The sequence below is a fragment of the Sinohyriopsis cumingii genome, chromosome 2, assembly GCF_028554795.1.
Source record: "Sinohyriopsis cumingii isolate HCF-2022 chromosome 2, ASM2855479v2, whole genome shotgun sequence".
Lineage (NCBI taxonomy): Eukaryota > Metazoa > Mollusca > Bivalvia > Unionida > Unionidae > Sinohyriopsis > Sinohyriopsis cumingii.
The window spans coordinates 128,640,321-128,712,409 of NC_142962.1; the positions used below are offsets into that span (position 1 = coordinate 128,640,321).

General features: G+C 38.0%; 1 protein-coding gene across 1 annotated transcript; it reads left to right on the forward strand.

Moving 5' to 3' along the window:
• Nucleotides 1-854: 854 nt before the first annotated feature.
• On the forward strand, nt 855-29,107 carry LOC149805808 (eukaryotic translation initiation factor 4E-binding protein 1-like). The gene is made up of 3 exons (XM_089950523.1): nt 855-1,105; nt 19,587-19,742; nt 21,849-29,107. Exons 1-3 carry the CDS (start codon nt 970-972, stop codon nt 21,890-21,892), a joined length of 336 nt encoding a protein of 111 aa, XP_089806649.1. The 5' UTR covers nt 855-969; the 3' UTR covers nt 21,893-29,107.
• Nucleotides 29,108-72,089: the final 42,982 nt, after the last annotated feature.

The window sequence follows — 72,089 nt, forward strand, 5'->3', positions numbered from 1 at the left end:
AATTACTCACGCAGGACCAGTGTAACACATTGTTCATGACCAGGAATAACGCGAAACTATCTAAAACTCGAAAGAAAATTTTGACCCAAATCACTTTAACTTTCTGAACTTTTATTGCTCCTTGGTATAGCATATTTTCTCCACTATCAGCTTTATACGACTTGTATCAAATAAACTTTCAATACATTTTAGTGATTTGTTTTTTCCAAGGTAAAGTTAAAATACGAGCCCCAAATCCTCTCATGGTTCTTTTTGTTTAAACTATGTTAAACCGTAGCCAAAATCCACAAGTGAGAGGGGAAGGGTGGGCAACAAATCAAGGATTATGTTTAAATATGTTTTGCGGCTTTGCGACGTAAATACTCTTGCATTTTGCGGAATTGGAAGAATGATGACTTTATGCCTCAAAATATGTATTTATATAAAAAAAAAAGAAGAAACAAAACGTGAACTAAAAGATTTAACTCCGTTTCACTTTCACTTATCATTGTAAAACATTTGTGATTAAAATATGACAAACGATGGTGTTTTATCATATTTAGCGCAAGCTATTTATTTGTGAATTATTCTGACGTACCCGAACATAAAATGAACTGGCTGCTTCACACATTAATTTATTCGTTAATTATTAATTACTTAATGTTTTTACTTTTCCTACTTACTTTATCAGTTCATTTGTTCAGTGAGTGAATTTAGGAATAAAGTAAGTTAAGGAATGTCCTAATAATTAACTGAGTGAAACTCCAAAGTGAAATTAAAAAGAAAGTGACTTTTTGTAAAAATCTAATCTTGTTGATAATTCAATCAGAAAGATCGGAAATAGACGGAACGTGCCGAGATTTTAATGTGCCATGTGACTGCACGAACTATAAAAGCACACGACGGGAAGAACACAGCTGACAGTTGCATGTAAATAAAAGGGAATAGATAGGACTTCCGGCGATAACCCTTCAGAAGAATTATTTCAGCATGTCAGCAACAGGGTCGCCTCAGCAGCGCGTGGCAGGAAGAGAAATCCCAGTGCGGAGAATTGCCGATTTATCACACCTTCCAAGTGAATATTCGACAACCCCTGGTGGTTCTATATTTTCGACAACTCCAGGAGGTAACGTTTTAGCTTATTATTCATGTGCCACTTTGGTGGCATATCTTCAAATTAATGCAGCTTTCTGCATTTAGAGATGTAGTATTCATAGAACATTTAATTTAGCGTGTTTCACTTAGCCTAGTATCACTTTTTATTAAAAAAATGTAAACAACCTTGAGAATTCAACATGGCGATACGACCATGTGACTTTTGTTTACAGTATTGTCTTTATACTGAGCGTATGCAAATGACATTTAGTTTTGTTTCATTTTGTAAGTTGTGTTACAGACCCAGAAACGGGTAATTTTACCAGCAAAACTAAAATGGAATACAGAACGAATGAAGAACAAATGTAAACGGAATGCAGAATAAGCGTGTAAAAAAAACTTGATGCAGAGGACTGAATTATAAATGAAAAGGGAATGACGTGTGAAACAGTTGCGTACCTTCCATTTCAGAGGAATTTTGCATGATAATTCAGGATCAGATTCTTTACATTTTTTTTTTAAACTCAGTCATACCATGACAAAAATGTTTTCGATGTATACATAAACAGTTGTCAATTGATGTGATAACATCTAAACAAAAAGAAAAATTAAAAAACTTAACAAATACTACACCTATATTTTATATTCCCTGGGTTTATATTTTAACTGTAGATTATGTGATGTTTAGATGTTCACTAAACTTGTAGTAAAATGAGATATGAAAACATTGGTTATCTCCCATTAACACAGCAAAGCAAGACTTAAGGAAATGAATTTCTGTTTCATTACAAACAAGCAGAAATGAAATGATGGAAGTGATGAGCAAGTGTTTAACCCTTAAATGAAAATCCACATGTCACATTTAGATGAAAAGTAAACAGGATTGTGGTATGCAGATGAAATGCAAACAAAGTATAGTTCACTAACTTGTTTCAGGGTTTATATCTTGTACATTTGAAGCACATATCACTGCTTACATCATCTGCATTGAGATTGTCACTAAGGCATTTGTGGTGCTAGCGATTAAAACAAAATACCATTTTTTCATGGCTTAGCATGCTTTTTCAAAGAAAACCTACCCAAGGATCATGTATGAATTTGTGCAAGGCCATAAGAAGGCATTTATAAAGAAAGGAAGTTTAGGATTCAAATTTTGCATTTTTAAAATTACCATACATACATGATTCTCATCCAGTAAATGTTGAATTTTTATGTATGGAATTGGTTTTGTCACTAAATTATTTTCTTCTACAAGTTTGGTGTGACACAAATATCACTTTTCATGCCTGGATTTGATTTAACCATGGTGAACATTTGCATATTTTATAATACGTTATTCATTGCTTGCAGTATTCTGCAATCTGCAAACAAGGTTGCAGTGTTCTTATAAGGTAAACTAAAAAAGAAGACACTCCAACAGAACAATGTGTATGAACAAGATAAATGCTATTTTACTTTTGTTTCTGCATAGAAATTCAACAATACTGGTATTACATAACAAATCTGTTTGATTTGTGTAAGGAAATGTATGCAGTATCTTTAACATTTCTGTTAGTATCCTGAAAAAAATGCTGGGTGCAAATCAGCACCAAAATACTAGATTGATAATGATACATATAGGAACATTTTAATATCCCAACCATGAAGTACTAGAAGCAACTAAGAAGATTGCTTTGGGTCCATAGCATTTACTAGTCTTTAACTTCTTGCTTTCTAGGGAAATCGACAGCTAACTCTGATGCTGTACTGTTTAAGGAATTCTAATAGCATACTTTAAATGGGGTGTAAACAAAATAGGCAAGAGGGTCTGTGGACTGTAATCCCTGGTGGGAAACACAAGCATTGTTAACATATTCAGAGCATAATTTCATCAAATGGTGAAGAAAACTTGCTCTAAGAGTTAGTTTTTAAAAGGGGTACATGCCAACTTCTCCCATCTCCCCTATTTGACCTGCCACTGTGCAAAAAATATGGAATGCTGTATTTTTGCATGCAATGCATCTCAAATCTTCATATATCAAATATGTTATCTACTTTTGAGGGAGGGTCAACACCTGAAAGGAAGATCATTTCAGTGGATTATCTGACCAGTCATATTTGATCTGTGTAGAATATGCAGGGGTGTGGGTTGCTGAAAGTAAATGTCAGTTATGACTTGCACATATAAATCTTAACAAGGTCATGGTTGTTTTAATGAAATTTATGTCGAAGTCTCTGCCGTTCCTGTCAGTAGCCTTCACAATCCTAACGGTTTTGTATGCTGCCATCTTCATAATATTCCTACTTCAAGACTATGGAAAAGGTTTGTTTCATATTTGATGTTTTATGACACAGTTAAAAAACCGTTCAAATCTCACTGATTTTCTTCCATTTTGTGGATTTTTCTGTCGACTCTTACGTTGATGAAATAACCATGTTTTGATTACGCCTGGAGGTGCACAAGTGACAGGATGCAACCATAATGATAGCAAACTTGTTTTCATTGTTTGCAATAGCAGTTGCTGTTGTATGCAGTCCACTGTGTTCTTGACAGTTTCTTTTGTCAATCTCAACACCTGTTCCAGCTTTGCTTTAGGACATGCAGACTGCTCAGTTCCTTCATTTGTATTTATTGGGCCATCTAAATGTCTTTGACAGGCTGATACTAGATGAGGCCAGAGTACAAGGGGAAAAAAGAAAACCAGTTTTCAACAATTAACATTGAACATGTTAGCAGTAGGATCAAACTTAAGATGGCATCATTGTACATTACAAAGCTTATCCTTGCATCTAATTTTTATAAAAATAATTTTTTTATAAAATGCACAAGATTTTTGGATTACACTTCTCTGACTGGTTTATCAAATATTTTTATATTAAAATAGCTTGATTTTTTTAAGCTCTAAGGTGTTATATTTATATTTTGTGCTTAACTTTCATCCATGATTGCAGATTTGAAATTAAGACGAGTGACCATTTGTAAGCAGTCTGCCACATTGACCATCTTGAAAATCTAGTTACCAGTACTTCTCTTGAATGAATAGGCATATCAGCAGACTTCAGATTAATCCTAAGTGAAAATGGTGCCAGTTATATATCCAGTATGGCCACCATTGCAACCATCTTGAAAATAGAAAGTCTTAAGATTTCAACTAGACAACTTTTTATGATTTGCAGGTCCTTAATGAAAATGGTCTCAATCTGACATCCAGTATGTCCAGCACAGTGGCTGATTTGAAAATCTTGTTACTGCAGAAGAATATCAGATGGTTTCAACACTCTGTAGCATTGCTAGACAAATCTGATAGCCCGGCGCCTGGAGCCCCTCTAATTTCAGATCTGGCCTCTCCTGTGTTTGAAGCAAAGTGCTCTAAAAAAAAAGCTAGAATAAAATATCTTGCTTTGATTCATAGCAAAAATAACACCATATTTTTATATCCAATTTATTATTTGAAGCAAATTAATTATCTTGAGATAAAAGGAAATAAAATAATTCGACTCTAAAGAAAATGGTCAATAATTTATAGTAGATGAATTTCCATCATGTATGTTGTTGTCATCTGTAAAACAAGTGAAGTTGAATGATTAAACTTCCATTGCACCTGTCACCTTCTCCAAAACATTATGCTGACTTGGAGAGAGCTTGTTAATAACAATAGATAGTGTTTACATAGCCTACAGCTAACTGCTACATTATTTATACAATTGGCAGGAAAACTTTGAGTGGGAAGTTTACATCAGGATAAGATAATAATCAGAGATGGCCAGTAAACAAAAAACACACTGACTCTTGAAATGAAAAAAAATATTTGTTGGACTAATAAATTCCATACAGTTTCAACAGAAAACAGCTGATCTCCTGAAAATCTTATGATTTGTGGTCTTACAATGGAATGCATGTAATTAACACATTAACATATGCTACCAATAACTACAACAGTGACATTTCCTTTTCCTTTTTTTTATTAGAAACTTTTCCCAAAATTGGATGTTACGTATATTTGATTTTATTTATATTTGATTTAATTTAATTATCTGTAAGTTTCATAGCTGCCAACCCTCACGAATTTGGCGTGAATTTCACAACTTTTTCAGCGATTCACAGGTTCACGCCGCAAGCCAAAATTCATGAATTCTCCAATCCTCAATTATTTTGAATCTTTAATAAAATAACTGATTTCCCGTTAAGCGCTAGTCGTGATATTCACAGTTGCTGAAACGGTCCGTTACTACTGGTCACGATATTAGATCTATAGCTGATTAGTACAGTTGGCCCAGTAGCAAGCATTTTAGCCTATTTTAATCTATATGTATAAGAGTAGTTTTACAAATGCTTTTGAGAGAAACTGGGGCCTGACTGGAATTTTGCTCCGCGCATGCATCACCAACACTGATTTGAGTTATCGTTCAGCATCGCGTGTAAGATCTTGAAAATGTCTTCACCACCAAGGAAAAAGAAATGTATTACTCAAAAAGTGAAGTTTATTTTGGAATATAATAAAAATTGGCCATGCACTCTGCCATTAATGATATTCATCATGCTTTTTGATCGCAGAGATGATGTGAGGAGGCATGTAGGTTGAAAAAAACAGAAGTCTGGAAAATTAAGAATTCGCAGATTTCAGCTCTGGAATATTTTAAGCCATCGGCGGAAGACCTGCAAGCTACCAACGCTGAAGCATTTTTTGTGAGTTTTCTTGTTGAACACAATCTACCTTTATCAGCTGGAGACCATGCTAAACATTTGTTCTGACAAATGTTCCCAGACTTGAAAATCGCTTCCAAATTTTCCTGTGGAAGAACCAAAAATGCTGCAGCTTCTGTGCATTCATCACAACAACAGTGACAGCGAAAAGGTATTTTCTCTAGTGAGCAAAAATAAAACAGACTTTAGGGCCTTCTTAGCTGCAGAAAATTTGTCAGCAATTTTAGTCACCAACATCAACCAGCAGGCAAGAAGTCTGAACTGTTTATAAAACAAATTTACGATCATGCAGTTGAGGAAGGTCAGATCTGTCACAGTATCATGTCTTTATAAATAAATATTTCTGCATATATGCAGTGTTTTAGTTTTATATTGCGATCTTGATATAGTGTAGTATTGACGGTTAGAGAGGATGGAGTTATTGTCATGATATTTTTGACTAATTCATGTCCAAATTCACAACTTTTTATCCCTATTTTCACTAATTGTGAGCCTGGAAGGTTGGCAGCTATGAAGTTTTTTAAAAAATTATTACATGTTAAAGTAATGTCATTTTGTTTACTGGAATTTGATATTTTCTGGAAATTAGTTTGACCTGACTGTTCTGTTGAAAACACCTAAAAATAGAACTTTGTATCTTTTTGCTGACCTAGTTCCTGACCTTGATTGAGAAACAAGTGAACAGCTATTTTAAAATTCGTTCTTAATGTGTGATTGATAATAATGAAATTGAGGCTGACTGGTACTACGTGCCTTTAGACGTAAATAGCTTATACGATGTTATAGAAATTCTGGTTTTACCGGAGGGTTGATCCTCATCTGGGCATCTGTTTTGTGAGTATTCAGGTTTTATACCGATGTCTATAGAGAATTTAGTTGTTGTTGTTGTGGGGTTTAACGCCATTTTTTAGCACACGATAGGCTCTGCATGGCGGCCAGTATTAATGGTGGAGGATGAACCTGGGTAAACCCTTGAAAGAACCACCGACCCACAAGAAGCTACCGGAAAGCTTTCTCACATACCCACACTGGCTGAATCCAAGACTCGAAATGGTGGAGAATTTAGTCAGTTGGGCAATTTACCATTGAGGTGTTTTGTTGTGACCAGTCGAGTCGAAATTTTGTTTTTGGAATTATTAATTCTTTATCCTGGAAATATTTGAGTGCTCATACAGAATTCTTGGACAAAGACATTTCTTTAAATTTTATTCAGAATTCAACACCAGAATATTATTGTCTGTGGAACAACTAAGAACTGTAGACACAACACACTATACTAGCTATAGCATACATCATTGCCTTCCATTTTGGATTTTTATCAGGACTCGAACTCAGATTTCATTAGAACATTTTATTATTAGGACTTCTCTAATTTTTAATTCTTGGAATATTCTCGGATTATTTTTTATTTGATTCTTAAAACCATAAGTTCTTTTCCTCATGTTTACATTGTTTTTCCAGGGAAATAAATTATTTGTTGAATTTTACAAAGCTTGTTGTGTTTAATTTTTCTTTGTTACTGTTTATTAGAGCCTAAACACATAACCATGTGGTCAGAATATCTTTCACAACATCACATTTGGCTACCATGTGAGATAGTGACCTGTAAAAAATTGCAATGAAAGGTCCATAAATATAATTATATTTGTAATATTTGAAATTAATTTGTGACAAATCTATTTTTGTAAAATAAATAATACTTTTTGCAACTATTTTGTCTTGAAAACTGAAAACATGTTTTTAATATCATTAAATTTGTAACAAGATTACTCACATTTCCACCGCTCTGGTGACCTAGTGGTTAGAGCATCTGCCTCAGATGCGGGAGGTTGTGGGTTTGATCCCCGGCTGAGTCATACCAAAGACTTGCAAAAATGGTACTAACAGCTTCCTCGCTTGGCGCTCAGCATTAAGAGGTTAGCGTTAGGACTGGTTGGCCTGGTGTCAGGATAATGTGACTGGGTGGGACATCATGCTACATGTCGGCGGCATGATGCCCCAGTGCTAGACATCACTATAAACTGCCACATTGCAGACATTGTAGCGATATGACTGAAAAATTGTTAAAGCTACGTTAAAAATCCAAATCACATCACCCAAATCACATCACACCTCACATTTCCATACATTCTCTACTGACAGATACTTCTGATGTACTGGTACATTGAAAAAGTACTGTGGTATGTACCACTGTAAACAGTTGATAAAGTAAATAAAATTTTAACATTAATAAAACATTTTAGTGTTATTTTTTAAACTCACATTGGATGTACAGTACCTGCTGCTGGAACATGATTTAAGGACAAGTCATTGTTTAAACTACAACATTTGGTACACATGGGGTGTATGATGGCGAATATGTGTTTTGCACGGTATGTTGAGTTCAAGGCCGCTTTCTTTGACCTAAAATTGAGGTGATATAGACCCTTAATGAGTCATCTACCAAGTCCGCCATGCCCTGCTATTGCCTACAGTGTAATGAATGTATGATGAAGATCGCAACAAGAGCATCGCGATAAAGAAGCTATTGTCAACAAGACGAAACAAATAAAGGACCGGTTGAAACAATGATCACCTTGCCATCCAGTATCTGACAAAATGATGCTTGCCTATACTATTTTTCAAGAAAAAAGTGAATAAAATTAGGCAACAAAAGGTGGCAGTAGAAAGTAATCTTTTAGATATTCTCAGGAAAATTGTGATACACTGGTCAACAGTGAAATCATTACTGACTTGAAAAGGCCCTAATCTGTAGTATTTTGGTGTGCCGAACACGAATATAACCGTGAAAAATTTGTATTGGCTCTCGTTTTGAAGATATTCATATACCTCATTTTCTGTGTTTCACTGTGTAAATTTCTCCAGTAGGACTGCAGCAACATCCGGAATAATGATGTAACATTGCATAATACCATCATGCTCACATCATCCACAGTTGATTGCATCATTTTCTGATGCAATGCAATACTAATGCCATGCGGCTGCTGAAGTAAGTTGACGTCAGCAGTGTACTATACATGTGTAGGCCTATTATACTAATGCCAGGCGGCTGCTGAAGCTGACGTAAGCAGTGTACTATATAAAGCCCAATCAGATAGGTTCAGCATTTAAAATATTTTAGACGTTGTGCGAGACAGTTCAAGCTACTGTTACATAAAACTTATTATTTTATCCATTTACGTACAATAAAGAACAGTAATGCCTCGAAAGTGTGTTAATACCGCGGACAATTTTTGCTATATTTGTGGGGAAGTGACATTTGCCAACCAGAAGAAAAGTATCAATTCTCAAGTGAAGAAGGCATATCATCTTTACTTTGGATGCAAGGTTGGTGACCAAGACAAGCCTTGGGCTCCGCATATATGCTGTGCTACATGTACAACACAGCTTTCACAGTGGTTGAATTGCAAAAGGTCATCAATGCCGTTTGCAGTCCCAATGGTGTGGAGAGAGCCAAGCAACCACCTAAATGACTGTTACTTCTGCTTGGTTCCTCCTCTTTCCGGCGGAATAACGAAGCGAAAGAAGTCGAGAATAGTCTACCCAAACATTCCGTCTGCATTGAGACCAGTTCCACATGGTGAGGGACTTCCTATTCCAGAACCTCCAGCAGAATATTCTCTTGATTCATCTGACGAAGACAAAGGTGAGTCGACCTGTTCTTCTCCTGGTCCATCAGCATGCAGTGATCCAGATTTTCACTGTGGTGCATCATCAACCCCACACAGAATAACACAGGAAGAACTAAATGACCTGATTCGTGATTTGGACTTATCAAAGAACAAGGCAGAATTGCTAGGATCAAGACTCCAACAATGGAATCTTCTAGAAGAAGATGTCACAATTACTGCATATCGAAAGCGCCACCAGCAATTGGAGCCTTTCTTCAGAAAGGAAAGTAATCTGATATTCTGTTCCGATATTGAGGGCCTCATGAATGCTTTAAAAATCACTCATGACCCACAAGAATGGAGACTATTTGTGGACTCTTCGAAACTGAGTCTCAAGGCTGTGCTTTTGCACAATGGAAACATTCTTCCATCTATTCCAGTAGCGTATGCTGTCCACATGAAAGAGACATACGATAACTTAAGGCAGCTACTGAATTCCATTGAGTATAACAAGTACAGCTGGCACCTCTGTGGTGATTTGAAGGTAGTTGCCCTTTTAATGGGACTGCAGCAAGGATATACAAAATACATGTGTTTCTTATGCGAGTGGGATAGCCGAGCAAGGGAAATGCACTACATGAGGAAGGAATGGACTCACAGGCAGAATGTAGCCATTGGAGAGAAGAATATATCCAACACCCAGCTCTGGTTGAGGCTCAGAAAATCTTGCTACCACCCCTTCACATCAAACTAGGTTTGATGAAGAACTTCGTGAAAGCCATTGACCGGACTTTGCCAGCATTCCGATACCTGCATGAAAAATTCCCTCGACTCAGCGAAGCAAAGATTAAAGAGGGAGTTTTTGTGGGTCCTCAGATTCGAGAGCTTTTCAAAGATGACCGGTTCAACAACTTGCTGGAAGGTGACGCGAAACAAGCATGGAATGCTTTTCGCCTAGTTTCTACAAACTTCCTCGGAAATGTTAGGGCAGAAAACTATAAGGAACTAGTAGAAGACATGTTGATGAAGTATAAGAAACTTGGCTGCAATATGTCTCTAAAGATTCACTTCCTTCATTCCCATTTGGATTTCTTTCCTAGCAACTGTGGTATTGTTAGTGATGAACACGGCGAACGTTTTCATCAAGATATCGCAACAATGGAACAAAGATACCAGGGAAAATGGTCCACTACAATGCTGGCTGACTACTGCTGGACACTCCTCAGAGATGCTCCCGAACAGCTGTACAAGAGACAGGCGAAGAAATCTAAGATGTAGTCAATGACTTGATTTTTTATAGGTAGGCTATTACAGTTGACCTTTTACTATTGGAATGCATTTCGTTATGTAAACATTAATTTCTTGCAGATTACAAAAAAAACTAGAGCCAATTTTGCAATTTGACTGTCATATTCGTGTTCAGCACATAAAAATTGATAAGAATTGACTAATTTTATTTCAGTAACATGACTTTTGTAAAAATTTGTTGTCCAGTGTAGTTGGAATATTCTACGCCAAAAACTAGCATTTCAGGAATGTTGTTATGTATTTCACATACCCTCTCGTTTGTACCCCTGTGCCAATTAAAAAAACGTAAAGCAATAAAGATGTAGGAAAACGTAGTCATTTCATTCATCAATTTATAATTTCTAACCTGATTGTTGCCAAGGGATCCCTAAAACTGTCATCTAACTGGCATTTCAAACCAAACAGAAGCATTTTTTATGTTAACAAGCAGACAGACTGCTCACTGTCCTCTTCTGGTTTCTTTAAAAGTTGATGTCACTAAAACTGTCATCTGTATTCAATGTTTTGAATGTCTAGTTTTAATATTTCTGAAATAAGAAATGTAACACTGAAATTTGCTAAATTTTTGAGATTATCAAAGACTGTGAACTACATCAGATCTGTTGATTCAAAACAGACACGCCCATGCAAATATGGTGACCATGTAACTAAACAAACTCACATTTGATTTGAAATGCTGACACCTTGATAGTCAAGTCAGGCAACAAGCCTGGCAACAGTCAGATTAGAAAATATAAATCAGTGAATGAAATGGCAAAGTTTTGTGCATTATTTATATCCTTGATGCTTTTTAGTTTTTAAAATCAGTATTGGGTATAAACAGTAGGGTATGTGAAAACTCTAGTATAAGTTTTCAGTCATGGTGGAATGTATTTGTTGCCATCTCATAGTACAATGATTTTAACAGGATAGTACTACCGTAACTACATGATGGTGACATGTATAATGAAATTCATGAGAATAACTAAATAATGTTTACGTCACTATTACAGTTACTATAAATAATTGTCATTGTGTGTTTTAAACACAAGATATGTTATCTGATATAAAACATTGGAATTTTGAACCACCCACAAAATACTGGATGTTTAATGATAACAAATGATATATTTCACCCAGAAGACAGCTATGCATAGCTATGCAAAGGCCATATAGTACCATATGTACTCACTTTTAAGTCGAGTCAAACTGCAAATTGTTGTTGTTGTAGGGTTTAATGCCATTTTTCAGCACACAATAGGCTATGCATGGTGGCCAGTATTAATGGTGGAGGATGAATCCAGGAAAATCCCAGAAAGAACCACCGACCCACAAGAAGCTACTGGCAAGCTTTCTCACATACCCACATTGGCCAAAACCGAGACTCGAACCCACGCAGACATAGGTGAGATGGCAATGATCTGCAATGGAGAGCACTTTAGACTGCTCGGACATTTGGGGCCCCCTAACTGCAAATAACAAAGACCCTAATCTGCCATAGCATAATGCGCCTGTAGACCAGGGTCTGTATATGTTGTTCTGATTGCCCTGAACAAATTTCACAAGTGAGTATATACTGTAATTGCCTTATCTGTCCATCCACCTATATCTATATACACTTGTGCTCAGCATAGCTCTGCAACCCTTACACATAATAGGATGCTTTGTGGTAGGTGAGTTGTCTATGATATATAAATACCTTTTAAAGGTTTTATCTTTTCAGGTCAAATTTTGATAAGAGTTGATGCCCTTTGTCCATCAGTATGGTGTCTCTAATATGGCAGGTCCTATAAGGTGGCGCTGTACAGTTTCATATTTTGCATAGGGTTAGAATTTTAAAGAAAAAGAATTTCCCCGGCTTTCCTCACTGGTTATACTGGCTATTTAAAAAAGACATTGTATATCTTGGGTATGATTCAGAGAAGCTTTAATTCCCTTTATTTTGGTGTATGATTGATGGGTGTAATATGGGTTATAGAGTATACTGCTTGGCCTTACTCCAGATGTGCACCTTTCAAAAAAGTGCTAGCTCCACTTTGTCATTTTCACTTCCTGAACTTTAGAGGTAAATAGTATAAAAAAGAGCTGATAACTTTTTTTACATTTTATATATTTAGTATTTCATTCATTGTGCTTTCAGAAGCTGGTATTGTCTAGTTTGGCAAAATTCATTTTCCTTATCTTAATAGCTGCTATGGATAGGGTACTTTAGGCTAATTCAGGCTGATTTTTTTTAGCACAAGGGAGCAGTCATTTTAGTTAGCAGTATGCTTAAATCATGTACAATTTCCAAAATTACAATATCCAAGAAATATCATCCACATTACATTAATGTTGCATAGAGGTATGCCAACATTCTCTCCATTGTGCATGTTTTAAATGCAAACAACTTCACCTTACATATGATACTCTCTCAAAAGTACATAATAACTGGTGAGTGCCCCCTAAGCAGCACAACTTGGGACTTGTTCTGCATATTCTTAAGTAATTGGTGTGGACTTTGCCTCAGCCCAACGTGTGTCGTTAAGAGGTTTTGTCTGTCTAGACTATTGTTTGCCCAGGATGATTAAATTGATATCTCCACATGGAATGTTGCTTTTTGCTATGAGGACTTGAAACCATTCTGCATATTAATGGGTAGATTGGTATGAACATTTGCGTTTAGTTTTGCAAATGCCTTTTATTCTTTTTAGTCTTATTTACAAGAGTTGTCCTCTTTGCTTTTCCTCCTGACTGTAGTTAATGTAAGATATCTTCACCAAATTTTGTTTAAGTTTCAAATTTGGCTTGCAACTTTATATTGATTAGACCTTAAATAGACTCTATTTGCAGAATTGTGTAACATTTACAGGAGTCTCCTGATTGCCCATCATTCTGGCTTTCATTTCCATAGCGTCATTGTTCTAAACTATGCAGGATTTTAACCAGATATGACATTCATTGTTATATTGACCTTGAATGATTTTAATTAGCAAATCATATAAGTATTCAGTGCAGACCATTTCAGTAATGGGTGTCATTTTTTAGAATTGTGTTACAAGTACATGTACCTTTAAATGGCAGTTGTTTATTTTATTTGAATCCTCAGAGATCCATATTGTTTTGGAAGGTTATTATTTACAGGTCCAGAGAAATGACAAAAATCAGTGTTAAAGTACCAAAAAAATTTGTGACAAGGTCAACATGAAGGTGTGTGATCTAGTTCAGTTAATTGAATGTTGCATGCAGTTATGCCACATTGAAAGCTGAGACCGCTCCCGTGGCCTAGTGGTTTGAGCGTCTGCCTCGGATGCGGGAGGTCATGGGTTTAATCCCCGGCCAAGTCATACCAAAGACTTGAAAAAATTGTACTAACAGCTGCCTTGCTTGGCGCTCAGCATTAAGAGGTTAGTGTTGGAACTGGTCAGCCTGGTGTCAGGATAATGTGACTGGGTGGGGCATCATGCTACATGTCTGCAGCCTGATGCCCCAGTGCTGGACATCACTATAAACTGCCAAACTGCAGCGATATGACTGAAACATTGTTAAAGCTATGTTGAAGACCAAGTCAGTCACACATGAAAGCTGAGCATGGATAACACGGGAAATCAACAAAAGGACTCAAAGGACACAAACCATCATATCAAAGCGTCATGCAGCGAAAGTCAATGTTCTCATGTACCAAAGGAGATATAGCATCGAAAGGGACCTGTTGTTCGTTCCAGACTTTCTTGGTCCAAAGGCAAGCAGCACTCTGCGTCTGGTCATTGACCTATGCTCCCTCAATCAATTCATCCATGCCTCTTTGTTCTCAATGGTAGTGCCACAGCCCGGATTGAATGCCATTAGTGTGGACTTAAATGGTGCACAACTTTTAAGCCCCTATTCGCATGGCTTCCAGGATGTTCCTGCAATTTGCCTACAACATCATATATCAATTCGGGGCACTCCATTGGGCTCAGCATTGGCCCCTGGGGCTTCACTTGACTGATGATTTGAGTTATGGTGCATGTCCAGACTATTTCTATGGCAGCAATGAGAGTTACCTGGATGACATGTGGCAAAAACATCCAACAAGACCTGATATGCCTTGTTACCAATCTGGACCTCTTGTCAGCAAGGAAAGATCCAACCAAGTACCATCTGAACAATTTGTTTACCTAGATATAGAGTTATATACACTGGCAACATATTTAGTCTCCTTCAAGATCGGGCATTGAAATCTGAACCATGATAGCATCTTTACTTTCAAGGAATTCTATCCACACAGGTTTTCTTTGCCTACTGGCTTGCACAACGTGGCTGCAGACCTCGTGGTCCTAGGTTGCCTTCCTATGTGCCCATTGTAAATGATTCTTCTACCAGAATGGAGTCCTAAAGTTTGCTCACTGGACTATCCCTTAACCATCTGCACACAATTGAGGCTCGATCTGCAGAATTGGGGCAACATAACTTGGCTCACGGCAGGTATACATCTACCAGTACAACCATCCAAGGTTACAGTCTGTATTGATATAAGTACAGAAGTCTGGGTAGCCCACCTGCTACCATTCTTTCTGGAATCCAGTGGTACTTGGAATTATATCTTGAAATTCTGGAGATGACGGCTATTGTGAAAGCCTTTCAGTGGTGGCATGAATATTTGCATGGCAATGGAGTTCACATTCTGTCCATCAACACTACAGTGGTGACTCAAATGACAAGGAGGAACCAAGTCCCAAGACCTTTGCATCCTGGTGTGGGACTTTCTAAAGTGGTGTTGTCAACAACAAATACACCTACAAGTTTGCATCTCATGACATACTAGCCAAAGCTTTGTCTTGGAACATTAAACTAACACAGACAGAATGATCTCTTCATCCCTCAGTTTTTATTAAGTTATTTACCTGATAGGACCAACCGTTGGTGGACCTGTTTGTGATAAGGTGGAATACCAACTCCAAACCTTCGTGTCTCCAGTCCCAAACTCAAAGCCCGGGCAGTTGACGCTACCCTCAAACACCTCCGGTTCCAAAAGGGTGATGCAGAAAGTAAGAGAATCAGAGTTTCGCCTTATCTTCATTGCACCACTCGGATGGGAGAAGTCGTCGATCAATGACCTCATCAGTCTCACAATGGGAACTCAGAGATTTCGCATTTTCCCTCCATCAGCTCAAGCAAAGATGATGGCAGTTGTTTTATTCCTGCTTGTTGCTTCAGAACCTGCCTGACTCGATCATATGAAACAGGCCTTAGAAATAAACAACTCAAAACCAGTCAGGGAGAGAATTGCTCCAGCAAAAAGGTCCTCCACTCTGGAGGCAAATGACACGTTTTCACCCAGTGATGCAGAAACAAACACATCATACCTCTCCAGGCATCTATACCACAAATAGCTAACTTCCTCTGGCTCTTCGTAGAGAGTATAGCTGCCAAGTGTTTCGTTTTTCCCTCCCTTGTCCTGTATTTTGACTGAATACTGTTGTTTTTTAAAAATTAAAAATCCATTTTTGTTTAAATTAAAAAGATTTTATTAAAAAAAATCCTCGCAATTTTCTGTTTATAATGGGCACCTAGTTGCATTCTGAGAGTAAATGTGTCAGATGTAAATTGGGATAGAGAGTTCTAAAATATGATGGGTTCATTCGAAATTGAGGCTACCATGCCAGTCTTTAACCATCATTTTGGATTGTGCCAAGCAGTTGCCCACACAGGGGCTCATTACCAAGACAATTATTTGTACCCGTCAATGAAAAGGGGGCTTTGGAGGGGGTGCATTGTTACAGGTTGGCCCCCTCATGTCCTCTCTTTGCTGATGGATATCATTAACTTTCTTGGTAACGAGTCCCTGTGGTTGCCACTATTACCATTGTCTGATCTTCATAATATTCAACTTCTATTCCTGTAAAAAAGGAAAGCAGATTCAGAATTTCCTCCATTCAAGAAAAGAAAGTAGAACTGGAAGGACAGTTATGCCATCATGTTTAGATTTGTGAAACCATGTAGTAAAGGAGAACGTTTTGCATTTTTAAAATTGTGTTGTTGTTGTAGTGTTTAATGCCATTTTTCAGCACAAGATAGGCTATACATGGCGGACAGTATAATTGGTGGAGGAAGAACCACTGACCCACGAGAAGCTACTGGCAGGCTTTCTCATGTACCAGTGTTAGCCAAGACTGAGACTCATACTCATGCAGACAGAGGTGAGATGGCTGTGATCCGTAACAGTGAGCACTTCAGACCATGCGGTCACTTGAGGCCCTTAAAATTGTGTAATTGTGATTTCGCTGTTGGGCATGGAGGTGCCCATGACATAAAACAGCATGAAAAACTAATAGACATCAGCTTGCTGCTTCATCATCAACAGAACAACCTTAACTTTAAACATTCATAACTACCAAAGAAAACATTGATGTAATTCAATCAGAAGTTCATTTTATGAAAATTTCTTTTCAAAAATGAACCATTCTCTTTAAGTTGCTAGTGTTGCTGGCGATTTATTTCACACTTTCCAGACAGTATAATCACAAAGGATTACTTGTGCTAGAAAGAAAACATGTCATTAAAAAATAATAGCACAAAATTCAGATCATCAGTGAAAAATAGTACACTGGAATTGATAATGATTGAAAAAACAAGTTGTGGAAAAGGCAGCTATAAACAGTCCGAGTCTATGGCATTGGGGGTTACTCTGTGACATCACTGCATTCAGGATTTCTCAGTGGCACTGCATTCACGGTTGGGGCCCCACGTGGCCAAGTGGTCTAAAGTGCTCTCCGTTATGGATCACTGCCATCTCACCTCTGTCTGCATGGGTTCGAGTCGAGGATTCGGCCAGTGCGGGTATGTGAGAAAGCTTGCCAGTAGCTTCTCATGGGTTGGTGGTTCTTCCCGGGTTCTTCCTCCATTAATACTGGCCGCCATGCATAGCCTATTGTATGCTGGGAAATGGCATTAAACCCCACAACAACAACAGTCTGTGTCTGAGTGTAAGTGTGTTACACTCTTGCACATTCTTAATGGGCACCCAAATGGAACAGGGTGCCTGTACAGCAAGAGTGCAACAAATGCATCTTTGACATTAAGTTACTGCCTTCCTTTATTGATGTTTGTAGATGTTGTAAATACTTAACAACTGCATTAAATCAGTATTTATTCCTGAAAATCAGTATTTTTGTCATAAGCAATCAGAATATTGTTCTCCAGGATTGGAAGCTATGAGTGAGAAAGTTTGCACCGAGTACAATAAAATGTTACTGCTCCAGGATCGCTGACATCTTTGATAATAATGGAAGAGAGGATATCAGACAAAACAAAGATTTGTCTGACCTACTTTCCAACTTTGAGTATACATGACCATAAACATTAGCCTTTTGCCCAGTGTGGAACCTATCTTGGTTATTAACTGACTGAACAAGAGATATTTGATCCACTCTTCAATCTCTGGCGCACTTTTCATACAAGACCTGCTTCCTCATGGCATTGGTGAATGCAGACCCAAATTACATGCAGTTCAGACAAGACAGGTCAGTCTTATGACATCAATCATTTTCCTCACCAAGAAATGGCTTTCTTCAATGGGTAACTAGACTTTCATCAGGAAACCTCTTTATAGTTTGGACAAATCTGAAGAAGACCACCAGCAAGACCTGGATTGGGCTTTCAGGTGGTACCTTAATGGATCAGAGCCTTGACATCGTGGGAGGTCGTGCCTCTTTCTTTTCATAAAGCTATTGGAGGATATATCAAAACAGACTATCTCATACTTGATTAAGAGGGGGGTTATTTACTCTGCATATAGAGAAATAACCCCATGTCAGATGAATTTAATATGCATTTCAGCTCGCAAGGTTAGAGCAGTTGCTACCAGCCTAGCATTCAGCTGGAACTGTTTGCTAACTTACATCTTTCAGGCTGTAGAGATCAAGAGCCTACATTGTCTTGCTTTTATCTCTGAGATCTGTCATCCCAAAAGGCCCAGTTCGATCTGTATCTGCAACTCAACAGGACACTTTTCAGGTCAGTCAACAGCTTCTTAAGACATGGCTTCTTGACTTCGCTAGATTTGCAGGAGGAAATTTTTCCCTATTTGAAGCTGTGTTCTAACAGATGGAGTCACCTCCAGTCAGGTTACTTAGCTGTCTCGCATACCTTAGGGGACTGGAGATTGTATCTCTGGGGTAAGGGGATGTACTTCCCTCCAACTCTTAACTATTTTTCTAAGGTATTATGATTGGGTGACATAGTTAAAGAAGAAACCTATTTTTCCTAGTATTATGTTTTTTCGAGAAAACTTAATCATAATACTTGTACACACACACCCCATCCTCCACACAGTACATCCATAGAGAATGTGTCTTCTGTGTCTTACACTTAAAGGGAGATAACTCTGCCCAACCACTACATAGATTGGCAGACAACTTTTAGCTCCCTTTAGCTAAAAGTGGTATTTGGGATGGCTGGATTTGCAAGGTAGTAGTAGTTTTGCTAAGGTATTGTGATTGGGTAAGTATTCTCGAAGAAACAAATTTTACTTGGAAAAATTGGTTTCAGTACAAGTTCTTATATTCAAAGCCCTGCTGAGCATATTTAATGTGTGGGGCTGTCTATTTCTCATTTCTCAGTTTCTCATTATTATTATTATTAGTCAGTTGAATATTATTTAGTCCTTGCAGTTTACTAGATTTTAGATGACTGTTCCATTAGATAAATTGTAAAAATAATATGAAGAGTCTCTTGACACAGTTGAAGAGGTTAAATGTTAACAGCACATATGGCATTGAAAGAAGGGTTTCTGAGATGTAATTATCATTATCATTTCTTTTTTTCAGACCCATTGTGGTCTAAGAGATTTAAAATATTCCAGGGTGTGTCCTTGGGCAAGACATTTTACTCCAGTTGCCTTGGTACTAAATATCTACTATTGTTGATATGCTTGAAACCAAAAAACAAAACACCATATATTTTTTCAGGTTCCAGAATATACTATGATCGCTCCTTCCTGCTTCAGTGTCGTAATTCGCCACTGACAAAGAGCCCACCTCCCAATATGGCGAAGATTCCCGGGGTAACGGTTCCAGAAGGATCAGAAACCAAAGAGAAAAGTGTAGTTGAGGAGAAGAAACCAAGTATGCTGATCATTTCTATCTTTCCCTACATAAATGTTAGAAAGCAATAGTAATAGTCAGGGCTGTCACAAGTTTGCGCTGGATAAAATGGGGTCCCAGACAAACATATAACCCATCCTCACATGAAAAAAATACAGAAAACTCAGAGTGAAATGGCCCTCTGCTGGTTGCCCATATCACCTACTCCATACTACTGGCATGGTAGTAGTAGTAGTAGTAGTTATTGACATGACAATGTTGTAGGACTACAAGATTTAGATAACAAATGAACTTGGAACGTTTGTTTCAAAAAAGAAGAGATAATTGCTTATATTATATTTCCTGTATTTTTGTCTTCTTTTGATTTTAAGAAATAAATAAAAATTCTGTCTGAAATACACAAAATATGCAAGTGTCTGGATACAGATGAACAAAAAATGCAAGCCGGAGCAACCAGACCCACACATAAGATATTAGGCTTTGAGTAGAGCTGAACATTTATCACAGTTTACATGCACTTTTGGGGAAAAAAAATTGCTTAGTGTCCTCTATCTTTCAGTCAACAAGACCATGCAGGTATATTGTAAAACAAACAATAATCCCACTTTAAACGTAAAGCGAAATAATCATTCATTTTTTTTGTCTTTGCTTACTGAACTTGGTACTGGAAAATCTGTATAAACATCACTCAAACTGTTTCCAAATTAAAATAAGGTCAAAATAGGTCTGACATAATGAATCTTGATTTTACATAGTCCAGATAGTCAAAGCAAGTGTTTTTTGGTAGCAGGAGGCAGAGCAGTTGAAGGTCAGTCTTAAATATTGAACAGAACCAATGAACCGATTGCACTTTAAGTGATCAGCTACAGAAATTTGTACAAAACAAATAGTAAATAAAATTGCATTCCAGTACTTATAAATTTATTACAGTGTTTAAAATACATGAGAAGGATATGTTTTGTGCTATGTTAGTCGTTTCCAAAATGTTTTTATCCGATGAAACTGAACAGGACTGGTTGGAATGACTTGGTACTAGTTTCAATATTTTCAGTGGAAGTGTTCAACAAAATTTTATTAAGACTTGAATTTGATTAAAGATGCTATATTCAGTTCTTTTTATGATCAAAATATTTTTTGTCTGCATAAGAGTAATTTAGTGTTAAAAGAATTTATATGCATTAATATCAGTGTCAGTTCTTTAATCAATAGCACGACATGTTTCTCCTAAGTTTTTACAATTTATACACATAACTTGTTGAAGCTATTTCTGATGTTTAATAACCCATTCTTCTACCTTCTAAAAATGGCATTTAGTCTGCCTTTCTTGTTTTCTTGTGGTAGTACTATAAGTGTGTTTTAAAAAAAACATCACCCTGTACAAAAAATTTAAATAAAATGCAAGGTTTGAGACTTACTTTGAGAAAGAAAAAAAAATATTGGTGTCCATATATAACATTGCCTGAAGATATAAAAAAATACGGTATTTATCATTATGGACCATTGTACTGAAAAAGAGTTGGTCAGTAAAACCCATGTAACATTGATTGAGGTCCCAGGTTGGCCCTTTTGTGGACTTGTCCCAGTCTGAGATGGTCCTTTAGTATTGGATTTTTACATGAAAGAAGTTACTATTGTACTTTCATAGATACCATCCAGACAGTTTTCCTTGAATGCTGTTGTCAGTAAACCAATTTGAACTTGACATAGTTTTCCTTGAACGCTGTTATTTGTAAATACGAGTTTGAACCAGACTTAGTTTTCCTTAAATGCTGTTATCTGTGAACTTGTGAAACTTAATGTGTACTGATATTCCTGGTATTACACCTTGAGACCCAGTTTGGGTCAGAGTGACATATTGTGTCTCACCTTGAATAACTTTTTGTTTATGATGTCTGTGAAATATGAGGATGTGGAGAATTCATTTTTGTCTGCCTTGTAAGCATTCTCTTGAACATGTTGAGTCCAACACATACAAATTATTTCCATACCTTTGGATGTAGTGGCCTTTCACATATAATATCAGTATTTTTTTTACTGTCTTGTGTTTAATTAGAGCGTAAAATCATCTGTTCTTCTCTCTGTCTGTCTGTCTCTCTGTGTAACTAATGAGACTTTTGTAATTTTCAGATCCACCAGTCGATCACGATGATCAGTTCCAGATGGAAATATAAGCTACCCATGATGCCTTTCACATCATATGATTTGCACACACTGAGATAAGGTCCACAGAAGGAAACCTATATTAAAGCAGTCATCTTAGTGTGGAAGAACTTTTGTAATTCTGGTTTCGATGAAACACTTATTATAAATCCATGTTGTCATCCAAGATTTTTAGCTCACCTGGCCATGAATGCAAATTATCCTATGCACTGTGTCCAGCATGTATCACCCATCATCTGTCAACAATTGCTATTTTCAGTTCTTAAAATTAATTTCAGCCACATTTGTCCAGAAGCATCCATACATATAGGCCTTTTAGAATTATACAGTTCTTACAGACTGCCTTAGATATGGCCACCTACAAAAAGTGGTGAAATGTGACAGTGTCCTGGCATGAAGTGCTTAAATTTTTTCCAAATGATGCACATCTGCCATCAAATATGGCCACCTTTTCCCCAAAAAAGAAATGCCATGAAAAGACTTCTCAAAAATGCTTGACCAAATTTGACAGAAAAGCATCTTCAAATTTTCATTATGGTTTGTACAAGTGCCATTTCTCTGTCAGACAGCTACCATTACCACAATAGAAAAAGCTTCAGATGACTTTTATGCAGAAACCGCTCAACAGAATTTACCAAATTTGGCAGTATAGATTCTGGCTTGAAAGTCTTTCAAATTATGTTGATTTGCTCTGAATATAAATGCTGTTACTAAAAATGTATTCTTTAAACTTCTCAAAAACCACTTGGTAGAATTTTACCGGATTTGACATAAAGTATTCTGGCGAAACATTTTAGTTTTTAGTTTGCCTGTTTGTAATGCATCATGCATTGTCCATATTGCCTTGTACATCCATCATCAGTTGCTTTTTTCAACTTCTGATTATAAAAAAACAAACCATTTGAACAATTTCAGCCAAACTTGAAAACTGGCCCCAGTTCACTTGTTTGCCTTGTTAATGTTCAACATCATTCTGACAGATATTCATTGTAAGAGTAATTGTTATTACATTAGCCTTGCCTACAAAAGAAAATTAGTTGGTGACAAGAAATTTATTGATGGCGACATTTTTCTGGATCTTTGAGACATTTTAACAGAGTTGTTCAAATTTGACCAAAGGCAAAATAGCTTGAAGGTCATCAGATTTAGATAAATGTGGTTGATTTGCTATCAGATATAACAACTGTTATTAATGTAAGAAAAACATATAAGTAAATAAATGCTTTTACTAACTTTGACAGAAAGAATCTTGGTGGCTAAATACCTTTCAGTATTGGAAAAGTGATCTACTAAATACAGATGAAGATACAAAAAGAGAAAGCCTTGAAATTGTTGTCTTTGTAACGCACTAGAAGAAATTTATACAGAGAGCATCTTTCTGACTCGGATTTCTTGGCCAGCTGCTCTTGCATTTGGCTATGAGCAGATGTCAGCCAGTGAATGATCTCAGGCCCACATTTTCCTCTTGTTAGAAATATGCATCCACACCATCAAACATGGCTACTGTTAGTAAAAACTATAAACTTCTCTAAAACTGCTCAACATATTGTAACTAAATTTCACATAAGGCATACTAGTGCTAAAATATCAAAACTTACTTTTTTAAAAAATTTAAATATTGTTCTCTAGAATTTGATCAGTTCTTAGCAGAAAGCATCCTGGCATAACTGCCTTTCAATGTTTGACAGATGATGCTGATGTGCCATCAAATATGGATGTAGATGCAAAATGTAGAAACACCCTTCTGACTAGATTTCTTGACGAAGTACTCTGTTTGGCAGATGTCAACCAGGTGAGTGATCTCAGGCCCAGATGGGCATCTTGTTTGTTTCTTTGCAATTCTTTATTTCTTAAAAAAAAAAAATGATCATATATAATCCATTCCCTTTGTCCAGGCTTTGTTTTATAATATTGGATCATTCATAATCAATTTTTTTTGGGTCAAGATTTTAGAAGTGCCAGTGTGTTTAGAATATTTGGTCAAGAAGAGCAATTTTCGGATATATAGGATTTATGGAAAAGAAAAGACTACAAAAAAAGTCATAATTTACAGATGATAGCTTCAAATGAGAACTTTGACACGTCTGAAACATTTTTGAAAAAAAAAAAACTTTGCAAAGGAACTAAATCCACTGTGATGTTCAGGAAGAATTTTTCTACAGTGTGTGTAAGATGTTCTTAAATGTTTTAAAATCTTTAATAAAAGATATTGTGGTTCATACGGCAGATTTTTAAAATATGTACGTTCATTTAGAATTACATACTTATAATTTAATGACTTTTGAACATCTATCATAACATAAATGTTGATGAAAAAAAAATGTGCTTTCAGTTTGGGGTTGATGCATAAGTTGTGGACCTGGGGGTTTACTTTGAGTAGGAGTTCACACATAAGCATGCTGGGGACCTTTAGGTGTGCTTTCAGTTCATACATAAGTTGGGGACTTGGAGGTGCTTTCTGTAGGAGTTGATACACAAGCTAGGTGACCATGGGATTTTTCTTCACTAAACAACTGTCTTTTTGCTTGTTTGCAGCCACATTGGAAATCATAAATTTGACTTCCTGAACAGTGGGGAAATTTAATGCCACATAATCTTACTCATGAATTGTCTAATCAAATTACCAAATTAGAAACATTTGAGCAGTTTTCCAAACTTTGGAGAAATATTAAAATTTTACAATGCAGAAACATTTCGTGCATGATATTGTCTGAAACACTTAAGCTACCTCATGTTGTCATAACTTGCATATCTTTCTTGATCCCAGTCTCTTTGTGTGTAATGTCTTGCACAACATTTGCAATGACAAGTATAATCTGTCATTATTATAATCTCTAATCAATGTCTAAAACCAAATTGTGAAGTGAATGAACTGAAATGTAAAATCCCATTGTGAAATTATTTTGTGAATTCTTTTTCTACTGAATGATGAAGATCTGTGTGGTTTTATGAAGGGGCTGTTGGAGAGGTGGCAAGGTGTTCTTTTTAAATTGCAGTCAGATGAATGTGACAAAAATAGTTAATTTGTACTTAATTAATTGTGTAGGGTCTTGATAATTGACAAATGGCTGACTCCATCTGCTTATCAATCAGTTATCATAGTTTAAAAATTTGTGTGGCCCACTGACCAATTTTGCTATGGGCTGTGTATGAATCATTTTCCAATAACATCAAAGGAAATCTTTCCAGTTTGTCAACTAGGTTAAGTTCAAAACTTTCATTGTTTCCAATACATGATGCATACATAATAGGTTTCGATTGTTGTAACATTGCCATTTTTCATCCAAAGATGCACGGGAAATCGTGGTTTAGAGGGCAGAACATTTTCCATGCTTGTATTAGGTTTATTGACATACTAATTACATGAAGGAGGGTAATCATGATGGGCAAGTTGTTTTGAAGTGTTGAATCAGATATATCCCAATTTGTACACTGTACACATTCATTGTGTTTTCCATTCAAAGAACATTTTTGCTTTTGTGCTTTGTAAGGACCTTTTCTACTTGTGTATTTTTGAAATATTTGATTTTTTTATACTGTGGAAATTGAAAATGCAGTTATTGCTGATGATTGTTTTTAGTGTTGCTACCAGATTTAGTAAAAATTTAGTATATTTGCTTGCAGAAATTTTAATATGCACAATATTGATTTGCAGATTCTATATTTTATCTGATTGATGCATTTTACTGTATGTCTATTACACAAGCAAGACTAAAAAATTAATGTTTCAAAAAGGCATTAAAGTATGGGAAGCCCAGAGGGTACTTCTGTTTCATACTGCACTTTATAACTGGATATGCTATATTTAAGGATTGAGACTTGAGATTTGTATGTAAGTGCTAAAGGGTCTTCAGACTTGAGATTTGACCCAAGGAGAACTTCCGACTTCTAAGATTTATATGAAAGTCCAAGGGGAACTTAATATTTATATAACAGCATGAGGGGTACTTCAGATTTGTTTGAAAGCATTGGGGGCTTTTATATTTTAGGTCTTATAGTAGAAACTCTGAAGTATGGAAGGTACTGTTACAAGTTGGCCTGGTGCTTCCATATAAATCTGAAAACTGAAGTGCAAAGTATCAAGTTGGAGGTGTGAAGTATGAAATAACATGTGTAAAGTTCATCCAGACATTTAATTTGCCATGTTTATCAGTTTATAACTAAATGTGCATTTGGCTATAAACAGTGTTAACTTGGATCTGCTGGAGCAGTTTGTTGTGGTAGAACTGGATCAGAGCTATGAGTATTTTAAATTGGGTGTGTGTTATACATAGATAAATCCATTAAAGGCTTATTACACTTAGTTTTAGATACATTAAACGTAAAATCAGAAGGAATGTATATTCTGGAAGAAGACCAAATACAAATTCAATGTTTATCAGAATGACATATTGGGTAAATTACATTTTCACCTTTGTGAGAAAATTTTATGAATTGCAATCAGTTTCTTAAAACTTTATTCTGCCATTAATCATTGCAAGCCATGTGTGACAATTCACTATGCTTCCTTTAATCAGCGAGGTAAGATTTCCTTGTTTCTGATGAATAAGCATTAACCTCCTTAACCAGTCTTTGCACACCATCGTAACATTTCCCCAGAAAGTTTACCAATGACCTAATTACATTGATGATGTACTTTTTGTTTATGCGTATTCGTGGGAAATGATGATACCTTGTCACAGGCAGCCTTGGGTGAACAAAGGTGTCCATGGCTTGCAACGGTGTGTTGAACTGTATAAATTTACTTCTTTTTTTCCTTCTTTTTTACAGTATTCTTAACAGCTACTTTTTCCAGGATAATAGCATCAGTTATTTTTATTACAATACTGTATCTTTTGAGGTATATTTTATTGTAAAACATCTTGATAATTGTTTTTCATTGATAATTAGTCCTTTTCTGCTTCATGATCTGGATGCAAAATCTTTGAGAGCATAGTGAATTTATTTGTGAGTTTCATTTTTCGTGGTTTTGCTTAAATGTTTTGATCAACACTTAAATTCATGGCTTGGGAGTGTGGTCATACTGTTTCCAACAACAGAAATGTTATTCATCAGGTATTTATGATCCTGGATTGAAAATTTTGAATGCCAGTCATATCATGTCAGTGTGCTGTTAAGTCTACTGTGTAATATCTGTATGGTAGTTCCCTCCGAGCTCTTGAACAATTTAACATCTTGATAAAGTATGAAAAGTATCTTGATAATGTATAAACAGTATCTTGATAATGTATGAAAAATGATACAGTACTATGTCCAAGAATAAGTTAAGAATTTGCTAGTCATGTCATCTTACTTGGTCTGTAGATGCAGTGTGAGGAGTTCCACAACATTCAGATATTAAGGTCACTGTGATCTGTATTCAGTGTTTCAGTGACTTGCAATAAATATTTGTTGGGCTTAATTTCTTGGACTGTGCTCTGCAATCCAGCAGTTTGCACTGTTCATTTTTTATTCATATCTCTTCAGACAGAAATTCTCTTCCACGTCAAAGGAGAAGAACCGGTGCTACATCTGTTACATGTAGTATGTGCACGTAAAACTTTTGTAGAAAGTGAATTGTCAACACTTCAGGATGCTATATGTAATGTGATGCAATGGTATTGAATTTTGAGTCCCAATTTTATGGTGCAGATGCTGCTGATATTAAGTCAGTCCAGTCGTGTGCTAAATATATTGGTAGTCAGTAATGGAAGATGCAGGACCAAAGTCTGTTAGAAAAAATGGAGGGCAAGCCTGCTCTGTTCATGTGATTTATTTAATGTCTATGCAAGATGTTTCTGTTAAAGTTGACATTTCCAGCTGCATGTGATTCAAGTATATGACATCATCTGATATGTAATATTTATAACATGATAATTACAAATATAAAAAGTTCCTTGCAAACATAAAAATGTGTAACATATGTTTTGCTTTTCGTTGGTTTGGTCATACCATTGATCAGTACTTTACAGTGTATTCTACAACACTACAGATTGATTTTTTTGTCATTAAATGTACTAATTAGCTGCTACATGAAGACAGGTTTAAGGGATGATAATGCTGGACCTTGCATCCAGGTATGGATTATCTAATCTTTGGTGTAAATATATGGAACATCATATAAATTGAATGATAAATTATTGGCCTACATATATCTCCTATTCCCCCGTTTTGAAACTTTGTCACAAAGTAATGTAGATACGATGCCCTGGACGATTTATTTGTATTGCATTAAAGACAGAAATGTCGAAGAATGTCATTACTCTTTGTTTTCAGGAATGGACCGGGAGAGAGAAAGTTCTTGTGTATTATTACAGCTGTTCAAGAGAAAACTTGATGAGATATATCTTTTATACTTGCAATTTTTCCGATGCAACCATTTTCAATAAATTTTATTTGGAAATGACAGCAAATATTTTCATTTAAGAAAATGAAGCTGTATGCATATATAAAACACATTATATTCAGAATTAAAATGAACAAGATTTGCTACATTTTTCTTTTCATCTGGTCTATTCCAGTAAAACTGACTTGTTTATAAACAAGTCTCTGAATTTTAGAAACTCAGAAATCTAGTTCCTCTGTTACTAGATTAATTTTTAACACATTTTGGGAAAATAGAAGTTTGTAAGTGATAGTTGCATAATCTTTTCAAAATTTATTTTACCTAATGAATTAAATTTTTATTTTTTTAATTCTTTTAATTACCTCACATTTTTGTTTTACATGTATTTAGATTCACCCAGTTTTAGGATTTTACTGTAAAAACAGTAACCAAATAATTCATGGTTTCATTGAGATGTAATGAACCTGTGACAGTATATTACCTTTTATTACCCATAATTGAACCATACTATTTGTTAACACTGGTTGTAGAAATGTATGTAATCACTTAATATGCCTAATTTGGTTACTTTGGCAAAAGAGCCTGAATGTTAGGTATTTGTTCTTTAAAATAGAACAACTTTGGGCACTGACTTAATTGTGTGTAGTTGTATGGTCTACAGTGTTGCAGTGGCACTTTTGAAGTGCTTGGCTGATACTTTTTACTTCTTTTAATCAGGAATGAAATTGTCCATGTATAAAAAAATTTGTCCTTGCATTCCTGCCACCTTTCCTGTTGTCTTAACTTTTTTATAATTATGATAATCAGCATGAAATTTCTTGTCTCGGGACAGTTGTAATGCATACAGAACCTACACTTTTCAGTATGTAAAGTTTTTGAAATAAAGATGGCATTAATGTTTTATTATTTTGACTTAATCTTTTCACTTTGTCCACATAATAAATCAGAGGTTGAGGTTTTTGCAGCACAGCAGTGCTTGGTTGTGTCATACTGAAACAAGCAGAGTAAAGCATCTTTCCAATGTACACACTGTGGTACCTGATCCAATCAGATCTGGTGGAACTTGAACCCATGCCTTTCAGATCATCAGTTCTTTCATATTTTATGTCCTTCAAAATATTTGACTTGCTGTTCTTTTATTTGAATATGCCCACCATAGGCAGTGTTTATAATGTGATGTCTGTTACCAGTTTGCATGTAGTAGCTTTGTTTTCCATCATCTACAGATGGCTTGCGTTTGGAACAATTTTGGACTCAAAATTTAAAGGCCACTGTGACATAAACAAGATAAAAATGATTTTGCTCATTCACTCAAGTTCTCAATTCTGGTTCAAAATGTAAGCTGAATAGTAATCCTTAGCCTTGAAGGTGTCACAGACATGTTAAAATTAAATGAATGTTCTTGTTTCATAAAATTACTCTGGTGCCAGTCTAACAAAATGTTTCAGCAAGCTTGAAAATTTTTGTATAGCAGATCCATTTGCATTGATGGTCATATCAGCATTAATAGGAATTGTGATTTGAAACCAAAATAATCCTGAAAAAGTTCTATTAAAGTCCAAAAGAATGAAAAGTTGCATGTAAATTTCAGATCCACAGATATGCTGGTCTGCCAACAGTCCTGATGTCAAAATAGTGTTGTCCAGAACACCTGTGAATAATTTACAGTAGTCCTAGAATAATATTATAGTCCAATGAGCACTTTCTATTTCCACTGAATAATCCAAGTATTTTTCCTCTAAAAAAATATACAACATAAAATACATCTGCATATTTGATGTTACAAGAACACAAATAAGAATGATAAAACTACCCAGTCCAAGCTACTTGTATACAGATGAAAGGCTAAAACACGCACAATGTCACTGCTATGCCCATTCTATTTACTCCTTCCAAACCGAATATATCCAGTGTCTTCAGACATTCAGTTAAAATAAATTCCTTTGTATGAAGACCTCATGGTATATTAGTTCTAAAGCTGATTTTGTTACCCTCTTTAAATAATAATAAATAATAAAGTCAATATCATGTGACAAATTGGAAATCTTTGACATCGCAAAACAGCTCGAATAATGGAATTAACAACTCGCGTAATGGAACCCACCTAATAAGAAATAACAATTCCTCTAAGAACCCACGTGACCAACATGTCCAATGGCAAAGAGTGAAACTTGCCACTTATTTACTAATGATTGTATTATTAGTAACTATAAAAATGAACACAAGCATCTGTTTATAGATCATACGCAATTTTTACTACTTAACATCTGAAAATAGACCCTATGCGCATGCGCCAAATCCAGCTATAGATAATCACAACAATTTACAGTCGTGAATAAATTTTACAAACATTTTCGACATACGTAACAGATAAAATATGGCTGACATAGACATTTGAAAATCTGTTATCACTGCTTCTCCTGAGTGGTTGGGCATATTGATGTGTTGGGTGGGTGGGGTGTAACTAAAATATTTTGTATGATGTCGAGTTGATTCTAAATGAAGATGGTATAGATATGACCTATAGTATGTCATCTTCATGATCTTGCTATTACAACTCGTCCTGGGTAACATGTTAGGGACCATCCATTCAGTACGTACGTAAAAGTCTGGCAAAGCTTGACCCTTCCCCCCTCCCTGTACACATGCATACTTTTTTAAACCCACCCCCACCTGCATACATATGCTTGACATACCCCCCCCCCCCCCACAAAGAATTCTATAGAACGGTCTATATTTAATCCCACGCAGACACGATCAAGGATTAATAATATTAACCTGTTTAATAAAACAGATAGTCCACCGACGTTAAATGTCTGGCTGCATCAAAGAAATAAGCTGCGTAACTTTAAAACGTTTGTCTAGTGTCCTCTAAAATTCAAACGCCGATTGAACCCAGTCGAACTGATTACGTATTAGATACATTATTATCGAGGTTTCACCCCCTCCCCGTTTCTAAGCGTACGTACATTATCAGTAGACCCTCCCTCCATACGCAAGCGTATGGATTTGGGTTACCCTCTCCCCCTCCATGAGTACATTCTAAATGGACAGCCCCTTATAGAGGACTGGGGTATTGACCAAAAACTCTCTTTTTGGTCCTAAACAAAATTGTGCAGATCTAATATCCAGTAGTGCAGCCATCTTGAAAATCGTGCTATTACTTCCAAATGTAAGGTTGTATGAACATGGGGGTTTTCACCAGAAGATCTTTACGGTGTCTAGTTTGACCTCGATGAAAATGTTGCTGATCTGATATCTAATATATATATCTAATATGACCACCCACGTGGCCAGCTTTTAAAATTATTATCTCATCCTAGATGGAGAGTAATACCAAACGCGGGTTTTTCACTAGAATACTTATATGCTATCTAATTGGCCTAAATGGAAATGATGCTGATCTTACTTCCAAAATGGCTTCCACGACGACCATCTTGAAAATATTGTTATTGCTAATCCATCAGAAGGGATGGCCATATCAGCATTGGGTTTTCACTCAAAAATCATGCTATGTCTAGCTAATTTCAACAATCTGCAGTTAAAAAGAAGAAATGGTCATATTTTTGATTTCTAGAAATTCTTTTTGGCCAGTAGAATGTATCTAATATTGTCCAAAGTTGCGAAAAATGAGTGAATTTAGAATTCCTAACGCATGCATTAACATATGAAATTATTGGGTGAATAAAATAACCTGGGCAACCGGTATTAGAAGGTTTATGTTACGACTAAAATGTAGTGATGTATGGTTACAGAAGTAGGTGAGATCTGACTTGATGTTTATTTGAGCTGGGAATGATGCATGTACTAATTTCCAGAACTGACAATCCGAGATAGTAAGTTACAGTTGTACAAATACGTAAAAACAGGCGTCTGGCAATTACATCCTGTCGAATATGTCATTTAAATTTAGAATCACATTATATTAACTAGGATCTGCAAATAACATGTTGGCCTAGAGGTCGGAAGAAGAAATAATATTTAATGAGGAAATGTGAAAGCTTTATATTGAACCATAACATTTATTCTTCAGTGAGAGGAAATGTATTTTGGATAACGTTGTCATGATGGTATTTACCAGTTGGAAGATGAATTTCATTATCCTATGTCCATTGTATATATATTTAAGGCAAGGTATTTACCAGTTTCAAGACGAATTTCATTATCCTATGTCCATTGTATATAGATTTAAGGTAAGGCATTTACCAGTTTCAAAATGAATTTCATTATCCTATGTCCATTGTATATAGATTTAAGGCAAGGTATTTACCAGTTTCAAGACGAATTTCATTATCCTATGTCCATTGTATATAGATTTAAGGTAAGGCATTTACCAGTTTCAAGATGAATTTCATTATCCTATGTCCATTGTATATAGATTTAAGTCAAAGAATTTACCAGTTTGAAGATGAATTTCATTATCGTATATAGATTTAAGTCAAAATATTTACCAGTTTGAAGATGAATTTCATTATCCTATGTCCATTGTATATAGATTTAAGTCAAAGAATTTACCAGTTTGAAGATGAATTTCATTATCCTATGTCCATTGTATATAGATTTAAGGCAAGATCTTCATTACTACAGTATTTGAATTTCTGAATTACTATCAAAGCAGTGACAGCAGTATATGGAACCATGACAGTTATTCTCAAGGAATTGTAATTGTTTTGTTTTTGTAAGTTGTTGGATTTATTTCTGAAAATTTGTAATCTACTCTCAAAGAAGATAAATGGTTTCCACCCAACATTAGTTTTATATCATGGATCTGGACCCAGTTTTGTTGTGGACGTTTTCACTTTGGATAAGAAGTCTATCAATTTGGGGGTCAAAGATCACTGTGAATGAAGGAAGAAGACTGTATTTTTTTTATATATAATAATTGGTGAAGGGAAAAGGACAAAGCCAATGACTGAAACAGGAAAGATGTTTTTTGCAAAGTATCTTTGGTTCTAGATCACGTACGCTGATCAGTTTGTGTGGCTTGCATTTAATATATGAGAGTGGGTTAATGATTTTTACAGTTAAAATTCAATGGTTTCGGTCATTGTGGCTCAAGGAAAAATGGGGCTTGCAGAATAATTTAAATTAAAGAGTAAGTTAATTGGCCAAACGTTTTGGATGGCTATCATTTAAGGTAATAAGAAATCTATAGGTTCTGGTTCAGAGGCATGGTCATGGTAAGGTCTCTTAAGAAAATAATGGTTTCTGTATGTTAAGTTTAGTTCTTGACCTCATACTTTGAACTCGATACTCAGTATTAGAATGAAAGTAAACCTCCTACAAAGCTACATATAATGACAGGTGATTTCTCCCCAAAATTATGCACAAAAAATTATCACTACACAACATTTATATTCTGAGCCTTTATTGTCAATATATAACGTTAGAAACTGGGAAACGGCCTCTGCCCCGCCCTCCCCACTTCTTCTATCGTTCAGTTTTTATAACATACTCGGCCTTTCACATTATAATCCTAGAGCCTGTTGACAAAGTTATAAAATTGGAAGTTTATTGTAATAATAATATGCAACAATTGAAAATATTCATTATTTAGTTACAATAAATAAATTAATTAATAAATATTCTGAACACCTTGCCTAACTTGTCTAATAACATTACCATACACTTCGTTGATCGCCTCAAGCTTAGGGACATCTTTGACGGATGCTGGAAAGGTGATTCCATTGGTTTTGAGTTTGTCAAAGTGAGGCTTGTAGTTGGAGATGCGATCAACATTGTCCTCTGCAGGATATTACGCTGAGAGGATGGCCCGTCTTCAGAAGCTTTGCTTCTGGGCATCGCTTTGAGGTCTCTTTGGACTCGTTGGATGATCTCATGCAGAACGGCATTGGATTTCGGATAGGGAATCGGAGATCCTGATATCGACTGAGCGATGCAATCACTGCCAGAATCGTCTCCACGTCCTCGTACTCCAAGCCCACTTGCTGACAAAACTTACGCTTGCTTATAGAGTCACACAGAGCTCGATCCCCTCAAAAGCGTTTTCGGGAGACCACTTTGTCCATGCACTCATGATCTTGTTTGTGGGCCTTGTCGTCTTCCTTTCGCCCAAATCTCCGTCGTTTGACATAGCTCATGATTATGATGAGGTCCTCAAGATTTGGATGTAATTCCTGAGTGATATCCTGGACGAGACCCTCGATGGTTTTGGCTAACCGCGCTCGTTACAAAATTTAAAGACAGCCCAGTATCTATCGATGGCCTCCTTCAGATATCCTTGTCGCATGTGTCCAACTGACAAGTGGTACAGTTTCACGTCATGGTGTTTCCACCGCTCGTGAGCCTCTTTTACAGATATTTTACCTGTATTTCTCATATCTTTGATGCTCACATACACTCCAGTCGTCTGCTTAAGCACGTGAGTATCGTTACTGGAGTAGTACGTCTCCTGTCCGTAAGTATCGTCGAACAGTAACTGGTATAGCTCCGTAGCGATGCGCACAATTTCCTCCATGATCTATACTAGATCATCAAGAATAAAAGTCTCCAAAATAACTTAGACCAGGATTGGAGAGCTCAACGGAGAGTGCCACGCTCTTAAAGGCTATGTGTTTGGTAGTCGTGATGGAAACCGAAAATTCCTGCAGTGGCGATCCAATAATGGTGGTCCCAGTGTAAATCGTGTCTACCGTCGCGTCCTGCTTCACAGCATCCGGTATCCACGTGAGTCTTATTTGTGTACCAATGCTCCTTCCATGCAGCTGAATCTTCCAGATCGATACTGGTATGGGTACTTGCAATTGCATCCAAAAATTGGAGCTTACTTTCGCCGTGGCCCACTGGCTACAGTAATCAGATGCGACGAGATGGTGAGTGAAAACCGTCCAGACACGATTCAAGTCTGAAAACAACGCCGAGACTGAAAATCAATATCGATTTCCCGTCGCTGCGAATAATACGAGAATACGATCACTGCTATTTTTTTTACGCGTGATTTTTGGGCGTGGCCTATGTATCGAGAACGGGAGGATAGTCCATGATGATCATCAATCCTGCTCCTGTGGACAAAAACACGTTTCCAGTAATGATATCTCCTCCATTGTTCACCGCACAACTTTTCACATTGCTATAACTTACTGCAGTATCATCGCTCGATGGCGTCGTCGTGGAGAGACCTTTGATGACATTTCCTGACATGGTTATGATTCCAGTCATGGTGCCCCCCCCCCACCTCCGTGGTAGATAATTTTTAGCCTCCAAACGAGTTGAGCTGACCATACAAGATCGCTTGTGTGTTATCACCGATGGACCATAAGGTGGGAAGTTCGTTCAGTTTTTTGACCTTGCATCGACGTGGTCCTGTATCGTTGATATCCAGCAAATAATGGTAACTAACGTTATTGATACTAAATCCTTGGACGGTCTGAGCTGTAATGGATGTATAATTGCCACTTGCATCTCTAACGATCCAAATGGAAAGATCGGAGGTTCTTAAATAATAGACCATAGTCGCTCTGGTATTAAGTCCACAATACACACCCAAACGTCGCGCATTATGTGACGTTGTGCCAGAGGATGGTGATGATATGACTAGATCGCTCGTCACCAGACCTGCTACGGACAACGTTTCAATCACTGACTGTGCCACGTGTTTTATCATATTTTGCAACCGGCTCCACATCCATATCGAAAGCTCTTACAGGCTGAGAAGACTCTGCTGCGGATGCAGGAAGTCCATACAAGCTCATACCGCCAGCGACAATTTGGTCTGAGCGAGTGTATTGACGTGAGACCAGCGTGAGGCATTGTCATCCGGAGGGGTAACTCACGTCTTGCAGATTTGTAAGACTGTAGCCACTCATGTTGAGATGACCCAACATGTTATCCCGCATGTTAGCGACTGACTTTGTCATCATTTGAAGAGCTATTACTTCCAGAGCCAATGAACGTCGCAAAGGAGATGTACGACATTTTTATATAAGCCATGAACATCATTAACTTCGACACGAAGGAAAACACCCTAGAGCATCCAAATGATCGTGGGTCCTACCGGTCGAGGAAAAAACAATCTCCTCATGAGCATGCTTCTCAATAACACAAAGAGCAGTCATGGGTAGTAGAATAGGTAGAAACAGACGAGCTGTCGTGACCTCCAACGGTTATTCTAACCGCGGTTACACAAATAAGAGAAGACGAAGAAAAAAATAGCATTTCATACAGCGTTATCATGTTGTACATTCCAGTGGATGTCATGCTGTCTCCACAGCAGAAAAAAAGTATCCCTGTCCCTGCTACTCATAAAAGACCTGTCTCCATACGATTAAAACCCTCAGCCCTCGCAGGACCCGACTGGCTCGTTCATCGTCAAGCCACTTTTGTCGCTAAAGTAAGGCAGCTCGAAAAGGATTCGTTCTTAACTTGTCCGCGGCTCAACTGTCCAAGCAAGGATGATTTATATGTCCTCTTCTCGCCGGTATCGCTGAAACCTTACTGTCAGGATTGCTTGGCATCGGCAAAGGACTCCAACTGCCAGACACCACACGTGGCAAGGGACTTTTCAGCAGAAAAAAGGTATTAGGCAACTTTGATCTCGACTATCTCTTAAAATCGCCCACTTTTCGAGGCGTCTTCTCCAAAGATCAACTTCCAGAGCAGATCGGACCCAACATGAGCTGAGTTGTGAATCTCCAAATTATTACGATGGTCATGGCACGCACTGGGTCGCTATCCTCAATGATCCTCACCCGAACGATGTCGAGTATTTCGGTTCGTTTGGCTTACCTCCACCCACCCGTTGAAGTCATACGCGCAGCAGATAAGGGAACAGTCTATAACTCATTACAACTTTTAGAGATCGAGGATATCACCTGTGGATGGTACTGCGTGGATTACATACAAGGTAGACGTCAAGGAAAATCTCCGGTCAAAACACTTTTGGATCTAGAACAATAATGTATATAGTACCATGGATTCGTGGTGTCTCAAGTGTAAAGCCAAAAAGGAGAGTGTTGACCCCGTAGAGGTGGTCACCAAAAATAAACGCCTCATGATCCATTCCATGTGCGTTGTGTGTGACCAGCAAGATCACATTTCATAAAATCTGTATAAAACATGCATGATTGCATGTACTGCGATTTCGATCTGAGCTGCGAAGACCTTCGCATAGAAATAAATATGTGCGTGGGAGATTGTAAAGGATGTGGACATCGACAAATTCTTGGTGGAGCTATGGATGCCCATGCTCTCGTCGGAAAACTTCCAAGACCTCGAGGCGGATGGACGTTACCAGTACATAAATACACAGTGCCATGGAAACCTTTAGAACAATAACTGAATGGACACGATCAGCCCCTTCCAGGTTAGGAACCCTACAACGTGTCGATGGTATCGCCATGCATCACGATATCTGTTACAGAGATCATCCCGACAATAAAGTGGGATGTGATCGAATCATCCTGAGGGACTTAAAATAACTCAAACCTAAAAATGTCAGAGAACGTGTAGATAGAGCTCTCGTGCGTGGCGTCATTGACACTAAACATAAGCTGGGCGTGTCAGAAGATATCGCAGATGAACTGCATAATCCGTACGCAAGCATTTTCCACGACGCAGAGTCATTGCTGTAGACGTAGCAGAAACGCAGAGTTATCGCTGTAGACGTAGCCGAAATATAGTCAGCAGATCTCGTTGATATGAGAGATTATAACGTCTAAACGATCGCTTCCATTTTCTCATGACCGTCATCGATATCTTTAGTAAATATGCTTGGGTCTTTCCTCTCAAAAACAAAAATGGAGCTTCTATTGTAGAGAAATTTAATAAAATCACATGAGAACGAAAACCTCGTAAACTGTGGGCAGATCACGAAAGCGAATGTTTTAACAAAACCGTCTCAGACTGACTTAAAAAAAAATAACACCACTCTGTACAGCATTCATAATCCTCTCAAGGCATCTGTCATAGAGCGTTTTAACCGAATTCTCAAAATTCGCATGTCGAAAAATGTCACCAGCGATAATACTAACCGATACTTAGATTTCCTTCCAGACCTCGACGACCACTACAATCATACCTGGCATCGAAGCATTCGAATTACCCCCATGTGAACCTCCTTAAAAAACCCCACAGGGTTTTCATGATCAAACATGCCTTATTTTTTTAGATCCGAATTCAAAGTAGGAGATCGCGTTAGAAGCAGTAGACAAAAATCCAGCTTCGAAAAAGGAAAATCCCAACTGGGCAGAAGTCTTTGTCGTCGATACCGTTTAAAAAAAAACATTCCAATTACCTTCACCCTACATGATTCTTCAGGAGGACCCATCCAAGGGTCATTTTACGAACAGAGCTTTAAAAAAATGAGCCAAGACGTTTTCAGTGTTGAAAACGTTATTTCTACTAAAGGGAAACAAAATCACGCGTCAAGTGGTTTGGCTATTCTGAACAATTCAACTCGTGGATTCCCACCGTTTCCCTGACTAATATAACGCCTCAGAAATAATCTTATCGTACTTTTTCATCAAACTATTCCCAGAAATCTTCTATTTCGTTGCCTGCTCCTGAAGACCCATCTTCTCAAAAATATGTTTGAACGCATACTAACTTTTTTTTAAAAATCACGATCCATTAACTGCACTCAAGTCACCTTATTAAACCAGTAATCAAACTCGCTAGGGCTCCGACAACTTAAAACGCTTCAGCTTATTCCTGATATAATGCCTCTGATTGTATGATGCACAGGACGTTGATGACGGAAACTACGCTTCATCCACTCCTCATCCTCTTCCTCCTCTTAAATCTCCTCATAATAAATATATGGCACATAACTCAGATCCTTATTCGCATGTGCTATCAACTGCTTCGCACGCTTTATCCATTCCTGAGTCTCCTCCTCATTTAATTCCAACTCTGGTTCAGATCTTCTTTCACTCAGACCTAACTTATCCACATGCCAGGGATAACACGAAAGACTCATCTTCACTATGGTACAAGTATTTCTCTAAAACAATGTGAACCAGAACCTTCATCACTCCAAGGTGAACCAGAACCCACTTCGAGCATAGGTGAGCCAGAACACTCATTACCCAGTAATATAGTTCCATGGAGCTCACTCGCTCATCCCTTCATCACGCAGTGATGAAAGTGGGCCAGAACCCGTACATCTGAAGAACAAACGAAAAGGAAAAAAAAAGAATACAACATTTTAAAATTGCAAATAAATGTATTGTACATTTAACAAGAATAATGGAAAACAAGTTCACACATCAAAATGATCTGAAGGCTGTTTTGCTGTTTAGTTTGTGGTCTCAATCTTGAAATGAAAAAGGCTGTCGGTAACGTATTAAAAAAATGTTCTGAATATTAAGTGCACTGTACAAAGAAGTTATGCATTAGTGAACATAACATCAGTGTATCCAGTCAGTGTATTTTACGTGAACCTTTCATACTTTCAAAGTCTCATTTATTAAATGCCCTTTTTTGTATTAACTTTTCGAAATATTGTTCACACACCTAAAAACTGCACTTCCAGTCACATAGCTTCTTTAAAATCACCTGTGCGTCGGCGATTCTTTGATGACGGGATTCGGTCAAAACTCATTCGGGGCTATATCAGGGCGATATGTAAGATGTGGCAAAGTTTAGGAATCTGTCGAAAATGAATGCGAATAGAACTCTCGTAATATTCCGATTCTTTAGTAAACGAATGTACTGCTTTGATCATACCTTCATCCTCTTATTACAGACTGAAGTCCAAGGAAAACAAGATGTATAAGGCGGTTTATAAGCACTTCATTGTGATGATTTTCGTTTAGTGTGGCGTCTGCTACCTTATAGGTTACCGCATTTGTATGGGAAAATAAGAACGACTTTTTCGGAGTAATACTGCACGACCTTGAAGTACACTAATAGGCAGAATTAAAAAAAAAAAACCAGTTCATATTTTCCCATACAAATGCAGTAACCTTTATATACTCATCTTTTTTTCAACCTAAGGCTTAATTATAAGAAGATAACACACATCAAAAACAATTTAATTGAACTTATCCTGAATTCCAAAATAAATACACAAGCGTACATTCATTAATACACAACAATCATATTAATGGGCACATAGTACAGCTCAGAGATCTTCTAACTTCGTCACACGCTTCAAAAAGAATTGACGTTTTGTTCTACTTAAAAGTGAAACTTAGAATCCTATTGTGAACGAATGCACATTGCACAAACTTTCCAGCTGGTCTGGAATGGATGGATTTGTTTATTTTTCATTGTTGTCGATTCAGTATGATACCAGCTTGTATACATATGTAGAGTACATCATCAATTGTGTTGTTAGTTTCATATTGGGTCAATGCTTTCTATACCCCATGACTGTACTACCTTTACCCTAGTCCTCACACGAATTAATCATTTACACACGTGCACACCAACCTGTAGTGAGCCAGTGTGCACACAAGTGAACTTACTATACTAGATACCGTAGTCAGGCCAGTGCTGTGGAAGATATGCTGGCAGACTGTTTAATATACACTAGTAAATATATACTTTATTTTTACTGCCTGCAACTCACTTACATGTTTTTGGTTGCTAGCATCGCGGTTCCGTATCTGTGCGGGGTATTGCCGAAGGTTTTCGATTTCCACCATTTCGAACTCACGCATACTATCTGTATTATCTTCAACAGTCATCGAGTACTATTTACTAATCGTACTCAGACTGCTTTGCGCCACACCAAGAAGTTCTGAGTAAATATGTATTCACTAATGCAGCCGTTACGAAATTATTTTATCAGCGCTGCCAGTCACAGCAGTTACTTATCGATATGGACTGACGTCAAGTTGGTTACTTATTCCTTATTCCCGATTGAATAAGGAATAAGTAACCAGTTACCGATTGAATAAGGAATAAGTAACCAGTTACTTTTTCCCGATTCAACTATTTATACTTACATTTGGTTACTGATTCCTTATTCACAGCCAGCTGGGTATTCATTATTTATTTATAGTTCCATAAATAACTGGTTATAACTTCTTGAAGATTAAAAGCCCTTCAGGGCATGCATTGGTGTTATTCTAACCCAGTTAGAGAAATAAGAGTGCTCTTTGGTGCCAGCTATATACAGCTGACTAAGCTGACTAGAGACAAATCACGGATTATGTGGAGGATGGGGTTAGGATATTGATAGGTATACATAATTACTAATTTGAAATAGGATGAATTAGTTGTGTTAGAAAAAACCTAAGGATTGGGATAGGTATCTGAACGCAATTCTGTTCGCGTATCGTGAGGTTCCTCATAAAGACTTTGGCTTCTCCGCGTTTGAACTATTGTACGGAAGGACAGTTCGTGGTCCTATGCGCATTTTACTCGAACTGTGGTCAAACGAAGTCGCGGACGAAGAAGTCAAGACTACTTAACAATACGCAGTAGATTTGCGCGAGCGTTTAGAGAGTACACGTCGAATGACGCAAGACAAACTCGCGAAATCTAGTCGTAGGTACGCGAAGTACTCCAACCGAGGAACGCGGAGTAAAACGTTTGATGTAGGCAATCAAGTGTTCGTGCATATCCCAACAAATAAAAAATAAGCTGCTATTCCAATGGAAAGGGCAATACGAAGTCAAACAGGTGAAAGGCGAAATGGACTAAATCATTGACGTGGAGGGTAAGTCCAATATATTTCACGCCAATATGCTTGAACTCTACCTAGAAAGACCTAGACAAACAATAGATAAACGGGTCTTGAATGTAGGATGCATTGCGATGATAAAGGATAAGTCGTGTGACGAATCGGAATCGTCTCCAGTACAGAAATACCCCTTGAATACCACATTGACGTAGGGGTAGAAGGTATTGACCAGATCACTGTATGCCCGAATTTATCAGTTGGTCAGCATACACAGATATTGGAGGTTTTGGCCCAATACCCTGACGTGTTTACGGACTAACCGGGCCGTACTGGATTGATTCAACACGAGATCAAGTTGAATACCTCTGAGCCAGTCAGGATTAAAGAATATCCAATACCCTTTAATGCGCGGGAGACAATCAACGAAGAAGTGTCGAAAATGTTAGACAAGGAAGTGATAGAACCTTCCAGTTCCCCGTACTCGTCCCCGTTGTGTTAATCAGAAAGAAAGACGGGAAGAACCGTTTTTGCACTGATTTTCGACAATAGAACAAAATCACCGTGTTCGACGGAGAACAAATGCCAGATATGGAAAGTTTATTTTCGAACTTGGCAGGTCATAAATACATTCCCAAATTAGACCTTACCAAGGGATATTGGCAGATACCAATCGCTGTAATGCTCGCGAGTTAACTGCATTCGCGAATCCGAAAGGTCTTTATCAATTTAAAGTTATGCCTTTCGGTTTAGTCAACACCGGTGCGTCATGCATTCGTCTCATGCGTAAACTGTTAAACGGTATGGAAAACGTCGACAGTTTTGTAGATAATATCTTTGTTTATACACATACCCATGTATGAACATGTTAAGGTATTACGGGATCTGTTCGATAGACTTCACACTGCAAATCTTACAGCCAAGCCCACCAAATGTAGTATTGGGTATTTCAGCCTAGAGAGTTTGGAACATCTTGTGAGTGGATTCGGTCAGTTGAAACCTCGCCCAGATAAAATAGGAGCAATCAAAGATGCACTGAGACCAGAAACTAAAAAACAAGTACGATCTTTCCTAGGTTTGATTGGGTTTTACAGGAAATGTGTCCCCAATTTTGCGGCTATTGCCAGCCCATTAACAGACTAGATTAGGGCAGGGCAACCGAATAAAGTTCCCTGGGGTGTGTCCCAGGATAAAGCATGTAATACTCTAAAACAGAAACTGGTAAGTGCACCAATCTTAAAGTTATCAGAATTGAACAAAATTTTTGTGCTGAGGACTGATGCGTCCGATACGGTTCTTGGGGCTGTTTTACTACAGGAGCAAGAGGGGATGAAATTGCCCATTGCTTATGCAAGTAGAAATTACTCCCTAGGGAGCAAAACTACTCCGTGATTGAGAAGGAGTGCCTATCCTTAGTATAGGGGATAGGAAAATTCCATACGTACCTTTTCGGGAGAGAGTTTACCTTACAAACGGACCATCAGTCGCTCTTATACTTGAACAAAGCAAAGGTCACCAATGCAAGATTGGTGCGTTGGGCGTTGTCTTTGCAATCGTTTAGTCTTCGGATCGAAGCGATTCGAGGATCCGAAAATGTGGATGCTGATTTTTTAAGTAGGGTGTAATTAGCAGATCATTTTCGTTCAGTATTCAAATTAGAAGTTTTAAAAAAAATTTATGGGAGTGTCTGTGTCTGAAGTTACCGGAGTGTCTAATATCCGGGGTGTCCGGAATTTCTCATGTCCAGAGTGTCCGAAGTGTCTGATGTCCGGAGTGTCTAATGTTCGGAGTGTTCCGAGTGTTTCGAAGTGTTCCGAGTGTCCAGAGTCTGTAGCAGCTGTCAAGCTGAACTGTAGCAGCCGTGGAGCTGAAACAAAGTGTACTGATGACGGAATGTCTCCGTACATGTAATTTGTTAGCCGTGGGTTAACTTTTGGGTTCGTAAAACTCAGCGTATCTTTCGGGAATGTACAGATAAGTTGTATATCTGTCTCTGTCGAGGGCTTTTAAACAAGACCACGTAATGTGCATTGAGACTGATGGTGCGATGGGCTTTACTTTGTTGAAACAAATTTTTTAGTGTGTAAATGACACTGGCATTACGATGATGCCCTTTGCGTGTAAACCAAAGTTTAATTTCTTCTTCGTCTTCTCCTAACATGTCGTCGAAAATGACCAAATGGGCTTGACGGGAGTCAGACACGATTGCATCGTCTTCTTTAGGAACGGTTTTGCCTGAACCGCTAGGTCCAGCATTGAGCATGTTAAAGGGATGGCGAAGATACAAAGCCTCCCAGATGGCACGATCTAAGTGTTCGTCGATGACTTTGACAGTGGAGGAAGAGGGAGCAGAGTCAGCAGAGGTAGCCATAGTGTCAGGAATGTCACTTATGGCACGAAAACAGACAAGACAAGAGTTTTTATACTTTTTCAGGACACGGTTACTGAATAATTTAAACATGAATACGAAAGACAAAATACATAAAAGCCAAAGGATTAAGTACAACGATAAAAGGTACATGAAAACGATCAACGCGGAATAGAAACAAATTTCTGTACAACATGTTTTGGGTAATGTTCTGACCAGTTCAAAAGGGGGTAAGGTCACACAAGTGTCCTCCCGAAAGGGCCTTTCCCACATTTCCACCACTTGGTATCCTTGCTGTTCTAACTTTAGGCGTCGCTGACAAGTGGCATGGTACAAGTCTTCCATGGTTCGATGTAAAAACTGATTTTTAGTGTTACGATCAGGGTAACAGATGGGACATCCGTTAAGTATAAACAACCTTTAAACTCGTACATAATCTTGGGATTTTTTAAGTCCCAACCATCGACCAAATACGTTCCGATGGTCTTTTCGCCCCCTTCGTTGCGGGCATGCTGAATCCATTTGTCTTGATTGTCGCACAAGTAATGTAACCAGCGTAGGGTTTTGACCGAGTATTGACGTTTGACATAGTTGGTCGATTGAGGACTGATGACAGCCACGGTGTTTTCAGGCATGAATGTTGTCGTAGACTAATGAACATGCTTTGGCAATGGTGCAAGCATCTTTCAAAGGATTGACCTTGACCCCTCCGTGTTCTATGAACAGTTCTCGAAATTTTCCACAGCAACGTCGTAAAATGTCCACATCGGAACGACAATGCTTTAACATTTCTTCCTGAAAGTCAAAAGGGTCGGAGGCATGGACCTGGCACCAAGTGTAGAAAGCTTCTCGTTCATCGGTACGCATGTTGTCGGGGTCGTAATAGTGAGCCTCAGGCAAATGGGGTAGAACGACATGTTCATTGGCTTCGGTATTGAAAAAGGGGGGAAAATACCCTTTAGTCATTTCTGTCATTCCAAACGTTTTAGGCATTCGACTCAAAGGCATGGCCAAGAAACTCATTGAATCTTTAAACTGTACTTGTCCCACTTGCATGAAAATGATATTGGCTCCGTTTAAAGTGACTTTAAGACGTTCGGTACCTTGTTCCGTATAGTATCTGAGAAGAAACTGTCCATCGTGTCCCGAGTAATCGTGGGCCATCAGTGTGGCATGGCAATGACAATCTCCGTAACGTTCGATGTCCTCTTGGCTCCATGTTTCGTCGATGGGGTCTAAGATCCATTGAGCGAAATCGGCTAGCGTGTTCTGTCCTCAAAAGATTTTTTCACGCCCTCCATGAATATTACTGCAGTGAGGAAAATGACTAAAGATAGGTTTATATATGCACATTTTACACGCTCGGTGTGCCACACAGAAATTAGGAATGTGAATGCCGGTCTCTTGCATGCATTCAAAATCGAAAAAGATGACATTCCCATTTTTCTTGTGGTCCTCATTTTCCTCTTGTTGGGGTTGGTATTTTTGCATGTAGCATTCGTGTTCCAAGTCAACGATTTGGTGACAAATGTGACATCGTTTCTTTCCTCGACATACGTGAAACTTGGCACTATTGGTACGTATGCCTTGTCCACATGTAGGGCACAATCTCAGAAGCTGACATGCACTTTTCTGCTGTGAACCTTGCGTCTTCAGATGTTGATGGTAACAGACTGGACTGACAAAAGTGCACTGACAAGTAGGGCAATGCACTCGTTCTTGTCCTTCGTCCAGACAGGGTGGAGAGGTCAAACATCCTGAGCATTTCGATCCACAATGCTTGTGTTGCTCTTGATTGTTATAGCCATAGTCACATTCTTCACAGTAATAACCGTATCCCAGGAATGAGGTGATACTGGTAATGGTATCGAAATGTTCATCGTGATGATAGAGATGAATGTATTTTCCATCTTTAAAAGTCTTGACCTCGAAACAACAGAGGTCGGCGCACTTCTTGAGTTTTGCATTTCAGGAATGCCACAGGGTGTGTCTTTGGACAGGCCGGCTTGTTGTAACAGGAGTTCTGCTTCACTTCGTTGTTTGGCTCGGTTCGATTTTTGAATAGTTTCCCAGGCTTTTTTCCATTCTGCAGTGTCGTTCTTGTTGGCATAGGTTCGTCCCACCACAACAGCCCTGGCTAAACAAATGTGGTCTTGAGGGTTGTGAATTTGGACGAGACTCTTTCTGGTGCTGCGAAGGTCGTTCACCAATAACAACTTTTTGCGTTGTCCGGTCCCTTGAGGAGGAGAGACTTGTGTCATGTCCAGTGTGGCTTTTCCATCGGTGATGTCAAACTTGTCATTGGATTGTTGCACCTGTTGAATCTTGTCCATGACTTTGGAAGGGGTCAATTCTGCAGGGCTACTAAACTCGATCCAAACAAGGGATTTCAAGCCGTCGTGTTGTATGGAAAGTCTCAAGCGATCGTCTTCTTTGGGTTGACATTGTCGCTTCAGTGTGGTGAGCAAAGAATCCCACATCTCAGTGATGAACTCTTCTGCTTTCTCCAGTGGTACGTCGAACCTGAAATCTTTAAATTTCACCGTGTATTTGTAAGCCGTGGTTCTAAATTTTCTAGAGGTGCGCTTTTCCGTCTCTCGAATGTGATAGTATTTTTCAGGGTTGACTAATTGCGGTGAACTTGGGCTATGTGCAGATTCTCTGGGTTTGGATTCTGGTTCACTCATGTCCTCTTCAAAATGGCTGGCATGAATTTGTGCCAAGACTTCAGCATGGGTACTAGGCGATAGATCATGTTTCTGTCTCTTACGTTCTTCTGCTCCTTTCTTCTCTATTGAATTGAATCGTTTCATCTTGACTGCAAAAAGTCAAATGACTAAAGTTTAAACACCATGGGTTACTTTATATCCATGACAGACCAGCGTATATAAGGGTGTGTGTCTTGCCCTTGCACTATTCATTTCACTCTCAAACCGAGCAGAACATGGACGAGACTAGACAGATCGAACGTTTCATCAGAGCTTTGCGAGGGGTCATCAGAAAATTTTCTTCAGACCAGCCGACGGACTGCTCACACTCCTTTTTCGAGATAAAAGTCAAGATACTTGCTATATCTGTCAAAAGAAAAGGCATTGGTCTTCAGAGTGTCCAGACCGTCAAAAAAACAAAACAAGGGTTAAAAGAGACAAAAGTCAAGATACCTGTTATCATTGTCAAGAAAAAGGAATTGGTCAGTAGATTGCCCTAAGAAACAACAGGGGCAAGAAGAAGAGTGGAGTAAAGAAGAGGAAGAAGAGGAAGAAAGCAGACAGGTGAAGAAACAGAAACAGGAGACATAAAGAAGAAGGGAAGAAAGTGAGAATGAAGAGGAGGAAAAGCTGTGAAAGTGAAGATATTTTTAAAAAAGAGAGAGAGTGAAGAAAGAAAAAGAAGAAGAAGCCTACGAACTTTTTAAAGTGCTGTGTGTTGTTGTGAATTAGATTGTACAATACCGCTCCGGTGGCCTAGTTGTTAGAGCGTCCGCCTCGGATGCGGGAGATCGTGGGTTCGACCCCCGGCCGAGTCATACCAAAGACTTACAAAAACGGCACTAACAGCTGCCTCGCTTGGCGCTCAGCATTAAGAGGTTAGTGTTAGGACTGGTCGGCCCGGTGTCAAGATAATGTGACTGGGTGGGAGATCATGCTACATGTCTGCGGCATGATGCCCCAGTGCTAGACATCACTATAAACTGCCACATTGCAGACATCGTAGCGATATGACTGAAAAATTGTTAAAACTACGTTAAAAATCCAAATCACAACAAATCACAGATTGTACAATTTGTACCAGAATAAACAGTCTTAAAAACGTAAGTGTCTCTTGGTCTTGATTTTTAGAATAAGAATCTACACTCACGCACTCAATCATTCACACGTAGTATAGGGGTAATGAAAGGGATTTTTGAGTTTTAATTGATGTCGGCTATTGAAATTATCTCCTTTCGAGAGATATGGGTGGCCCTAAAAAGGGCCCTTGTGTCTTGGTGAGTTTTAAACAACAAACTTAGGAAGCAATCAACTTTAACTGTCTTAAGCCTTTATCACAGACAAGGCCTACTTCTGGACTGCGTACTGTCGATGATGATGATTTGGTAGAAATTATTAAGGGTGGCATGGTAGGTGTTGTCACAGAGTTGGATTGTTTAGCTCGGGAAGATCTTTTTCTCTTCGGTCGTAATAAAGAATTCTGATACATTTGTTTCAGACTTCTTAACTCTGCTAAAATGACTAACAGTACCATCACGGTTTGACTTTCCCCCTCTTGTTTCTTGGCTGCTTCTTCTTGTTGTTTCTTTCTTACCTCTTCTTCTTGCTGTTGTAGGAGAAAAGCTTGTTCCGCTTCCTATTGCTGTTGTATAAATTTTTTTCTGTCTCTGTTTTAAATTCTCCACGTGTGGTAAAGAAGGAGAAGGTAAAGAAGGTACTGGTTCAGGAACAAATTCTTGCGAAAGAAAATCCACAAAATCCCAGTTCATCTCTTCTGGAAGTAAGTCTGGGTTCACTTGGGTAGTCTCCACGGTCGGTGCACCCCAATTCATTTTCTTCTGAGTTTCCGTCATGTTTATGCTCACTGTGTCGCATGGATTGACTGCGCACAAACGCTAAAGTCTCTATATAGGGAATGTGACGTCACGGACTGCTCTTTTCCGATTTGACGAATGGTGACTGAATTTTGTAACGCGTGTTTGGATTGGTCAGTCAGCTCAATCCGTTTTGATCCTCCCTCTCCCTATAAATACCACTGGACAACAAATTTTTACAAAAGTCATGTTACTGAAATAAAATTAGTCAATTCTTATCAATTTTTATGTGCTGAACACGAATATGACAGTCAAATTGCAAAATTGGCTCTAGTTTTTTTTGTAATCTGCAAGAAATTAATGTTTACATAACGAAATGCATTCCAATAGTAAAAGGTCAACTGTAATAGCCTACCTATAAAAAATCAAGTCATTGACTACATCTTAGATTTCTTCGCCTGTCTCTTGTACAGCTGTTCGGGAGCATCTCTGAGGAGTGTCCAGCAGTAGTCAGCCAGCATTGTAGTGGACCATTTTCCCTGGTATCTTTGTTCCATTGTTGCGATATCTTGATGAAAACGTTCGCCGTGTTCATCACTAACAATACCACAGTTGCTAGGAAAGAAATCCAAATGGGAATGAAGGAAGTGAATCTTTAGAGACATATTGCAGCCAAGTTTCTTATACTTCATCAACATGTCTTCTACTAGTTCCTTATAGTTTTCTGCCCTAACATTTCCGAGGAAGTTTGTAGAAACTAGGCGAAAAGCATTCCATGCTTGTTTCGCGTCACCTTCCAGCAAGTTGTTGAACCGGTCATCTTTGAAAAGCTCTCGAATCTGAGGACCCACAAAAACTCCCTCTTTAATCTTTGCTTCGCTGAGTCGAGGGAATTTTTCATGCAGGTATCGGAATGCTGGCAAAGTCCGGTCAATGGCTTTCACGAAGTTCTTCATCAAACCTAGTTTGATGTGAAGGGGTGGTAGCAAGATTTTCTGAGCCTCAACCAGAGCTGGGTGTTGGATATATTCTTCTCTCCAATGGCTACATTCTGCCTGTGAGTCCATTCCTTCCTCATGTAGTGCATTTCCCTTGCTCGGCTATCCCACTCGCATAAGAAACACATGTATTTTGTATATCCTTGCTGCAGTCCCATTAAAAGGGCAACTACCTTCAAATCACCACAGAGGTGCCAGCTGTACTTGTTATACTCAATGGAATTCAGTAGCTGCCTTAAGTTATCGTATGTCTCTTTCATGTGGACAGCATACGCTACTGGAATAGATGGAAGAATGTTTCCATTGTGCAAAAGCACAGCCTTGAGACTCAGTTTCGAAGAGTCCACAAATAGTCTCCATTCTTGTGGGTCATGAGTGATTTTTAAAGCATTCATGAGGCCCTCAATATCGGAACAGAATATCAGATTACTTTCCTTTCTGAAGAAAGGCTCCAATTGCTGGTGGCGCTTTCGATATGCAGTAATTGTGACATCTTCTTCTAGAAGATTCCATTGTTGGAGTCTTGATCCTAGCAATTCTGCCTTGTTCTTTGATAAGTCCAAATCACGAATCAGGTCATTTAGTTCTTCCTGTGTTATTCTGTGTGGGGTTGATGATGCACCACAGTGAAAATCTGGATCACTGCATGCTGATGGACCAGGAGAAGAACAGGTCGACTCACCTTTGTCTTCGTCAGATGAATCAAGAGAATATTCTGCTGGAGGTTCTGGAATAGGAAGTCCCTCACCATGTGGAACTGGTCTCAATGCAGACGGAATGTTTGGGTAGACTATTCTCGACTTCTTTCGCTTCGTTATTCCGCCGGAAAGAGGAGGAACCAAGCAGAAGTAACAGTCATTTAGGTGGTTGCTTGGCTCTCTCCACACCATTGGGACTGCAAACGGCATTGATGACCTTTTGCAATTCAACCACTGTGAAAGCTGTGTTGTACATGTAGCACAGCATATATGCGGAGCCCAAGGCTTGTCTTGGTCACCAACCTTGCATCCAAAGTAAAGATGATATGCCTTCTTCACTTGAGAATTGATACTTTTCTTCTGGTTGGCAAATGTCACTTCCCCACAAATATAGCAAAAATTGTCCGCGGTATTAACACACTTTCGAGGCATTACTGTTCTTTATTGTACGTAAATGGATAAAATAATAAGTTTTATGTAACAGTAGCTTGAACTGTCTCGCACAACGTCTAAAATATTTTAAATGCTGAACCTATCTGATTGGGCTTTATATAGTACACTGCTTACGTCAGCTTCAGCAGCCGCCTGGCATTAGTATAATAGGCCTACACATGTATAGTACACTGCTGACGTCAACTTACTTCAGCAGCCGCATGGCATTAGTATTGCATTGCATCAGAAAATGATGCAATCAACTGTGGATGATGTGAGCATGATGGTATTATGCAATGTTACATCATTATTCCGGATGTTGCTGCAGTCCTACTGGAGAAATTTACACAGTGAAACATAGAAAATGAGGTATATGAATATCTTCAAAACGAGAGCCAATACAAATTTTTCACGGTTATATTCGTGTTCGGCACACCAAAATACTACAGATTAGGGCCTTTTCAAGTCAGTAATGATTTCACTGTTGACCAGTGTACTCGGAGTTTGCTGCATATCTTCACCTGTTCTCGTCACCAAGATGTGGACAGACGTGGAATCCTCTACCCTTGTGTCTTCAATGATGTTTAGAACGGACTTACCCATGTACGTTCGATCTACGTGGACTATTGTCAAGATGACGGATACCTGTGTGTGGAAAAAAGAATCTACGTAGAAAGACAAGGTTGTTTAAAGAGAGTGATGATCTACGGTCCCGAAGTAAAACAGAGTTTAAGGACAAGAAGGAGACCTAAGCAGTGTCCTCTGTGTTAACGTACAGTATGTTAACATAAAACCAAAGGCCCTTTCCAGGGCCACTCCAATGCCTCGAAAAGAGATTCCCTTTCATGCCTACATTTATTTTTTTTATCTGTCTGTTGTGTTCTTTAAATCTCTCCTGTTCCATAACACTATACAGACTCACCATGTTAAATTTTCCTTGTCGCTATATAGACCCACCATATATTCCCATATTCAATTCCCCTTGTCGCTATACAGGCCCACCATATATTCCCATCTTCAATTCCCTTTGTCGCTATAAGGCATTCAAAATTTTCCCATGTTAACTTTCCATTGTCGCTATAAGACAAGCCCCTTTTTTTAACACTAAATTTCCGTTGTCGCTATTATGCATATCATGTGCTCCCCATGTCAAATTCCCCTTGTCGCTACAATGCCAGTCCTGTATTCCCCATGTTAAATTCCCCTTGTCGCTATAATGCCTATCCTGTACTCCCCATGTTAAATTCCCATTGTCGCCAAAGGGCAAACTCACTATTTTAACATTAAAGTCCCCTTGTCGCTGAATCGTCCCCATATACTACTCATGTGTCTTACTCGACTTTCATCTAGCAGTAGATTTCTCAAAGTCGTCTCGACGAATTTTTATAAATATTAAAAAAACTTTTAGAACGTGTACCTAGTTAGATAATATGCAGGAAACGTTGAAATCAAAATCCTCTTAGCAGGTGTTCAATTAGTACAAACTATCGATGCAGTATATTAATATTTGCGTGTTGTTGTTTTTGTTGGGTTTTTTCGGGGGTGGGGGTGGGGTAATACCAGATACCCATAGGGCGTCCCTTATTATGCTGTTTCTTCTCTACGAAATGCGTTAGGACATTTTTGTGTGGACGGATCTCTATCCCCTAGAGATAAAATGTCAAAGAAGGGTCTATGTTATAACCTTATGGCATGTGTCATACGAGACCTCCGTTATCTAGCTGATTTCTCGAAATCGGCTCAACGAAATGTCTCAGGACTTCATTCGTTACTACACTATCTTCTAGAGATAACATCTCATGAAGGGTCCTCGTCAACTCTTTAATGATGATACTTAACGACCAAACTGTTTAAGTAAGATATCATCTTCTTGCGTCATGTGCTTTACCTGCCCTCCACTCCCCTTTACAACCCCAATTTCTGGAAATCGGTTACAAGTATGCTAAGTTCCCCAGTTCCAAGGACTTCAAAACAATATTCAAGTCAACTGAAGGCTTCTTAAACTCGTAAATACTCCACATAATTCTCTTCTAAGGCCATGACGACCACACACGAGAAATCTCAAAGTTCACACTTGTATGTTTTTTTTTTTGTGGTTTCCCTTTTACTTGAGTTATTAGTAAGCTTTTCGAACTTTCATCTGCATTAACTAATTGGTAACCAATTACACACTGAATTGGGAATAATGAATAAGAAAATTTAAAAAAGTATTAAAATGTGTGTGAAAATATTTGAATCGGGAATAAGCAACTGGTTACTTATTCCTTATTGAATCGGGAATAAGGAATAAGTAACCAACTTGATTTTGCTTCGATATGGCTCACACCAGTTCCGACTGGTGTGCTAATTATCGCTGCCGTATTCACAATTCGGGCAACACCAAGTCCAACAGTAGTCGCGGCGGTGATTCCGCAAATAACATATACAACAACACACGCGCGTTTTATTTCACGAATAGCATTGTTCTCTTAGTGATTTCATCTCGCAGCTGTCAAGTATTGTTTTAACATCGGTACGGTTGAAGTTCTGTCATAGTTTTTCTGTTAATTACGCGAACGCTAAGTATACTTGATCGACATACTGTCATTCTTCACGTACAACAAGCACATGCATTCTAACCAATTATTCATTCTTAATGGTAGAACTCTCATATAATGATAGAAAATATAATTCGGGGAATATTTAGATTGTCGACGAGTATGCGTTCTTGGAGCCTGGCATTACGTTCATATTAAACCATACTTATTTTGTCATTGAATTGTTTTTGAAACAATCGTTCTTGTCTTCATCCAAAACCTGTTATATGGACAGGAGACTCATTGTCAAGTAAGAGTCAAGATTTTCTCTTCTTGCTTGGGTCACCATTGGCACAAAATAATCAACGGGAAATGCAACTGAAGTGGTTTGTAGGTTTTCCACTTCATCGTTGTATTACCAATCCTTGAATGTTTTCGCGCCTGTGGGTGCAGTCACTGACCGGGCATTTTTACGTGTTAATACTATAACATCAAGCTGACATCAAGTTGGTATTGCTACGTCAATGTGATCCCATCCACGGATTTCTACTTGACTCTTAAGAAGATTATACTTCAGTATATACGAGGGTGGTTAACGCCACTCCGATGCTTGTTGACGAATTACAAAACCACCTTCGATGTGGCATCACTAGTCAGTCAGTCAAACATGCCGTTGACAAATTTTGCAATCAGATCATAGATGTCAGAATCCATCACGTTTAGGTTATGATACGTCTTAAACACAATCCACAAAACGGTTAAACACCCCATTAGAAAGACGCCGACTCCATCGAACTTAATTTCTGGTAACCAATAATATTGATACTGCATACGTAAAAAATTCGGGAATATGGTCGTCTTTAATGGCATAAATTACTAATGATCTATGACGCTGGTCCACATTCATTATTTATATCATTGCTCCCAAACCAAATCTAGATCTACTTTAGTTAAAGAATAACGATCCTGACTCGCGAATGATCGTGATGTGATATGTATGTGTATGAAACTCATCCCCGACAGCAATTGAATTAAATCGGCCATTTGCATATTAATTTCTTTTCCTCCTCCATCACTCGTTCATATTCCCCCATCTAGCTGAATCTGCAACCGTAGAGTCGAATAAAACATATAATGTCGTCCACCCCTGGGGTTCAATAATAAAGAACATCAAGCTGTGGTGCACGCCTATAAAATATGTCTAAGCGTTTTCACGTGTACGACCCAATGTGTATCAGGTCCTGTTCGTGAACCTAAGTTAACATTCCCACTTTTACTTGTGCGGAGAGAGGGAGCCTGTGGTGCCGAGTTCATTACACATAAAGACACCTCATACATGCTTAACTGACATTGCTATAGCGGTAAGTCAAGATTGGTCAACGGTTGCATTTGGGTCAACAACACGGAGACAGTGCCTATTAATTTTGTCGGAGAAAGCTCGGCGTGACACCGCAATCGTTTAGTATTGCACTCCTTATTTTCGCAATCTGCTTTGGGCTAAAGCGAACTTTAAATTTCGTGATAGGACATTATTGTTTGGAAACGTAACATGTTTAATGTTTAAATACTGTTGTATGATTCCATGAAATTTCCACAGCCGCGTCGATGACACTTATTCGACGACCAGCGTCATCCAGCAGCATCATCTTGTCGGAGAGGATCATCGCAAAACATTTGTAAAAACGGAAGCCGCATCTAAGCGTGCATGAAACTCTAGATCTTCTGATGAAAAGTAATACATCAGGCACAAAACAAAATGTTGGGAAATTTGAAGACCCATATCAACATTTTTATGCCGGCTCATGCAAGACCATAGAATGTAATATGTACATGCGGCTTGATTGTCTGTGAAGTTAAGCAAATTTACTTCAGAGGATTCCTGATGACCATTTAACCGCAAAGAACTTCAGATACTTCAAGATGGCCAATTGTCATTTTACTGCTCTTGGTCATTTGTCTTGATTCGCACTTTTAAGCGCCACGAGAACGTGTTATGGTGCGATAGGACTATGCTGAGAACGTATTTGGCTTGCCATGTAAACTGTCTCTGAATATGGCTTGTTGGGTACAAGTCTGTAGTGTTGGTGTATTTTTCCAACGTCTCGAGAAGAATCTTTTGAAAGCCTTCGTCGATTTCAGCATTGATAGCCTCGGTGTCTTTAAGGTTCAAGATCATAGTGGGCCACCATCAATCCACGGGTTTGTTATTTTTAATGAAGCTGTCTCACGGTCTGACGTGGTTCGATCGCGAATCCTAATAACGTATGCTTGTCAACTGTTCTTGCACCTCTGGGTATATTTATATTACGCACGCACGCGGATTGTTTAAAAGTGGTGTAATGTTAAAGGTGCTATTATAACCGGTCGTGGGGTGGGTGCGAGGGTTGTTTTACAACTGGCCTTGGTCATTACAAGTTCTAATAAATAAAGTATGCCAGCAGTTCGTATACCGTTTGTTATTCATATCCCGCGCTGAAACTGACTTAGCTAAATCACAGTTGGCATACTGATACATAAGGGAACATTAATGTCTAATTGCAAGTTCTGTCAATACATTTTTATAACATTTTTATTATTCCAGGATCAGAAACTGCAGTCGTTTCAGTTATGGCTATTATTTCATTGACTTCTGTATCTTTTTCCTCAAGAATGTTGACATCGTTGGGTTTTTCCTCAACGCTTTTAAAGTCGCCTGGTGTTTCTACAATATGATCTATATTTGTTGCATTGGCCAGTCATCGTTGGCGCGCACGATAAGATCGGCTTAGTCCGCTGAGCTGATTACGCGAATTTACTCCGATGCCACATTTAAGGCATTGTCGACGACCGAAACCAACACGTAACGCGAGCAAATTCGATTTACAGTATTCGTAAGAGTAGAGTATGTTCACGTGGACAATATATATATATATATATATATATATATATATATATATATATATATATATATATATATATATATATATATATATATATATATATATATATATGTGTGTGTGTGTGTGTGTGTGTGTGTGTCTCTCAGTCTAAAGAGCTCAAACGATTCACCACTAGCTATTGCACCAACTCTAATAAGACCTTTACCAACAGCATCTAACGTCATGGAGTGTTTTCATTGTTTTAATATTTTTTTATTATTAGCCACGTAATTGATTGACCACTGACTCAGGGAACACCATCTCAAGGTCACCTTACAATCAAAACATTTATTGGTATCAGTTAGTCAAAGGACAATAAATAATGCATCAAAAAAGGAAAAGGCACACACACACGCGCGCGCCCGCGAATGCACACACACATCTTGCATGGAATCTATTTTGACACAAATTAGATAGACTGACGCACGTTTGCGGTTTATATGTGACATAAACTTCGCAATATTACAGTATTCGTTCCTGTTTACCGCATGGCACAAAGTTACAAGTTCATGGTGGAGGCTCATTTTTGAAGAAATTTATCCTCTCTTTTGTTTAATTTGGCAGTATATTTTTCAATGTTCTTATGCGATTCAATTATTTGCTGAAAAACATAAATGGAAGGATTTTGCATGTTGAATCTGCAAGTGTATAAATATAATATTTAGCCAAAATAAGCAAGATATTCCACAAAATATCCAATTGTTCACTTCCTAAACATATTTCTTTTCTGGACAAATGGACAATATTTGGACAAAAAGGTACAAAACGTTTAGTAAAAGAGTACCAAAACTTTGAAGTAATATTGCAGTAGTGGAATAGATGTTCAACACTTTTGTTCTCACTCTTACAAACAGTGCATTTTGTCGTCATCTAATATGTTAAATCTTTTCTAAAAGTTATCAATCCAATTATTCTATGAATTAGTTTAAAATTAAAAGAGATAGATTTTGTATCCGTAGCACAAAGTTTCGACCTTCAAAATATAATAGGACACTCCTCACTACTTATATTTTTATTTATTAATTGCATCCACGTTTCTTGCTTAGCGGTGTGTTGCCTCTTTACCTTTTTTAATAAATATGTGTAAACAAACTTAAATGAGATTTTACACGTTCATTATTTTATCCTGCTGCTTATCAAACATGCTATGAACCAATGGTTTTTGATTGTATCTTTTCAAGAGTCTGGAATTTTGGATATTAATGAAAGGTATTTTTAAAAAATTGTCGCATCCGGTATTTTGTTTTATCGTTTCAAAAGGTATTAAATTACCGTGATCATCAACATAATCATTAAGAATTTCAATGCCGTCATCTATCCATGATTTGTATTCATGGAACTTTGTGATGGAACAAAAATTTAAAAAACTCGTGGATAAATACTCATTTAGATTTTGCAGATCCTCTTTCAAATTCGATAATGCCCAAATTACATCTCTCCAAAAACTGTTTTTAATGAACTTAAAAATTTCTTCTAATTTTCTCCTTCCTAAATTCCAAAGATCTTTTATATTTCTGAATAAAGTTATATTGTGTAGGTTCTGCCATGCTCCATCCTCGTTTTCCAGTAATCTTTTAACCCAACGTATCTTAATATACCTAATGAATGAATAAATGTGTATCGTATTTAAGCCTCACTCACTCTTCGGGGCTACTAGTATATCACGTTTAATTCTCTCTACTTTTCCACCCCATACAAAGTTAAATAAGGTACGATTTAGTCCTGCTTCAATTTTTAGAAGTTCTGAAAAGATGTATTAATAATTGCAAAACAAGAGTTTCTACAACAATTACTTGACCTACTAACGAAAGATGCCTTTAATTTCAGCTTGCCAGAATTCTTTTCGCCTTTATTAGTTTCTTCCTATAATTAATTTCCACCAGTTCTTGTAAGTCTAGATAAAAATTGATGCCATGAAATGTGAAGTTGGAGAGAAGACAGACCAGTTTAGTTCCATATCGGGATATATTATTTCATTAGAAAATTTTTGTTTCCAGTCCAAACAGCATTTTTTCTCCTTTTATGTTACATTTAAGTCCAGATAATAGAAAATGTTTTGCTATATAATCATGGTTGCTTTAAGAGAATGTTGAGTTCCATTGAGAAGGATATAAGCGTCATCAACATTCTGAGCTAATTTATACTCACTGACATAAAAAATTAGACCCCGTATATTCGCATTTTGCTTTAAATTTATAGCTAAAATCTCAACACCGATAATAAACAAATAAGGTGCAAGAGGATCCCTTTGACGACATCCTCCTTCAAGGCTAAAAATGATGGCATTTCCATTATTTATAACACAGCTTTTATAGTTATTACAAAACAGCTTATACCACTTACAAACAGAATCACCAAAGCTTTACAATCTTTTAAGATTGTAAAGCTTATTCCACAATGCTCCAGCTAAATGAGACATGGGCTTTTTAAAAGTCTTTTTAGAATAACAAATCGTACGTATTTCCATTCTCTAGTTGATCCATAATATCATATAGTAGCCTGGTATTTTTTTTCTAATGCATCTACCTTTCATACATCATTTCTGAGTACCCCTGATTATTGATGGAAGAACTGTTTTAATCTTAGATGCAGTAGCTCCCGAAGCTATATTATGGTCAATATTTAGGAGTGATATAGGACTCCAATTTTTTAATATCTTATGTCTTTTTCTTCTGTTGGTGGACATGTGATGACTCCTTGAGTTTTAAAATCTGAACATTTTCCTATATTATATCAATAACTTATTGATTTGCATAGAAATTCCTTAATAGACTTTCAAAAGAATTTATAGAACTCTGCCGTAAAATCCAGCTAAGCCAGGACTTTTCCAATTTTCCATCTGTTTTAGAGACATGTTGTATTCATTCAGTGTAAGTAGACTCTCGCATGATTCTATTTCCTCTTTACTTAATATTATGATTAAAAAGTATTTAGTGTTTTTTTTTATCTCCCAACTTATACCATCGAGCTTTGAATCTTATTATAACACTTTCTATGTATTTTGTCCTAGATTCCTCTAGTTCTGCTTTCTTTTTTTTTCTCCAAATTTTCCAGAGATTCCCCATGTATATAATCCGGCAATCCCCTGTAATTTTCTAAAATTTCCAGTCAATTTTATTTAATTTATCCCGTTTCTCTTTTGTTTTCCGAATATAATAATCTATAGTTTCGGATCTTATTTTTATTATAAAATTTTTAACAAATATTAGATCATTACAGGAAACAGAAACAATATGAGAGTAGTCGTTATTTCCCCTTTATGTAGTGTTCATTTACAGTGTCAAATATAAACTTTTTGACCAAGTCAATATACTTATTATCCCTGAATATTTGAGCATTCAATTTCCGATATCCTTTTCCCGTTGGACACTTGAAAAAGCAACACTCAAAAAGGGAAACTGAATGATCATTCCTATATAATTGTAAGATATATGCATCAGTTGTATTCATATAAATATGATCTGATGAAAGAAAACAATATAATCTACTTTGTTTCAATACATTTTTTCTTCCACGTATATACCTTTAAGTCTTGATTTGAATTTCTCCAGGGTTCAATTAATTCCGGTTCGTTTTTCAGGTCTTGGATTGCTGCTCGAGACTGTTGATGTTTGTCATGTAAAATATTATAAGTATCCAAATCTAGGTATTGAACAGTATTCCAGTCTCCAAACATTATAATTGATGAATTCTCAAATACTAAAATTGCTTCCTTTCGATTTCTTAAAAATGCTAGGGTTATCTTCGTTATACCCATACAATTTTACGAGGGTTATTCTATTTCCATTGATTGTAGTATCTAACATAATTAACCTCCATTCACTATCACACTTTTATAGATAACAAATTCAAAAGTATTTCTTGAGAATATTGAGACTTCAGCACTATTACTAGTATAGTGGCTAAATATACATTTGTATCCCCATTCAGCAGCCCAATATTTATCAACCGTCTTTGTACTATGAGTTTCTTGTATGCATACAATACATTCTTCTGTTTTACCAACTGGAAAATGTCCCTTCGTTTAAGCACTGAACCTTGCAGGCCTCTAACATTCATAGATAAAATTTATATGTTATTATTCATAAATCAGCAGAAATTTTACCTGTACATATTCTTGTGCAGCAATATATAAAGTAGGTGTCACCTTGAATTTATCATACATATGGCACTCACACTCACACAAAATACAAACATCCACCATAAAACCATCAATGGTATCACAGTAAATACTGTAGATTTTGCAGTTAAATATTAATACAAAGTACAATGGACAACAAGCGAAACGAATCCGCCTAAGATCATTCTTAATTGCCTCAAGCCGACCTTTCTGGCACTAAATCAGTTTTGCGCACTAATAAACACAGATAATACGAGTGTAAATTACAAAGTGGAAAAATAAATGAAGGAGGAAATAATAGACGAAAAAGCAAATACAAATGAGTGTGTATATATATATATATATATATATATATATATATATATATATATATATATATATATATATATATATATATATATATATATATATTTGGATGTGGTTGGAGGGAGAAGGAATGGGTCGTACGAATGTACTGAAAATTTGATTGCGGATGTATATTTTTTAAAAAGATTATTAAATGATTAAGCAAATGTATAGATGAATGAAATTTGATTCATGAATTGGTGATCGAACTGAATAAAAAACGATATGACACCATGAATGATGAACAAATGGATCCATGGATTAATGACTGAAAAGATGGAGAAAAGACTGATTAATGAATTAACAAGGAATTAACTAGAAAATAAGTAAGCATATCTCCCACAAAGGACGGCAAAAATATCATTCTCATGAAACAAGCAACAAATATTAAAACATTAATCAAAAACAGTATGCAGCAATATATAACTTCCACACCAGTTTGGCCTATTTTATACGCTCATATCATTGGAAGTTACACTTACATTCTAATTTTCACATCAGTTTCATCATAAATATCAAATTCTATCCTTTTTCCTGATTTGGTTCTGCCATACACAAAACCATTAAAGTACCATGGACTTTCAATCTCAGGGCGTTTGGTTAATTTATTGATAAGTTCAGTGTTCATCCTGGTCACGTCCTCCACCAGTCTAATTACTTTATTTTCCTGGAAATCCTACCGCTTCTCGATCATTTTAATTTTGCAATCCAAACTCCAGAATTTGACAATAACTGGCAGTGGCTGTCCCTGTCGACCCATGGAATGTTTTTATATCCCAGCTATAGTTTTATCTTCATTGGACTTTTAAATTAATTCGGAAAATATCTTTCATTGTTTGCGCCGCTTTGCTTCTGCGGCGCTCTTGATCATGTCTTCACTGGTTTACTCACTACTCGTTTCATTATCAGCACTTGGTGGTCTAGTCAACGTCAGCGATTTATTGTTTTCTTGCGCAATATCATACAATTACTTCTCTGGATTTTTGTTGAAAGCTTCGCCAAGTCTACGTTGTTACTGTTTCGTGATAATTCCCCGTTCAATTAATGAATCAGATTGCTCTGGATACGTATTTTTGTTAAATCATACATTTATGAGCCTCTTAAAAATATAAATATGGTGCACTGAAGCAAAATAACGACTTAATCTTTTCTGTAACATTACATTCACTCCATTTGTCGGATAATCTGATTCATGCGTTGGATATACTCATACATTCATTCAAAATACTATACGCGTCAATCAGTGCGATAATTCTCTAATATTATATATTCTTGCATAATCTCTACGAAATATATTGTATTCGCAAAATGCTCACAAAAATCTCTGTGAAATATATTGTACAGAAATATATCAACAAGAAGTGAACAATATTTTCACAGAAATAATATTCTCCGGGAAATATATTCTGCTCGCTTTATATTCTCACAAAGTGAAAACAATCTCCGCATAAATATTTTATGCAGTATATGATCAATACTCACAGTGGTAGACAGTGGCAACAGTGCATGGGCCTGATTGCGGCATCTTTGTAAAAAAAAAATCACTTGTTTGCACGCTGGGGGAAGGATCACGACACGTTCGTGAGCACTTGCGTGAATCATACACTAGAGCAGTATAAAAATAGTGAAGTCATGGTGCATGGAAAGTGTTGACCTATATCTGTAAGCCGCGTGGAAAACGCCTGTTTCGATACTACTGTACTTTTTAAATTAAGTTAAATTAAAACTACATAGTTAACAGTGGTGTAGTGCTAAATAAAGAAGTGAAAGAACGCAATAAAGAAGTGAGGGAACGCATGTCACTCACATGCGGGGGGTGGTGGGGGGGCGGGGGCGGGGGGCGCAAACAAGTAAGGAAACGCCATTCCCACGTGTTCCACTGCACTACACCTCTGATAATGAATGGTACAGACGTAATATCTTTCTGCATTTATCATTAGGACAACATATTGTTTTAACTTCTTTGAACTTAATTAACTTAAAAGACTTATCCTATTATTTGACACCCGGATTGCATAGACTTGGGAAGATACATTATTATATTGTTTTTTTTTCAACATTTTATCTTTTTCACGAAAAGACTATGTTGAAGAAAGCCCCTATGACTAACTAAAATTTTCAACAGCATTTTATGGCTCTGAGCTAACTTCTTGAAAAATTACTATAAAAACTTTTGTTAGAATTGGCATGGTGAGAACTCGGGATTTCATCACAAGTAACGAATGGGAAAACGTGATCTTTTTCGTTTGCGAAACGTTTGTCTCTTGTTGCGAAAAACGGCTTTTATTCTTCACGCACCGCCAAATTAAAAGGCGATCATCATTGTCAATCTTTATTTCCTCTTTTCAGATGTAAAGAACACAAGAAAGTTCACATAAACGAATAATGCATTAGTTATACATTATACAAGTAAATTAGGTGTCCATAAGAGAAATGTCTTTCAAGCGCAACTTCCTTTTAGGGATTCTGATTTGAGAACACCATGCCTACTAAACGATAAGGCACACTCCTGCACAATTCTCCAATACATAATAATTCTACATGTCATCATTTTTGTTTGTTTTGCAATAAATAATGTTTAATAGATAGTGTCAAAAATAGAAAGCAAAAACACACGACTATAAAGAATTATACCATCCAAATCTTGCAAACCTTGATAATTTAAAAATAGATCATATTACTAAGAAACAAAATCCAGTCATTACAGCTGCAGAGAGCACTGAAGCAGACATTTTGAAAAATTTCTTAGTTTGTCTGGTTCGTCTAAGCCGAGACCTTTGGGAATTTCTCTACCAAGTAGATGCTAAAGAAATTCCTCATCTAATATTTTGTGACGGAACACACAGAGACGAATGTCAATGTTATTTGTGTGTCCAAAATATTTCGGTTTGTCGCACAGTGCTTTGACATAAAATAAAAGCATAGATTATGATATATGTGTAGGAATACATGTAATGTTTACAAACTTTCATGGTACTATTGGGTACCGTTATCAGAACGTTTGCAAGCGTTATAATTAACTCTAACTCTCTTGTTTTGTTTGAAATCTGACACAATAGTGTGGGTTTTATAGAGTTATTAACATTGTTTAATATTTTGTAGGACATGTCCGAATGACACAAGTTTGTAAAGCACTCGTGTTTATAGTGATGAGCAGGAACGGATGAAGGTTTTGGTGGGCTCGAGACATTCAGCTGGTGTGGGGCTTATTTATGTTTTTAACATAGTTTTCAGTCATATCGCTACGATGTCTGCAGTGTGGCAGTTTATAGTGATCTTTGGCACTGGGGCATCATGCCGCAGATATGTTGCGTGATGTCCCACCCATTCACATTATCCTGACACCAAGCCGACCATTCCTAACATGAACCTCTTAATGTTACTAGTTCCATTTTATCTAAGTCTTTTATTTGACTCGGTTGGGGTTAGAACCGTCGACCTCCCGCATACGAGGCGGATGTTCTAGCAATTTAGGCCACAGAAGCGGCCCTCAAGTGGTTGGATGGGCTGGAAACTTCACATATGGATCTACATATGCCACATTGAAAGCGCACCTTAAATTGTCCTTGACATGTGTATATTTATATAGCTATAAATTAGGCCACGTATTAGACTGTTTAGACACATGTGTATCTTTTTCAACAGATGTCATTTTATCCAAGGCAACCTGGATAAAGGGGGTCAGGGGCACGTACATCCCCCTTCGCGCCCCACTTTAAACCGGCACAACTTATGAGTAGCACGTTTTATGATTTGTTTCCATTGTATTTTTCCTGGAAATGATCAAGCTTTAATCTGATAAAAATGTTCTTTACAATTTTACATTTTCACCAAGAAAGTTCGATTCCTTATACGAATTTCCGGTAAAATTCCCTTTACCCTCAGTACACATTCGCTCATTCCTGCTCGTGTGCCGTGAGGAACACCTTGAAAAAAGTTGATAAATTGATACAGAAATACACTGAGCCTTGTTAAATCTTTAACAGTGCCGATCCCTACAAGATAATAAAATTTGATTTTGTACCTTTAGAACAAGACCTGTCTACTTTTGGTAAACATTTCATATTGGAACACACAAGAATTCCAACATGATTGGTAACATTTAAAATAGATATTGTATGATTGCCTATTTTCCATATAAACTTTTCGCATGGTGTTTGTCTGTTATGATTATAACCTATTACACAGTTTTAACGTTAAATGTGAAATTCAACGTTAGAGAGTATCTGTTAGCAGTGAAAGGGGCCACCTTACATACAATGGGAATTAGCATTAAAAACACCCTGGGCCACTTTACGTACAATGGAAATTTAACATGGAGAAAAATCGTATACCACTTTACGTACAAGGGGAATTAACATGGGAATAAATTGTGGCACTTTTACGTACAAGGGGAATTGAACATGGGATTTTTTTTTTAAAAAGGGTAGGCAATTGAAAAGTCATTCTCTTTTCAAGAAATATGGCTGGCCCTGAAAAGGGCCTTTGGCTTTCTTCTTCTATTTCCTCCATTTCCTCATCCATCCCCTAATCTTTCCCCAAATTCCTTTGTTCTTCCTTTTTTCTTTTTCAGGTAACCAGTCTGGGTGACCCATAGCCCTGAACTTCTCTTGTATCTTGATCCAATTGTTGTTGAGTTTGTCAAAGGCCTCTTTTTTCTTTAAGTTTTCCTTATCCTTTCGTTCTTTATTCCACTTGTCTTTGATCTTTTTCACTTCTTCCTCCATTACTTTTCTCATAAGTTGTTCCGATTTCTTATGCTGGTCTAGGCCTTTTTTGGCAAAGGACCACTCTGTCCATTCCATTACGTCTTCCAAAAAGCACCTGACTTCTATCACATTATCCATGGCTTCCTTTAAGTGACCAATCTTTACATACTCTGGATCTGTAAAGCCTCTTAGTCTTTTTACTTCTTCTTCTATCATCTCTTTCACCAGATCCATAGATAATTTTAGGTTGGTCACTTGTCTTCTGACAAAGTCTCGTGTAAGTTCATGCTTCCATTCTCGTTCAATCCTTTCCACTGCATAAGCTCCATCCACCATCCAATACCAAATGTCTTTCAACTGGTTAAACAATTCTGTTACAGCTACCATCTTCCTTGTCTTTATTCCGTAGAATGGTTCCAACGACGAACGTGGTGGGTTCTTATAGTGAAAGTGCGGACGTGAAGGAAAACATCCTTTACTTTCTCATTTCATATAACAAAACCCTAACTATACTCTCCACATACGCTAAGAAACAATAAATGAACCCATAATCTACTATTCACACCAACTTACTTGAACAGTTACTAATACAAACACACAAACACACAAACACATGCACTCGCACTATCAATAAAGAGTTAGTGTTTATATTCACACTACTCTACCTACACACATTGGCAAATGGATCGTTATTTCTTTTCTAGAGTATTGGGGTAGCCCTGAAAAGGGCTGTTTGTTTTTAACTTCAGAAGCCCCTGGTTAATGGTGGCACCTTCCGGGTCTGGCACCACAGACACAACGTCTACTCCAATCATTAGTCCAATTCACATGACTCGTTTGAAGAGCAGACGGTGGGTGAGTGGCTTCACTATCCCACTCCTCCGTTTGCGGAATAGTGAACACTTCTTCTTCTTCCCTCTGTCTTCTTTGTCTTTGTCTTCGTTGTGATTGTAGTTCAGCTACAGGCTGGCGAGATGTCCTTGCCTCAGGTGTCACCTTGCACACAGGGTTCATCATAGGGTGACACCTGATCTCTCTCTTTCTTTCATTCTCTTCTTTCATTTTTCTCTCCTCCTCCTCCTGTTCTATTCTCACTTCTTCCACAAGGGCCTCCGCAGTCAGCTCGTTCAGTAGGTATCTGGCATACTCCAGATGCATCTGAAGTTCCATCAATTTAGTCAGTCTGCTGCTCATTCTACTCCTTTTTACTGTTGAACAATCAACAAGGGTAGCTAGACTGTCCAGCGAGTTTCAATTTATACTGAAAGCGCGGACGTGAAGGAAAACATCCCCCTAAAAAGATAAAATTGATCTTACCTAGATCATGACCAAACAACGCGCGGACCTAAAAGAAACACTCACTCACTTTTTTATACTACCCATTCCTATTCTAAATTTTTTTTCGTTAAACACTTCAATAGACTATCCACATACGCAAAGCAATCCAATCTAACCCCAAATATACACCTCAAACAGCCAAAAAAAAAGCAAACACCATTTTAATCTACTATCCATACCAACGTACTTGAGCATTTACAAACACACAATCTTATACACAAACACATACCCTCACATTTTTTTAAAAAAGAGTTAGTGTTTATATTCACACTACTCTACCTACACACATTGGCAAATCGATGGTTATTTCTTTTCTAGAGCGTTGGGTAGCCCTGAAAAGGGCCGTTTTTTTGTTTGCTATGGCAATCTTTTTTTAGTTTCTAAGAATGCGATGTCCTCTGAGGATAGACTTTCTGGCGATAGGTCTGCTTCTTCGGAAAGAGAAGAAGAACTCTTTGGTGTCGATACGACAATCGACAAAGCCTCTGTCAGCTTCAGGCTGCTGCTGCTGCTGTTGTTGCTGTTGCTGTTGCTGCTGTCTCTGAAGTCTGTACTTCTCTGTCCATTCTTCTTTCTCCCTGTTCACTTCTTCTCTGAAGAGTTCTTCTATCAGGTCTTCAGTGACTTTTAGCATTCTCACATTCTCTATTTCTTCTGGCTTCGGTATCAGACTGTGTCTGACCCTATGCAAATTCACGTAGGCTTCGTTGAGCTTAGCTAGTTTGGAGCACATCTTCGTAGGAGGATGAGTCGACAATGGATGGTTAGACTGGAAACAACCCGGTTCTTAAAGTCAAAGCGCGGACGTGAAGGAAAACATCCCCCACACGGTTTTCGAGCCTCAACGTTCAGTGAGTGTCATGAGAGGGATAGTAAGAAATGAAAGGTCATCAATCCAACATTCTTATAGCTAAACAAACCACAAAGGCATTTTTTCAAAACAACATTCTTTATTCAAAAATCACTTAACACTAAACAACAACTCTAACATTTTTAACAATAATCCAACATGATAACATCAAACATTTTTTTCTTCAAAACATCAAACATTTTTTCTCAATTGACAGTCTACTTTAAACAGGGCTGACAACGTTGTGAATGAAATTGTGATTTCCACTGTTGGAAATCATTAGGCCATTGTTGGACACTACGTTTCCTAGCCTGAGACAAAAGGTAAGCATAATGGTCACAAAACCATCGATCTACTTTCACATCGTTTCTAAAAGAAGAACGAGGATCAAAATGAGTCACTAAATGTTCTAAAGAATAGCCCAGGCTACGATGATGCAGAAAATACACACAGTACTGTCCACACACCAAGGAATCTGTGCCTTGTAATTTCACATTATTGAATCGGGTGGTCTGAGCATTTCTTCTCATAAAGTCAATGATATCGTCTTCCAAAGGAGGCAATCCGTACGAATCGAAATATTCCACACATCCTTCTTGAGGAAAGTAGACGGCTACCCAGTGGGTTCCTGGAAGATGACTGTCGTCCGTGTTGATCACGTAAGCTTGATGGTCTTTAGGTTTGCGATGAGGGAGTTCATCTTTAGCACAGACGACAGGATTCCAAGAAGCCGTATACGAACTGTGGTTCAAAAGATAATAAAGTTCCCAGGTATCCATTGTTTTGTGTGTGGTTTTCTTCTTCTTCACAGGTAATAATAAGTCGTCAATTCGATCCTGACTTTTTGCTTGAAAATGTCTGACAAATAACCGTTTCTTCGTTTCGTCTCCTCACTCTGATTCAGGAGAGCTTCGATACGATGGATCTCTTGAGTGGTTAATGGTGACAAGAATGTTCACGCAAGTCTTTATACCACTGATGCAACACGTCTTTGTCCGAGATGAGACTCCAAGCATCGTCCAGATACTCGTCAAATTTTTCTTCTTGACTCAGCATCAGGCATTTATCATGTTGAATTTGACTGGGATGAGCGTTTTGACATCCATAGCAATCTTTCTTGATCAAATCCGTCATTTTTTCGACCAAGTGTTTGGCAAAATAGGAGACTAAATGGGCTTCTTGTTCTGGCCATCTCGACTTCATCATGATCACTTCTTCTTCTTTTTCCAGGGTCTCCTCACATTTCATCTTTAAAGTTTCTCCACTAGGTAAAAAGGGAGAACAGTCTTCCATGACTTCTAGTAATCTAGAATGACTTCTCTTAAACTGTTGATTTCTATCGTATTATCGAATTCTGCATACAGGATGACGTTCACTGTTGCTGACAGTTTATTTGCAAACTGAAGTTCCACACGAATTTGGCCGGATTTTATAGGGTGGAAGGGTCCCTCGTCGCTGCCTTGGTCTGGAGTGAAATCAAAAGCCCACAAAGCATAGCCTCCGTCATAATCGTCGTACGTAATGCCGTGACTGGTGTTTGTTCCTAACTGTCCCGTGGCTTCGTACAGGGACAAGTTGTTGTGGGGTTTAACGCCATTTTTCAGCACACGATAGGCCATATATGGCGGCCAGTATTAATGGTGGAGGAAGAACCCGGGAAAACCCCGGAAAGAACCACCGACCCACGAGAAGCTACTGGCATGCTTTCTCACATATCTACATTGGCTGAATCTGAGACTCGAACCGGCGCAGACAGAGGTGAGATGGCAGTGATCCGTAACGGCGAACGCTTTAGACCACTCGGCCACTCGGGGCCCACAGGGACAAGTACGATCTCAAGTAATTCTTCTTGTCAAAGTCAGGTTCGAAAGGTCGGGTACACAAGGTCTTGCCATCGCGACTGACTTCGATTTTCTTCACGTCAAAGTGTTGAAAGTTGAAAGGATTTTTAGCGATAGCTCCGTTGAAGGCTTCATTCTCGACGATACCAAGGATTAAACGTTTGGGTAACTGTCCTTGGAACAGATGATCTTCGATCATGGAATGATGGTTAGCGGGAATGGTGAACGTTTTCACTTCCACACGTCGTATGGGATACTTGGCGGTCGTTCTGCTCAACGTTTGACTGATTTCGTTTCCCACTTTAGGTAACACTTCCACGCGTCGTACGTAGAGTTTGGCCTCCTCGATTTTGCTTTTAGGATTGCCACCAGTAGTAGCATCAGCATCAGCCAACAAATGGAAAGCGGCACTGCTACGATTCAGTCTCAAGCGGACATTGACTCCATTCAGCAAATATTTCTCTTGCAACCACATGTCCAAATGCAAACGATCCATCAGTTCTAAACTCTTTCCACCTGTGATTTTGCTTCGTCTTTCCACAAAGCCGTCATTATCTTTTTTTAATGTGTCAAACTCCTTCGCTTCGTCAGGTTCCCATAGCACACAAGCATTGAGATGAGTATTCTTGACATCTATTCCGTACGTCAAGAGATTTTCCAGGTAGGCACGGTAAGGGTATGTATCCATGCTGCTGCTGACCAGTTTGTTGTTCAAGTACAAGTTCACTGAGCTGAACAAGGAATGCATGAAATTGTTGACGGGAGCTATATTCTCAGTGTCTGCTACTTCACCATTATCCTTATCTAGAACTTTGACTTTCAAGTACAAGTAACTGTTATTCAGATCGATGTAATCTTCGGGTTGTCCTTTGATTTCAAACTGGATGGGAGCGGAATCGGCCAATGAGGAGACGGGGTGAAATTCCACCCATTGGGATTCTTGCATGGGCATCATGGTGGGGGGCATGGCAAACAGATCCAGTTCCGTCTTGGAACAAGCGCAAGACTCTCGGTGCATCATTTTTTTTTGTTGCTGTGTCTCAATAATCGAAAACGTCTAAGTCTCGAACGGTTCTTCTTCTTTTCTTAATCTTTCTCGCTTGAAGTCTGGTGAAAGGGTGTTTTCTTCGTCGTCTCTTTCTGCCTTGTCCTTGCGGAATGCCTGATTCGGTAGCGTGCAGGGCATTTATAGGTGTGTCTCGTCGGCCCAAAATGTCTTTGCCCGTTTGCAGCAAGACATTTTTGCCTGCTCTCATGAAGGCTTCTTTCGGGTTTTGTTTGTCGATGATGACATTTTGGAGAAATTCTTTGCCTTGCGTCAGTGCCGCATCTTTCAAGGCGTGCAATCCGCGTGTCACCATCGGTTTCAACACCGGGGCCACCGAACGAAAGGCCGATTTTAACATATCTCCTAAACCGTGTCCTCGCTGTCGTGCAACCCCTCGGTACACTGGATACATGACTTACTTACGAGTCGTGAGAGAACCGTTTTCGAAAATGGAGTTTCACCGTGACTTTTCCTTTGGTGAATGGAATATTTTGTCCCAGATCTCCTTTTATAGCAATGTTGACCGTGTCCAAATACGACTTGCTGACCGACAAATAATGAGGATGGACAAATTCCCGGTGGACGTGATAGGTGTTTCCACCTTCCTGGTCACTGGTTGTGGTACTATCCACTTTGAAAGGAATGACACGCAGTAATGGCACGGAGGTGTGTCCCACCACGTTGTACTCCACCACATCGGAGTACACAAAGATTAAATTAAGTCCTTGGTTCAGTTCTACCGGTTTTCCAAAAGCTCTGTAAAAATCCATATTACTGTTGATCTTGGGGCTCCAATTGTGTGAGACCATTGTTGGATGTCCACCCAAAATTTCAAACAAACTACCATTGAACCTGAAGGACAACGTTTGGGTATCCGGAAATTTCATCAGTAAGCGACGAGCCACTTTATGGTACTCCAGGGTGACACGTTTACTTTGTTTGTTCAGGGCTTTGCCAAAGGCTAACTCGAACCTGTCCGCAATAGTGTCCACCAAATGTTGGCCACTAAAATAAAACCCTCCGGAATTTTCAAGGTGTAGATACTGAAGGCTGGATTGCTGGATGGTCTTATGTCGCCTGAAAACTCGATGTCATTCATGTTGTTTTGTAATTGTTGGTTCAGGATTTCAACCTCAAAAGTGTTTTGCTTTTCGGTGATGTTTTTGATTTGTGTTGGGTGAATCATTTCTACTAAAGCCACTTCCCAATGGGCTTCGTGATCTAAGGGGATGGCCTGAGGTAATTTGGCCGTGTAACAGCACAACGTGTTGTTGGGAAACACCTCCATGGAACTGTCACTGGGTAAGGTTAAGTAAAATTGGTTTTGGTGACTCATAATTCCAGAGTTCTGTGGCTGTCCGAGGGGTTATTACTGGACGTCAGAGGCGTGTCTCCGTCCAAAATGGGGTTCTGATTGTGGTTGGAGTGGTGACTGACACTAGCACTGGACACAAGGTTCCCGTTCGAGGAGAATTTAAGGGAGGGATTGGGAAGCAGGTAATAATAAAATGGTCCACAATTGTTTGTCTCCTTGTTGCAAACTCAAATTGGCAATGGCTGCCCCGATGACACAATACACCACGAAGATTTGG

Excerpts from the sequence above, each read along its gene's own strand:
- LOC149805808 (XM_089950523.1), top strand. The coding sequence starts at position 970 with ATGTCAGCAACAGGGTCGCCTCAGCAGCGCGTGGCAGGAAGAGAAATC. Across the intron at positions 1,106-19,586 it reads ATTTTCGACAACTCCAGGAG|GTTCCAGAATATACTATGAT; the intron begins GTAACGTTTTAG and ends ATATTTTTTCAG. Across the intron at positions 19,743-21,848 it reads AGTTGAGGAGAAGAAACCAA|ATCCACCAGTCGATCACGAT; the intron begins GTATGCTGATCA and ends TGTAATTTTCAG.